At 45.5% G+C, this 72,089-nt stretch overlaps 1 protein-coding gene across 1 annotated transcript; it reads left to right on the forward strand.

Annotated features, from left to right (window-relative positions):
* Window positions 1-20,874: 20,874 nt before the first annotated feature.
* TRIM29 (tripartite motif containing 29) lies at window positions 20,875-47,388 on the forward strand. Its single transcript, XM_039867076.1, has 9 exons — window positions 20,875-21,800; window positions 30,145-30,240; window positions 31,005-31,238; window positions 32,607-32,805; window positions 35,302-35,403; window positions 37,869-37,961; window positions 40,169-40,264; window positions 43,229-43,305; window positions 46,163-47,388. The coding sequence occupies exons 1-9, from the start codon at window positions 20,997-20,999 to the stop codon at window positions 46,223-46,225; spliced, it is 1,764 nt and encodes a 587-aa protein (XP_039723010.1). The 5' UTR covers window positions 20,875-20,996; the 3' UTR covers window positions 46,226-47,388.
* The last annotated feature ends 24,701 nt before the right edge of the window (window positions 47,389-72,089 follow it).

The following is a 72,089-nucleotide window of genomic DNA, read 5'->3' on the forward strand; positions in this document are numbered from 1 at the left end:
GGGATATCACAGTCACTGCAACAAGGCAAGAAAAATAAATAAGACATTAATAATGGAAAAGAAAAAGTAAAACAATGGTTTCACAGATGATACCATAGTTTATGTGGATAAAACCTTACTAGAGCAATAAGTGAATTTAGCAAGTTTGCAGAATACAAGATCAATATACCTACTTAAATTATGTTTCTATATATAAGCAAAAAAAATTAGAAAATGAAAAATTCCACTTATAATAGTATTATAAGAACAAAATACTTAGGAAAGTCTTTAACAAAAGATGCAAGAACTGTGCACTGAAAATTATAGAACATCGCTGAGTAAAATTTGTAAAAGACCTAAATAAATGGAGAAATATATAACATCTATTGGAAAATTCAACCTCGATAAAATGTAATTTTTGCCAAATTAATCTGTAGATTAGATGTAATTCCAACTATAATCCTAGAAGACTTTGCTGATAGAATTTTACAGGCTTATTCTGAAATTTACATGGAAGTTCAAAGGACCAAGATAATCCTGAAAAAGAAAAACAAAGCTGAAGAATTTACACCAGATTACTTTAAAACTTTCTATAAAGCTGTAGCAATAAAGACAGTGTTGCACAGACATAAAGATAGGCAAATTGATCAATAAAACACAATAGAGATTCTAGAAATACACTTGCACTCACACAGTTAATTGATTTGGGATGTAGGTGTCAAAGTAATTCTATGAAGAGAAGAAACATTTTCAACAAATGGTGCTGAAACAGTAGGACAACTTATTCCAGAAAAAAAAAAAATGAGCTTGACTCCTGAACTTTATACCATACATTAAAAAATTTGAGTTGGGTTATAGACCTAAATATTATAGCTAAAACTATATATATGCATGCATAGGAGAGAATATTTTTGAGACCCACAGATAGGCAAAGAGGTATTGATAGAAACCCAAAGTCAATAACCATAAAAGAAGAAAACAATAAATTAGACTCTTCACTAAAATTTTTAAAAAACTTTGTTCATCAATAAAGGCTTCTGCTTTCAACATGATGGAGTAAGAGGGACCATATCTTCCCTGTCACCTTAAACAATTAGAAAACTGGACTATATATATATATATATATATATATGCGTATATATGTATATATATAAATACTTTTCAAATATTAAACAGTCAGCACAGGGCTGTGATACTTGAGAAAAGGAAATCAATGAAGTGAGCCCTACAAATAATTCAGCTTATTGCCTAGAGGCAGTTTCCAGGTCACAGAACAGGTGGAAGAGGACCCAAATAGAGCCTGGTGATCTCACTGAATTGAGGAGAAAGTGACTGAAATTGGGGAAGCCAAGGTGCTGAACTCGTAGACAGGGTACCAAAGAGAAGAGAGCTACACAGAAAGAGAGAAAGAGCTCTGGAGATCTTCAGAGATGTCCCTTCTATCTTTATTTGGCTACTGTGAGAGGAAAAGTGAGAGAAAGGATTGTCAGAAAGGAATAGGCAGAACAATTTCTGGAGCCCACACAGAACTTGGAACTTGTGTTTCCACCAGCCAGAGTTGAAAGAACTTACAATACATGAGACATGAGTAGAATGCTCAGAAGGGTGTTACCTTAGGAGTGAAGCTAAATTAATTCTAGTCTAAAGGCTGCTGTGGGCCCGCTTTAAAGAAACTTAAACACGAGTTTTGAAAGGCTCCATCCAACTGCTTACAAGTCACTTAACTGTGCACCAGAATAAGGTCCAGTACTACTTGAAGGAATACGAGAAACGTAGCACCCAACATATAAAATTTACAATGTCCATTATTTAATAAAAATTTACAAACACAAAATGAATTAGAAAATTATGACCCAATGAGCCCAAGTAGAACGAAAATTTAAAAACTACATCAAGGTACATTATAATCAAATTTCTGAAAATCTGTGACAAAGAGAAAATCTCAAGAGTAGACAGAAGAAAAAGACATATTACATAAAAAGAACAAAGACAAGGGAGTGAGATATTTAAAGTATAAAAAACAAACAAAAAACCTTGCATCCTAGAATTCTATAACAAATGAAATATCTTTTTAAAATAAAGATGAAGTAAAGGCCTTTCAGACAAACAGAAGCTGAAATAATTCATTGTCAGGAGAACTGCAATAAAAATAAAAGGAAGCTCTCAGGAAGAAAGAAAATAATACCAGATAGAAATTCAAATCTACAAAAAGGAATGAAGGACACTGAAAATTATAGATATGTAGGTCAATACATTTTTCCTCATTTAAAAATCTCTTTAAAAGTTAATTGAATATTTGAAATAATAATAATATCAATGTATTCTGGGTTTATAGCATACGCAAAAGTAAAATATGTGACAAGAATATCACAGGATGAGAGATAGAAAATAAATGTATACAGCTGGTCCTCAAATAACATTGTTTTGTTCAACACAGTTTTATTATAATGTTGATGAGTTGCTGTAGTGACTTACCCTTATTTATATCAATTAGCCTAAGGTACAATTGGTTTTTATCATAAGTCTTTTCACTTAAAGTTGCAGAACCTATCAATGACACTAAGTGAGGACTTACTGTTTTGTTACAAAGTTTTTACATTTGGGGTTGACAAGCTATGGCCCTGAAGATAAATCCAGCCATTCGCCTCTTCTGTTATTCCATGGCTCATGAGTTAATAATGGTTTTTACATTTTTAAATGGTTAGAAAAACATCATAAGGTGAATAATATTTTGTGACATGTGAAAATTATATGAAATTCAAATTTCAGTGTCCATAAAGAAAGCGTTATTTGAACAGTCATGCTCATTCGTTTGCATTTAGGCTGTGGCAGCTTTTGCTATAACAGCAGAGTTGAGTAGTTGTGACAGAGACTGTATAGCTCACAAAGCTTAAAATATTTACTCTTTGGTTCTTTATATAAAAAAATGTTTACTGACTCCTGTTATAAACTATTCATGGTAAAGATTATTTGAAGATGTATATTGTAAAGTCTAGAGCAACCCCTAAAAATAAAGAGAAACAGCTAATGCGCAACTAATTTTTTTAAGAGGCATCATCAGAAATTCTCAATTAATCTCAAAGAAGGTACAAAAAGAGGACAAAAAGAATCTAGAACAAATAAGTAATAAAAAGCAAATAACAAGATGGGAGGCTTATATCTAGTCATAGTAATAATTACATTAAATCTAAATGGTCTAAACATACCAATTAAGTAGCAGAGATTTTAAGATTGGATATAAAGCAAGACCTAACCATATGCTGTTTATAGGACATGTACTAAATGGAAATGCACAGATTAAAAGGATGGGAAAATATATGCCATGCAAACACCAATCAAAAGAAGTCTGGGAAGGCTATATTAGTATTGGTCAAAGTAGACTTTATAGCAAGGAATATTGCAAGGATAAAAATACTATATTTCATAAGGAAATAAGGGTAAAATAATAAGACATAATAACAATTCTAACCATTTATGCAGTTAAAAACAGAACTTTAAATATATAAAAGAAAAACTGATAGACCTGAAGAGAGAAATAGACAAATTCACAATTACAGTTGGTTTCAACACTCGTCTCTCAATAACTGATAGAACAATTAGACAGAGTATCAGTGAACATGAGAAACGTCAATCAACAACCTAATTAACATTTATAGAGCACTCCACCCAACAGCAGAATACAAGGAATATTAACCAAGATAGATCATATTCTGGGCCATAAAACAAATCTCAATATAGTTAAGAAGTATGAATCATACAAAGCATCTTCTCTGACCAAAATGAAATAAAAATAAAGATTAATAACCAAAATATTTCTAGAAAGTCCCCTCAATATTTGGAAATTAATCAACAGATTCCTACATAAATCAAATTGAAAGAATAATTAGCAAACGTCTTGAAATAAATTTAAAAACACATTTAAACAAATTTAACTGTGTGATGTGGCTAAAGCTGTATTTAGATATAAATGCATACCATTAAATCCTTATGCTAGAAAAAAATGTTCTCAGTAATCAGAACTAACACCAAAAAAAAAAAAAAGCTAGAAAAAGAAGAGAAAATTAAATCCAATTAAACTTAATGGAGGAAATAGGAAAGATGAGAGCAGATATCAATTGAATTTTTAAAAAGAGAGAAAAATTAGAAGAACCCAAAACATATTTTTTTGGAAAGTATTTTGGTTGCTTCCTATTCACCCAACTGATGAAGGAGAGATTTTTCTCCCAAGTGTTAGGAGGCTGGTGGAACATGCAACACCTGACACCAGATAGATGTAATTGACAGGAATTTATTAATCACATATACTCACAGCCAGGGAGAGATGGACACTGTATGCCATGTAGCACCACATAGGGCATGCACTTGGGAACCGAGTGAACAACCAAGGGCAGTCAAGAGGTAGAATTTGTAATACCAAGTGGAAGAGATGCCCCATAGTTCCTGAGATGTGATTTGCATTTTTTGAATGATTCCACTAGTTATCAGGGAACTTGAAACCCGCTCTTCAGGAATTAGTAAGAACTGTACCTAGTCTTCCTGATAAGGTGAGTTGTCTATAGAAGCAGAGTGGGGATGAGAAATTGAGATAGGCCTGATGAAGCCCTCCTGATATCACTAGATGTCAAGGCAGCACATAATATTGGAACTTGATTTTATTAGGCCTTACACCACAGAATGATCAGTACAATTGATAAAACTCTAACCTGACTGATCAGGAAAAAAGAGAGAAGACACAAATGACCAAATTAGGAATGAAAGATGGAATGTCACTACAGATTCTACAGACATTAAAAAAAACCTTAAGGAATATTGTGAACTAACTATATGCTGCTAAACTCAGGAGCTTAGATAAAATGAACATATTTCTTGAAACACAAACTACAAAGCTCACATATAAGAAATAAATACTTTGAATATGCTTATATCTATTTAAAAATTAAATTCATAGTTACAAAAAAAAATTCTATAAAGAAATTTCCAGGACTAGATGGCTTCACTAGTGAATTCTATCCATTGATGTGCTGATAAATGTTTTACACTTGACTTTCTGGAAAGAAAAAAAAATTGTCTGGTTTTAAGCATTTGCCAGTTTCCATGATGTAAATATTCCCCTGGTATAAACAGTCCCACGATGGCCAATTTCAGGTTACCAAAGTGATTTCACTGATCATAGAGCTGGGAAGGAATGTGGAGTAGAATATCATATAGATAAAATCATCATAACTATCCTCAAGAGCATTGCTATTAATAAAATATAGCAAAAATATTTAAGAAGTGATGAGTAGTCATTCAGTATGTATTCCTTTTGCTTTTAATATAATTTATTTAATTTCAATAATGGTTATGTTTAAAAACTGGTTTACAAAGTCCTGAAAATTTAACAATAGGCTCTCATGAGACATTACAAACCAGTTCTGGTACACCAATGTTTCTACTAAACATTTAAGGAAAAAATACCAAATCTATAAAAACTGTTGCAAAAAATAGAAGAGGAGGGAACATTTACAAACTTCTTTTAGGAGGCCAGTGTTACCTGAATACCGAAATCAAAGTCATTATAAGGAAAAGAATTAAAAGCCAAAACTACAAACTACTATTCTTCAAGAATATAGATACAGAAATACTTAACAAAATTTTAGCAAATAAAATTCAACAATATGCAAAATCATGATGAAAAGACTTTTATCCCAGGAATTCAAGGTTGTTTAATATTCAGAAGTCAATGTATACTTTATCATACATGGTAGGCAGAATATTCATGTCTCAATTCCAGAACATGTGAATATGCTACTTTACATAGCAAAAGAGAGTTTGCAGATGTGATTAAGTTAAGGATTTAGAGATGAGAAGATTATTCTGAATTATGTGGCTGTACTTAGTGTAATCACACAGATCCTTATACATGAAAGGGAAAAACAAGAGAGTTAGAGTCAGAGAAGGAGTTGTGATGATTGGAGCAGAGATCAGAGTGATGCACTTGCTAACTCTGAAGATGCAAAGAGGCCATGAACTAAGAAATGTGGGCAGCCTCTAGAAGCTAGAAAAAAGGAAATGGATTTCCTCCTAGAACCTCCAGAAGGAATGCAGACCTGCTGACATCTTGACTTTAGCCCAATGAGAACCATTTTGAACTTCAGACTTCCAGAACGGTAAGATAATAATTTCATGTTGTTTTCAAGCCACTAAGTTCATTATGGCAGCAATAGAAAGCTAAGTGGGAAACCAACACATCATTTAAACAGTCTTAAAAGACATATAATCACGTCAAATGATGCAGAGGAAGTTTTTGTCAAAATTTAACATAAATTCATGATAAAAACCTTAGAAAACTAAGAATAGATGGAAACTTACACAACCTAAAAAAAAAGTCTACAAAAAAACCCTACAACTAACAACACTTAGTGATGAAAGGCTGAATGTTTTCCATCTCAGATCAGGAACAAGGCAAGGAAGTCTGTTATAACTAATTTCCCCCAGTTATTGAGATGTAATTGACATATAACGTCGTATTAGTTTAAAGTGTACAACATAATGATTTGATAAATGTATATATTGTGAAATGATTACCATAATAAATTTAGTTAACACCCATCACCTCACATAGTTATATTTTTTCTCACGATGAGCACTTTTTAATATCTACTCTCTTAGCAACTTTCAAATATACAATACAATATTGTTAACTATAGTCAACATGCTGTACATTATATTCACAGTATATATTAATACTATAACTGGAAGTTTATACCATGTGACCACCTTCAACCATTTCCCTCACTCCTCACCCCCATGTTGTAAATATTGCTCTTCAACAGTGTACTGGAGGCCCTAGCCAATGCAATAATTCAAGAAAAAGAAATGTTGTTTCTAAGGGAAGATTCAAAATTATCTTTATTTATAGTCAACATAATTGTCTACCCGGAAAATCTTAAGCATCTGCAAAAAAAGCTAGGGTACTAGTTCTATTAAATTAGTTTAGCAAGGTTTTAAGATACAAGTTCAATACACAAAGTTAACTGGATTTCTATATACTAGAAACTAACAAATGGAAATTTAAATTAGAAGTAACATTTACAATAGCATAAAAACATGAACTACTTAGGGATAAATTAGCAAAATTTATACAATACACTGAAAACTACAAAATACCGCTGGGAGAAATTAAAGAAGATCTAAACAAATAAAGAGATATGCCATAGACCAGAAGTCTTGATATTGTTAAGATGTCAATTCTCCTCAACTTGATCTGTATATTTAGCATACTCCCAGTCAAAGTTACAGATTTTTTGAGAAATTGACAAGCTGATTCTACAATTCATATGGAAATGCAAGCGATTATAATAGCTGAAAAACAAAACAAAACAGAAAAACTATGAAAAACAAAGAACGAGTTTGGGGGAATTACTTACTGCCTGATTTCGAGAATTAAAAAAAAATACAGTAATTAAGAGTATATTATAGTATACAATAAGATTTAGATCAGTGGAACAGAAAAGAGAGCCTAGAAATAGACTTGCACATACATAATTAATTTTTCACAAAGGTGACAAGGTAATTCAATGGAAGATTTTCAATAAATAGTACTGAAAAAGTTAGATGCCTAAATTATTTTTTTAAATGACCCTTGTCTCATACCATAAGCAATAATTACCTTGAAATGGTGGTCAAAGACCTAAAATCTTTATAATATTGAGTTAGTCAAGATTTTTTAAATGGGACACAAAAAGCATAACCCCTATAGAAAAAAAATCAATATATTAGACTTCATTAAAATGAAAACCTTTGCTTTTTAAATGACATAATTAAAAAATGAAAAGGCAAGCCACAACAGGGTATAAAATATTTGCAAAATATATATTAGATAAAGGACTTGGATCCAGAATATTAAAAAAATAAAACGTTTCCCACTCAGTAAGAAGACAACCTGATTAAAAACTGGGCAAAAAATATGGAGAGACATTCGCCAATAAATGTAAACAAATGGAAACAAATGAAAACAAATGGAAAATAAACAAACGAAAAAAAGCTCAACGTCATTAGTTACTAGGTAAACAGAAATTAAAATCACACTGAGATACCATTATACAATCACTAGAATGTTTAAGATTTAAAAAGACTGATTATATCATGTGTTGGCAAGATGAGAAGCAACTGGAAGTGGTATGAGTTGGTGGGAATGCAAAATGCCAAAGCCATTTTGGAAAACAATTTGTAATTATTTATAAAGTTAAACATATTTTTATTACATAACCCAACAAACCCACTCCTAGGTGTTTGCCCAAGAGAAATAAAAATAAACACACGAAGACGTTTATGCAAATATTCACAGCAGCTTTATCTATATTAGCTGCAGAAATACTCAAAGGTCCATTGAGTGGTAAATGAATAAATAAATTGCAGAATAGTCATACAATGAAGTACTATTCATCATAAAAAGTAACTATTTATACAGGCAACTACATGGATGAATCTCAAAATCATTTTTGACGCCGAGAAAGAAAATATCTACCAACGAGAGCTCCTGGTGGCTAACTGGGCTCAAATTTAATAACAGAGCCTAGCAGCTATTTTTAATCAGGGGCCTCTCATGCAAACTGTGCTTTAGGGAGAAGCCTGCACTAAGTTTCCTGCCACCTGTACTGAACTGCCTCCTTGCGTTGTGTTCCTGCCATCTGAGCCAACCCTTATAAAGGAGTTCCTGGAATCCTATTTCAACCAATAGGACTGAGACTTTCCCCATCCAGTCAGAGCTGTGCAGCTATATCTCTATTAGCATATTCACTGACCAATCACAGCAGTTCCAATCAGAACAGCGGTTTTTGGATCGAACTGCTAGGATTTGGAGTTTCATTTGCATGAGAATAGACCAATCAGGGACCAGGGGTGGGGAACCGCTCTGTATAAGTCATCTCACCTCTGGCTCGGGTAGTGCACTTTCCCTTTCCACCTAAGACTGAGGACTGCATTTCCCTGGCAAGAGACACTGGAAACATCTTGCCAGCATAGAGCACTGCACGCTGAGTGGAGCAGGCCAGGGCAGAACAAAACAGCCAGACCAGACCAGAGCAGAACTGTCTAGCCCAAGAGGGGCCTCGCCTGAGGGCCGCCTCACGTCAGGGCCTCCTCACAGCTGTGCTGTATCACAATTCAGCTGTTTGCACTGAATAAAGCTTCTTTTTTTCACTGCACCCCAAATTAGGGATTCTTCTTGGCTGAATTGGTGCCAGTGACCATCGGTTGATATTTGCTAAGTGAAAGAAGCCAGACATAAAAGATTACATACTGCAAGATTCTATTTATATGAAATTCTAGAAAAGGCGAAATTATGGTGCTAGAAAGCAGATAAGTGATTTCCAAGGGATAGGAGTGTGGGATTCACTCAAAGGATTCCAAGGGATGGAAACATTCTATATCATGCTTCTCATGGAGGTTACATGACTGTATACATTTGTCAAAAACATCAAATCGTACACTTAAAATTGTTGATCTTATGTAAATTATGCCTTAATAAAACCATTAAGAAAATTAATAGACAGGTCACAGATTTGGAAAAAATATTCAGAAAACATGTATCTGACAAAGAACTTGTTACCAGATATACAAAGAACTCCTGTGACTCAATGATAAAAAGATAAGCAACTCCATTAAATATGGGCAAAAGACTTGAACAGATACTTCACGAAAGAAAATGTGTGAATGCCAATAAGCACAAGAAACACTGCTTATCATTAGTCATTAGAGTAATGGAAATTACAACTAATACACAACAATCGTTAATAGCTAAATTTTAAAAGCCTGACAACAACCAAATGTTCACATGACTTTAGAGTAACTGGAATGCACACACACTGCTGGTAGGAATGCTAAACACTGCAACACTCTGGAAAAAGGTTTGACAGTTTCTTCTAAAGTTAAACATATACTTAGTCTTTGACTTGGTAATTCTCTTAGGTATTTATCTGAGAGAAATGAAAACATAAGCCCACAAAAACAAGTGTTCACAGAAGCTTTATTCACAATAGTCACATACGGGAAACAGCCCAAATACTCATCAATAGGAGACTTGCTAGATAGATTCTGATATATTCATACCCTGGAATACTAGTCAGCAATTTTAAAAGAAACTCCTGATATATGAATCAAGATACATAAATCTCCAAAACAATGTGCTGAGAGATAAAAGCAAGGCACTAAGAGTACATATTCTAAGATTCCATATATGTGAAGTTCTAGATTAGAAAAAACTAATCTATAGTTAGAAATTCAATTCGTTTGGGTGGGTGAGGAAGAAGAAAGGATTGACTGGGAAAGAACAAAAAAGAATTTTCTGGTGAGATAGTAATGTACCATGTTATGTTAAGGATGTGAATTTCTCGGATATGAACATTTACCAACATTATACAGCTAATATTTGTACATTTTAATGTATATAAATTTTCCTAAGAAATAGTAATGTCAAAAAATAATAAAAATTGAATGGGTGAAAATATAGTGAAATAAGAATGGCACAGTGTAATAATTGCTGAAGTAGGGTGATGATACATAGGGATTTAAATTATACTATTTCATTTACTTAGTGTAATTTTTGAAGTTTTCCATAATAAAAAGTGAAATCAAATAAAAGGGAAAAAAAGAATAATTATACCTCATGGAGTTGTGCATTCATATGAGACAATGTTGTAGAAAGGGTTTTGTAGGTTGGGAGGTACAATTTGATGTGAGCGTTCTCCATCTTATTGGCTTTCCTTTCCCTCTCATTTACTCACTTGGGTTCTTATTCTCTGCTGCATTCTTGTCCTCCTTCATCCTTTCTGTAGCTCTCCTTTTGTTTCCCTTCCCTTCCCTGCCCCATTGCCTTTTGTCCACGAATGGATCTTGATTTGCCGCAGGAAGGTTCTGGTGGTAGCAGTCTGAGTGAGGGCGTTGTCTTGAAGCTGTGGCTACACAGCAAGCACCCTCTTTGGGGAGATTATGGAAAGCACTGCTTTTTGCTTTTCTCTTTCTCTCTTGCTCCCCCAGCTCTGCCACCTTCTGGTCCCCTCCTCCAGAAGGAAGGCTGCTCCTGCTGCATTGCTGTCTGCATGCCAGCACTCTAACAGGATAGACAGGCTGCTCTTGCTCTGACATGTCTCCTCACCTGGTTTCCCTGAAAACTATCAGATTGGAGGGAAATTTGAGCCAAGTTCCCAGCCCTACATCCTGACCCTCCTCCATTTTGGAGCCGCCCTGCCCCACCTACCTTCCTTCTGGGCCTCATGGTTACTGTCAACATCTCAGCCCTTGAACCCTGATCTGTTCTTTTCAAGAACCAGCTGAGCACCTGGCACTGCTCTGGAAACTTTGGGCTTTGGGGTAGGACCCACAAGATGCCTACAGTCTACTCTCTCTTTTGTTCTCTTTTAACCATCCATTAACTCAACAGATATTTATTAAGCACCCACTATGTAAGGGAACTACATGAGACTCTGTGACCATAGAGAGATGACCCAGACTTAAAGCCTAATGGTGGATGCAGAGTAATAGATGGTTATAATGCAGTGTGACCAGGGCAGCCACTGGGGAACTAGGAAGAACTGGGGGGCAGAGAAAGAAGCCACTAAGTCTGGATTGGGGTGCAAGGGTCAAGAAGCAATTATTGGCAGAAATGCCAACTAAGCTAAAACCCAAAGTGGGTAGGGTGGCAAAGTAAGAGCATGTATGACAGCTCCAGGATGAGCACTCACTGGCAGGGCCTTCTGGGAACTGTAGAAATTTCAGTCTGGTTAGACACTGGGTGTGATGGGTGGGTCTGGCCGGGAGATGAGCCCTGCTCTTCTATTAGGAGCTACCCATCCTCCCTGCCCAGCCTCCCTGTGTGCCCTTCCCCCAGGGCAGTGGTGCTTCTGCCTGGATCAGGAGGACTCCAAGGTGGGCGGAGCTGGCCTTTTCTGGAGCAGCACAGGGCTTGGGCAAGATGGTGCTGAACTGGTGCCTGAGTGCCCGCTTACTTTGTCCCCTTCCTGCCCTCACCATTCTTCCCTTCCTAGGGCCCTTTAGGCTGGGCAATGACTCAGGCAGAGGTGGCCTCATCTTCCATGTGATTCATGTCTTCTGCCTCTGTGGAGTCAGGCAGGCTCCTCTGGCCCTTTTGCCTTTAGGGAGTTCTCTGGCTCTGAGTTTGAATTTGGTTCTGGGTCTAGTTCTGGATGTGGCCCTGCATCTGGCTCTGGTTCAAGTTCTAGGTTCACTTGTGCCCACAGGTAAGACCATACAACTGAGGAGCCAGGCTTTGAACACTCTGACCTCACAGCCTTCTCCATCTCTGAGCCTGGGTAGGGGCAGAGCGGTCATAGAGTCATGGGGTGGTGAGACAGGCTGTGGGTGAACTTCTCAGTAGAGAATGGAAAATCATGGAAGACATGGAAATAATTTTTAGAGGCATCACAAAAGTAGCTATTAGATTATAAAATCAGTTAGTATGCTTGGCTCAGAGGGAAAAAACCTAACAGTATAGTTTAAGGAATTAGAAGGAGAGTTCTTGAGTCAGAGTATGTGGAGTTCAAAATGCAGTTCTGCTACTTATTAATCTTGTGATATTGGGCAAATTATTTAACCTCTGTGTCTTGGGTTCCTCCTCTATAACACGGGGAGAATAAAAGTATCTGTTTCATTAGAATATGAATGTGCCTGGTAAATACTTAATAGATAACAATGCTATTTATTGATATAATTTTGTCTAATCCTTTGATGAGTTGGTGAGTGACCCTTGCCTGCCACCCACTGCGGGTTTCACAGGGATTAGCTTCCTCCCTCCATGGGAATGAGAGAGCTGCTGATGGGTGTATGTGCGTGGGGGGTACCATCTATCACTCTGATTTAGTAGGGGAAATGTTCAGGTTTGGGAATTGGGATATCTGGCTTCATTGATTAACAGTTAAACTGAGGGCAAATTGCTCAACTTCTCAGTCTTAATTTCTTTATCAGTAAGATGCAGATTATGCTATCTCACCTGTTAGTAGTGAGGTTCGGATGGCATGGATGGATGGCACAGGGCTGAGTCCCAGCTCTGCTGCTGTGTGACCGTAGGCACATTGCTTCACCTCTCTGGGTCTCCATTTCTTGTTTTCTCATCTGCACTATGTACAATGGAGAGTTGTGCAGTTATGGATAATCTATGTAATGTGCCTGACAGAGAGTATACCCTCAATTAAAAAAAAAAAAAGCTGCTATTGTTATTCTGATGCTGACAATGATGACAAAGATGGGTAAGAAGTTCAGGGGTCTGAAAGGGAATGGGTCAGTCTGCAGATTCCTTGGGAGAAAGTGCTACATACTGCAGCCTCAGGATAAGAAGTACATCTTATTTTCCTTAATGTCTTTCTGAGATGTTAACACTGCCTGAACCTGGGCAGGTTCATGTTCAATCTATGTGGAAGGGATAGGGAAGGAATGTGCTTTCTGAGGCCTTATGAGCAAGCCCAAAGCACAGCCTTCTCTTCATGACACATCCCACCCCATCTCACCTAATTTGTGGGGCTCAAGCTGATTGACCCTTCATGGCCTTGGCACTGCTGGGCTGACACTCCACCACAGCCCAGGGCAAAGTGGTGGAGTGCTGTGGACCAGCCCACCACATCTGTTCAGTCTGCCCTCAAGGTTTTTTTCCCCTTTCCTCCTATTTTTCACAATTCTAGGAAAATTGATTTCTGGAATTCAAATAAGCAGGGAGGAAATCAGAGGTTGTCTAATCTACTTCTTACTACAAGGCAGGTCTGCAATTCACACCTACCTTCAAGTCCTCTAAAGGGTAGGTGTTATCTCAGAGAAGGCAGACACCTGCTATCTAACTGCAATCCCTCTAGCTGTGCTATTAGCCTGTTCCCTCTTGTTATGCCTTCTAGAGAGGTGAGGAGAAGCTGGCCAGTGCCTGTAGCCAAATAACCCTCCCTAAATTAAGGATGTTATTAAGCCACCCCTTCTCTGGCCAAATAATCCTAGTGTCTTTAACTCTTTTCTCTCAGGTTCTGTTTCCCAAGTTTCTAATTATTTTTACTGCTTTCTATATTTTAGGATGTAACTCTATTATCATAGAATTTCAAAGCTGGAAGGAATCTAGGAAATGCATGGAGAGCCTGGTGCAGAGAGTTAAAGGTCTGCCTCACCCAGCCACTGGAAGAAAAAGAGGCTCAGTCAGTTCCCCTTCACCATGCCCTTCCCCATTTCTCCTCCAGCAAAGGAAAGCCCTGCTCATTTTTCCTAAGTGATATGTTAAACAAAAACTTATTGAGCAGTTCTTGTGAGCCATGCACTGTCTAGAGATTTTCACCATCTTTACCTCCTTAATCCCTCAATAATCCTGCCAGGGAGCTATGATTTAGCCTCATTTTGTAGGCAAAGAAACTGGCTGTAAGAGATTAAGTAACTTGCCCAAATTCACACACCAAGAAAGTCCGAGGGTTCCTCCACCCAAACTCCCCTACCTGCTACTCTCACCCCAATTGCACCCACAGAGAGCCAATCCCCATAGGCCCTTATGGAAACTCCTCTGTCACTGAGAAAGTCTGTCAGAGCTCCAGGGAGGCCAGAACTGGATTTTATAGGGAAACAGAGCCAACAGGATATCTATTTACATAAGAAAGATTTATTTCAAGGATTGGCTCATGCAGTTGTGGGGGCTGGTAAGTCTGAAATCCAGAGGGCAGGCTGACAGGTTGGGAACTTGGGCAGAAGTTAATGATACAGTTTTGAGGCAGAATTTCTTCTTCTGTAAACCTCTATTTTTACTCTTAAGGTCTTTCAACTGATTCGAAGAGGCTCAAGCACGTTATAGAGGGTAATCTCCTTTACTTAAAGTCAACTGACTGTATGTTAACCACATTCTACAGAAAACCTTCACAATACTACCTGGATTAGTGTTTCATTAAACAGCCGGGTATTGTAGCTAACCATCACAACTGGCTGACAACTCCACTATAGGTGTTGCTGGGAAGCCACGGGAGAAATCAGCCTGATCTAATGAGAATTTTCCCCAGAGTCCTAGGTAAGTGTCAGGAAAGTGCCAAGCCAGGGAAATAGGAATGGCAGTGTGCTCTGTGGACCTCCCCCTTATGAAGCTGTCCTGAGTCAGGTTTATCTCACCAGATCCAGATCTGACCACTTTCTCCTGGGGAAGCCCCACCTTGCTTCTGCTTACTTGAGAGCCACAATTAAAACTCAGTATCTTTTCAGGTGTCAGAAGGCTTGGAAGATTCAGTGGGAGGTCCTCTGAGTAAGAGAACTGTTGCTTAAATCTGGAAGAACCCAATAGGCCAAAACCCCTTGAATATGGGGATGGTGTCTTACCTTCTCTATGGCCCAAAGCTGCGATCGTGGTCCATTGGAGATGTGATACAAATGCTTGCTCCTCTCCCTTCCATTGCCCTTCCAGGTTATGCATGCCCTCCTGATATAGTTGATCTTTGATTGCTGTTGGCATATCAGTGTGTGGGATTGACTATCAAGCTGACTGGCTGTGAGGACTGGCCACGACTATAGTTGAGGAGTTGTTGTGTGGGATCTGACCCAACAGAGCAAGGTTTGCTTTAGCGGGACTCTGGTGCCTGCTGAGTCTATCCTTTGTGTGTGTCATTTGTGGAGCTAATCAGGTGGTGCTCTGTTGCGGTCTGAAGTTGGCCACCAAGTGTGTCAGTTCTGGAGCCTCTTGTGAGGGGCTCTGGTGCAGGCCCACATCAGCTGCTGCCTGTGTTTAGTTTGAGGCCACCTGGTAGGAGCTACAAAGTGATATGTTGTTTGTAGCTGCCTGTGCTGAGCTTGGAGATACCTGGGAGGGGCTATGCTGTGAGCCAAGGCCAGTTGCCACTAGTGCTGGGTTTGGAGCTGCTTAGCATGAAGTACAGGGCACACCAAGGCCAGTCTCTGCTTGTCTGGGGTTTGTGGACCTTTGACATATTTTAGGAAAATCCACAGAGTGAGCAAAGACAGCTGCTTATGTAGAACAGCCACTGAAAGAGGTTTGGGCTGGAGGGTGAGTCGGTTGGGGCAGGGTCTCAAAAAATCACCAGGTTGAGGAGAATGATGTTTACCAGGTAAATGGAGACTCAGATGTAGTGTCTGTCTGTGTCCTCCAGCTGTGTGTGGGGAGAGCTTGACAAAGGAACAATGGCGCCTGCCAGCACTTCAGTTTTGGAGAGAGCTGCCCCTCCAGTCCTCATCACAAAGCCAGATAATTCTGTCCCTCCCTATATGTTCCTGGTATTTTTTAAGCCATTGTCCTTTTGCCTGAGTGTTTGTGAGTGACTGAGTTTGTGCTTTAGCTTTTTCAGAGAATGCCTGGGTCTACAGCAGTCCTCTGTCTTAACCTGGACAGAATCCCCACTGATTTTCATAGCCAGATGTTGTAGGGGTTCTGGTGCTCTGGTCTGGGAAGACTGGTGTGGGGCTGGGACCCCATAGCTCCTCAGAGGGGACCCCTGCTGCTGAGATATCCCTCCTAATTCTTACCTGCCACACATGGATATGCGACCAGCCTGTTTCACATCTCCACCCCTCCTACTAGTCTCGAGGTAGCTTCCTTTTTATATCCTTAGTTATAGGACTTCTGTTCAGCTAGACTTAAGGTGGTTCTCAATGATGGCTGTTCTATAATTTAGTTGTAATTTTGATGTGGTCATGAGAGAAGACGAACACAGCATTTACCTACTCTGCCATCTTGACTCAAAGTCTAACTTTCTTGCAAGTCCTTTAGAAAACGTTTCTAGATATAGTCTTGCTCAGAGACACAGGATCAACCAGCTTGTTGCTCCCTCCCAACCCTGGATCCCAAAGAAGCTGAGGAGTTTTATCCTTTAAAGGGGTTTCCTCTTTCATCTGAAGGTTATTGGTGGGGAAATTAGGTATTACCATGCCATAGCAGAGGGTGGGTGAGGCTACTGCACCTGATGATTCAGGGGAGGCTTCCAGGATGGAACAGCTTTGAGATGCCTCATGAAAAAAGTCTGAGAGTAGGCTTGAGGATGGCTCATAGCTGGGAGGAAGGGACTTAGTGCAGGCTGGCTGGCAGGGCATGCCTAGCCTGAAAAGGCATAATTTGCGCCAGCTCCTTCTCTGTAAGGATTCTTCTCTGTAAGCCATACCTACCAGCTCTTCTTACCTCTTAAACCTTGCAAGGGATGGAGTAGGGGCTGCAGTACATCAAACTCCACCATCATCTCAGACAGGGAGAATGTTGCAGCAGGAAGGCTTTAAGCTAGACTAGAGAGAGGACAGGATAAGATAGAAGATGAGTGTTTGAAGAAGTTCATGGGATTCCTTTCTTTCAAAGCCTTTAAAACAGAAGTTTCTTCTGCTTTCCAGCCCCGCTCAGCCACAGTGGTAGATAGATGGCCTTTGCTAGTTTGCTTGTGACGCATAGGTTCTGTAGGAAAGCCTTTTTGTGGAATGCGTGCAACTGGATTTGGGGTTGGAGAGGGGCAGGACCCAGGAAGATAGGATTGACTGTAGTTCCTTCGATGGGCACAAATGGCAGAGCCAGAGTGAGGGGCCTGGGGAAGCTCTGGGAGCAATCACTTTCCCATGGATGGTCCTCTTTGTCCATCCCAGACCTCAGTAATTAAGCAGGTAGAAATCTTAACTCTTTAGTTCAGCCCCAGGGCTGGTAGGCATGGTGTAGTCATCTGAGGGCTGCAGCCAGTCCTAGAAGAACAATTGTTTCTTTGGCTTCTTCCTCTTCGAAGGTCTTTTTAGGCCTTGGACTCTGGGGATCCCTAGGAGCCTCTCCCATCTACCAGACATTTGGAGGGAGCAGCCCCCACCAAGGAAGGAAGGAGTCTAGGGCCCCTGCCTAGGAGGATCAAAAGACCAGTCAACCAACATCAAGTAAGAATTCAACCAAGTAAATATCCCCTCTGTCTGGCTGGGGAGGATGCTTCTGTGCCTAGGAAGTGAACAATGCTCAGCCTGGTTGGAGGAACAAGCCTCTCTCAGAATGTCCTTGACTCTCTCTTTTCTACGCAGCCCAAGCCACTCACACAGAGTTCTCTCCTTCACTGTTCATGCCAAATTCAAATGATTGACTCACTGGTCTGTTTTCCCACTGGACTGTGAGCTCCCCAACTCATTCATGCCTGTGTAATCAGTCCCTTGTTTAGAGCCTGGCACATGGTAAGATGCTTAAGAAATCTGTGTGAATGAATGAATAATCAACAACATTGGGAGGTCTGAGCTAAATGCCTCTGAGTAGGACAGACAGGAAAATTAACAAGAATTCAGAAGGAGCCATCACTGTGGGCCTGGGTCAGAGGAAAAGCCTTGTATAAGAGATAAATTAGCCTTGATTTCCACCGCCTTGAAATTGATCGAACCTGTTTTCCTCCTCAGGACAACTGAGAATGGCTTTCTCCAGCATCTATCTTTCTATCCTCCCTCCTACAATTTATTCATCTACCTCAACCACCTACGTGTCATCTGTGATGTGCTGAAGCTGGCTCCCATTGGCTTGGGAGAGCCAATCATGTGCATCTCTTTGCTAGTAGCTTGAAATTGGTCATGGTGGGAGAAATTGACAAACACTACACACCAGTGCTTTTTCACCCTGGAAGAGTCAGTCACTAAACTTTTATGAGTACACCCATCTACCTACTACTTATTCATCTCCTTTCTTCCTTTCTCTTCCCCTCTCTTACCTCTCTTCATCCTGCCTATCTTCCTTGCTCTCTCCCTTCCTGCTTTTATCTCTTCCTTTTTTTCATTATTTTATCCAATTCACCAACTACCTACTCATCCATCCATCCATCCATCCATCCATCCATCCATCCATCCATCATTCTTTTCCCACTCATCCATCATCCACACATCTATTATCCATTCATTTCCCCACTCAGATTTATCTAATTTTTATTTCTTCAATCCATCCACCCATCCCTCCATCCACCCATCCCTCCAGCCACAAATGTTTTCTGAGCATCTACTTTGTGTCAGCCTATTCCTAAGGTTCAGAACCATTCCTCCAGACTTCTAGGACATAGATGCATGAACTCTAAGGACTAGCAGAGGCCTTCCAGTGCAGCAACTCAGGCTCATCCAGCATTGATGTTGGAGCCCTTTGGTTTTACTCTTCTGTTGCTTCTTGCTTTCCCTGCTCTTTTCTCCTCATAGCCTATTCTCACAGGGTTGGGGAAACACTATCAGAAGAGGGGGAGCATATCCCCATCCAGTACACCAGGATAGCACTGCTCTTTCTCTACCTCTCCCTTCACACTTCTGGCAAAAGCCCAGTGGAATTGAGCCTGACTTTGAGAAAGGGTTCCCCATGAGCTCTTAGCCAACCTAGCAGTCAGTTCAAACAAGAGAGGGCTCCCGCTGGGAATGAGAACAAAGACATTAGGTAAGAAGGAATCCTCATTATGAAGCCAGCACTCTCCACCCCCTACACTATCCTATACCTCTTAAAACTCTGGCTGCTTTATGAACAAAGCTTGTCTCTGCTTTTGTCCTCAGCGGTGTTATTGCAAAGGATTAGCTGTTTAGCCTGGTGAGCCAACGGGCGGGCGGGGGCTCCAGAGCTTGACCTGGATTCTAGGGAAACCCACTCCCCTACACACCACCCAAAACCTGCCACTCCAGCCGCACCCATGTTCTATTTTGCCCCATCCAGCCCAACCTGGGAGAGGCACAGCTCTTTACTAGATGGGGAGTGTTGGCTTCCTAGGATCATAGCAGAGGGTCACGGCCTAGAAGTGACCAGTTGGCATGTCCTGACAAGCGTTCCTGCAGGTAGGCAGAGAAGATTTAGCTGGAGTGTTTTTCACTTTTCTTTCTGAGCTGTGTATTTATATGAAAGTCATACTCTAACAGCTCACTCCTGAGATTATCTGAGTTCCACACTTCACTAGCCTCTTTTTGGAAGGTATTGCCTAGCTTAGAGAAGGTGGACAGATTTTTTTCTGAGTCACACAGTAAACCTACTGTGGAGACAGATGAAAATGAAAAGTTTGGGCCCTGAGGACCCAGCCACCTGGCCTGACATTACTTGCATTCCCTTCATTACTGTTTCTCTGTCCTTTGGATCCAAGCAGGTTCTGACCTGCTCTGATAGAAACAACATAAGGTCTGTATGTATCTTGTTAGGGCTGCTGAAACAGGCATGATTTTCAGAAGCCACCTTCCATTGATATATTCAACTGGCTCCACGATACCCTAGTTGAAGAAGGAACTTTAGTATCTAAAAGGACTTGGGTTCAAATCTCAGTTCTGCCAGTTGACTTAGGCCAGTGAGCTATCTTCTTAGAGCTTCAGTTTTCTCATCTATTAAATAGGGATCACTAAACAGGTTGTCATGAGGATTAAATGAGCCCATATAGATCATGTACCTAAGACAGTGGCTGGAAGTTGGCAAGTTGGGTTCAATAATTAGTAGCCACCTCATTACAAATCCTAAAATCCAAATCAAACTGAACCCATTATTCTCCTTAAGGTGAGAAGCAACTCCATTGTCCTAGGACAGGGAATCTCTCCTCTGAAATCCAGGCCCACAAATTACAAGGCTATTTGGCTTGTATGATCCAATTAATAGCCCTCTTCCCTGTGGGCCTCTGTAGACATTTCGGCTTTTGCCCCAGGGGCCCCTTGACTCAGTAAAGCCTGCCCACCTACGAAGACAAAGGCTCCCCACTTCCCCGATGAGAAGAAAGTATGTCAAAAGGAAGTAGCCCAACTGGTTACTGAGCTGTGGAAAATAATTAAACTGGGGGAGAAAAAAACTACCTCTCTTAAAAAATCAGGTTAGGTATGAATGTGCAGGGCGTGGCCCCTGTATAATTAGCTGCTCTGCTGGCTCTCTTCTGCTTCTCTCTGGCCGTTGTGTCAGGCTTTCTCCAGCTGTCCCTCCTCTCTGCTCCTCCTACTTCTCTACCTCCCTGTTCCCTACAGGTGTGTCTCTGGGCTCTGTGGCTGTCTGTCCCATTTCCTGTTGAGACCTCCACCAAAGAGGTCACCACCCTGCAGCCTCAGTGAGCCTGAAACAGACCAGCCAAGTACCTGCAATGGAAGCCACAGATGCCTCCCAGAGTAACGGGGCCAGCCCAGAAGCCAGAGAAGCCCGGAGCCCACAGGGCCCCACTGGCAGCCTGGAGAATGGGGCCAAGGCTGACGGCAAAGATGCCAAGGCCACCAATGGGCATGGTGGGGAGGCAGTTGAGAGCAAGAGCCTGGGCAGTGCCCTGAAGCCAGGTGAGGGAAAGAGCTCCCTGTTCTCAGGGAATGAGTGGCGGCGGCCCATCATCCAGTTTGTGGAATCCGTAGATGACAAGGGCTCCAACTACTTCAGCATGGACTCTGGGGAAGGCAAGCGGTCTCTCTATGCTGGGATCCAGCTGGGGGCTGCTAAGAAGCCACCCGTCACCTTTGCTGAGAAGGGGGAGCTGCGCAAGTCCATATTTTCAGAGCCCCGGAAGCCCACCACGTCCACTGTGGAGCCTGGAGATGTCCGGAGAAACAGCTACCCTCGGACCGACCCGGGCATCACATTGCGCTCCAAGCCAGGCTCTGAGGAGGTCCTTTGTGACTCCTGCATCGGCAACAAACAGAAGGCCATCAAGTCCTGCCTAGTGTGCCAGGCCTCCTTCTGTGAGCTGCACCTCAAGCCCCACCTGGAGGGTGCTGCTTTCCGTGACCACCAGCTACTTGAGCCCATCCGGGACTTCGAGGCCCGCAAGTGCCCCCTGCATGGCAAGACCATGGAGCTCTTCTGCCAGACAGACCAGACCTGCATCTGCTACCTCTGCATGTTTCAGGAGCACAAGAATCACAGCACCGTGACGGTGGAAGAGGCCAAGGCCGAGAAGGAGGTAACTTGCTGGGCCCCTCACTGCCCCTCCAGGCCTCTCCTCCCTCACCATGCATGTCTCTCCACATGATTTCCTCCACTGGAGGTTCCTAAGGTTTGGGGCTTAAGTCTCCACTGTTCCTGGCTCTTTTTAGCCCCTGCACACCCCTGGTCTGGGGGACAAAGGCAGTTCCCCAATCCTCTAAGTCCTCAGGAGATGGGGCATTTCCTCAGAAAGATTGGGGACTTGGACACAGTCATTGGATAAATTTAAGTCAGGTCAGATAATCAGCACTCAATCCTGGGCTCTGCGCCTGGCTGTGGTGTTTCTTCTTTTTTGACTTAAGAAAGAGAGAATTCTTAAATTCTCTCTGAGCAGGACTGGCCCTTTGAGAATGGGTTATGGGTGAGGAGGAGGGAATTTTGATCTTTAAGTGTCCTTTTTTTCTAGCTTCAGGATTTGCATTTGCAGGGCAATGGCTTCTTGGGTTTCTATCTGATTCCTCCAGCCAGTCTCTTGATTCCCCCAATGGCCTCTTTTACTTTCTCTCAGCTGCGCCCTGTGTACTTTGTGTGTATAGTTGCATGCAGATCTGCCTGTGATTGTAGGTGAACACTACTGGTGAGTGTTGGCATTTGTGTGTGGGTGAGGTGTATACAGATATGTTTGTATGTGTTTTAAGTGCATGTGGGTGTTTGTGTGCGTATGCGTGTTTGCATGAGTTTCATATGTGCTTATGCCTGTACTTCTATGGGGAGGAGCAGAGGCGTGTGAAGGTTTGTGAATGTAATACACCTGGTTAAGGTGTTCTGCGCTAGAAGGCCCAGCTGTGGCTGCTGCCCCTTGTCCCACAGATGCTGGGCCCATTCTCTTCAGCAGCAACACAACTTCCTGCCATGGGCAATCTCCCACTGGGGTGAAACTCCTGATGGTCAACGCAGGGAAATAAACTTTTCTCAAGAGCTTCTGCATTCCTCAGAATGGAGTAGTACAGGCAGGACACCCTCACTGCCCAGCATTCCTGACCAGACGCTTGTTGATTACTCTCTCCCTGCACCTCTTGCCCATACCCTTGGGGAGGGAGGGATGGTTAGAGATGGGAAAAGACTTAAAGATCCTTTTCAGAAGCTTCATTTGCCCCACCACAGCTTGGCACTGAGCTTCTTACTGAGAGATTGAGATGGGGCTGGTCCATGGAACCTATTCTTCAGAAGCTTTCTTGGGAAATCAGAACAGAACAAGGAGCAATCATCTTCATCCACCACAACCAAGAAATGGCAGAGCCTCAGATGAGGTTTTAGGAGACCTGACTGAGTTCCAGTTCTGTTTTTTGTCTCTAATTAGCTGTAAGATGGTGGAGAAGTCCCTTCCATTCTCACAGTCTTGGTTTCCCTATATATGAACCCAAGGGGTTGGACTAGATTGTTGGTTTTCAGATTACCTCATGGAGTTCTAGGAGTCTTAGAAAAGTCTTTGAGGCTTCGGCGATGAGGAGGGGGGCAAATTGGTGCCAAGAAGCCAGGGCCTCCAGGTCCCCACCTCTACTGCAAGCAACTCATACTCTCATTTACTTGTTTTATATATAATTTGTCCCAAATTTCATTTGAAACAAGGATATCACCACTTAAGAAAAGTTCAAGTGTCCCTGAAGGACAAGAGGATCACAGGCAGCCCTCCTTGGAGGCACCAGGCACTGAGTTCATGTTCTGGCACTGGGCCTGCTGTAACACTCAAAGACACTGACCTTGCCCTTGAGGGCTCATGATGTAGGTCAGGAGGCAGAGCTCAGACACACAAACAAGCCCAGGAAACACCTGCCCAGTTACACAGTAGCAGCTATAGGTAAACATCAAATCATAGAGGACAGAAATGCCAGGCTGAAGAGTGTTAGCAATTTCATCCATCTCCTCTTCACCTTACAGATGGAGGCACAGGCCAGAGAAAAGAAGAGACCTGTTCAAGCTTATAAAATTTGAGTAACAATCTCCCCCAAGTTCTCTTCCAGTGTTTGAGAGCAATTTAGGAGAAGGGTACTGAGAGGATAGGATTCAGGATATGTGTGTTTCACAGGAACTTTCAGGGAGAAAATGTCTGATCCATTGGAATGACTTTATTGGTGAGAGCTTCATGGAGCGTGTGTGTATGCACTTACGTGTGCATGTGTGTGTGCACCAGCAGCAGAGGACTAGGCAAGAAAGAGTGATGCCAAGCAGCCAGGAGACCAAGATGGAGCAGAGAAGTTTGTCTAGGTCTGGCTCTGCAGAAACTTCAGATGTGGGGGACACTGACACATAGTGGAGTTAGTGGTTTGATGGATCAAAATGAATGGGCAGGTCGATCCTGGCATCCATTGGAGGCATCCCCTTCAGATCCAAACATCAGCCCACACACAGTTTTTTGCAAGGACCTCTGTCCAGAACCTCCTTTACAGACTGGTTGGTAAAAATTCAGGTGAGGTCATCTCAGACTTATCTTGGTTAGCTGCACGAGGCTGTAGATGGCATTGAGGCTATGGGTGTTCATCTCATGAGCCTCAACTCTACCTAAAGACTCTGAGCAGAGGCAGTATTAGGGCAAGGTCACTTGGTGTGGCCAGATGACAATCCTTCTGGTGGGCCTAAGATCAGAATGTTTTCAATTCCACGCTAAATGTTGCAAAGGGTGCCACAGATGTTCTCTGGCCCACCACCTCTGTCTCTGGACATTTTCCAGACTGGATTAGGCTGATGAGATTACAGTGTATGTATCCATCCTTTCCTGTCTCTCATGGCCCTTCCCCTGTCTATCCCAAGTCCCTTCTGTTGCATTGGGTTAGGATGGAATCCCCCTACAGGCCTGCCTGACCTCTGCACTCACCAATGGTACTTTCCTGGTGAGGGTCCTGGCTGGGCTCTGGGTTGGCAGCATGACAAGGCATGTATGGAGGAACCCAGCCTGGGCATCACTCTGGAGGTACAAGCTCCTGGCTTGTCAAGGCAGGGTAGGTTCAGTACCTTGGCCACTCTCCCAATTCCAACCTTTGACTCGGTCATTTCTCTCACCATACCCCATGGCTTTGCTTCTTGCTTTATTGCCCAATTCTTCCATGAAGGCTGAGTTGCCAGGCTTCTGGGCCTGGGCAGTCACTGGTCTTTCAACATTGGGAGCTGAGCTGATGTGGGCAGAAAAACTCTTTGGGCAGACAACAGCGATGGGTTCAGGAAAAGAAGCAAGGCTTAAAGGCCTGGGGTGTGATGGGGGGAGGGAAGAATCACTCTCCCAGAAGATCTTATGGAAAAACTTATGCTCTGGGACAAGGGTAGGTAAGAAAAGGAGATGGAATGACCTCTGTGAGTGCTGAGAATAAAACAACAAAATCGAAGAGGGTTAGAGACAAGAGACAGAAAAGGAAAATGACAGGCAAATGGGCAGGAGACACAACAGTCTTTACGGAGCACATGTATGTGCCAGGAACTGAACTTGGTGTTTACGTGGTTACTCCTGACACAGTCCCACAGGGCGGGGGTTACAGTACCTAATTTTTAGATGAAGAAACAGGCTCAAAGATGCCAAGAGACTTACCCAAAGTTATAGTGCTGGGGAATGTCAGAGCTGGGTTCAAACTATTAGTGTGGCTGCAATCCAGGCTATTTCCTCTCTACTATTTTAAACTTTGTTTTAATAGGACTGACAGGCTCTCCTTGGGGTCACTGAGTCCAGGGCTTCTAAAAATAACCTCTACCTGAATTACTTGATGAATTTCTAAGACACAGATTTCTGGGCCTTACCCTGAGAGGTTCTGATTCGGGGATTCAGGGCCTAGAATCTATATTTTAAGTCTCCCTTGGGGATCTAATGTGTCACCAGGTTGAGAATCAGAGATCTAGTCCAATTTTACCAGGGGTAACCAAGACCCAGGAAGATGGGGTGACTTCCTCAAGGGCCCATCGCTGATCTAGAGATGGACTGGGTGATGCTTTTCTCACCCTATCTTGCTCTTTCCCTGTCCTAACACTTAAAGAAGCAGGAAGAACAGTAAGCCCCAAATCAAGTAGACTAATAATGGGCTATTTGCCATCTGCGTGGAAATAGAAAAATCTATCAAGCATTTCTGAGTCTTATCCAGATAATTACCATTTATCTGAGCATACAAATTTGGCAATTAACTGGCTCATTTGGCAAATGTCACAGCTGACGGCCCATTTGGTTAATTTAGGCCAGGGGAAGATCACAGCCCAATCTTCCATCTCCCCTTCCCTGGGGGCAGTGAAAGTACATGGATCCAGGTAAGTGTTCAGGTGCGTCTGTACTGAAGGCCCCATCCAGGCTGAGGCACCACAGCTGCTGTGCTACTTTCTGCTCTCAGGGAAACCTCTGTTCCCCCAAGGCTGGAAGGATTTCAAGGGTGAGTGGCCTACGCAAGAACCATCTCAGGCAGCAGAGCAAGAGGCAACCAGACAAGTGGGAGTGGGAACAAAGGAGGCATTTAGGGACAGGTCTGGGCAGGGTAAAGGGATTGAATTAGAGAATAGGAGGAAGTCAAGAGAGAGGGGGTAGACAGGCTGCTGTGAGGAGCTGAGGCCCTATCAGAAAGCGGGGGCTTTAATCACCTTCCAAGGGAGGAGGGAGAGAGAGAGAGAGAGAAAGCTGGGGTCTCAGGGGGCAATGAGAAAGTTATGGGAAGGAAAGGGGTAGAATCACCAAATCGCACCACCTGTGAGGTGGAGGAGCCTGAGTGGGCTGAAGTAGTAGGAATAAAGGGGAAGGACAATGTCCTGGAAGATACAGAGAATAGCTTAGAGGTTAAGAAGCCACATAACAGAATCTGAGTGCTGTTGCATCTTGGCCTTATCATTTTCTGGATATGAGAACTCAGGCAAGCTATATCATCTTTCTAGGCCTTGGTTTCTGTATTTTAAATGGGGATGACACTACTTATCTCCATAGAGGATTTTGCAGATTAAAGAAGAAATGCCAGATACATAGTAGATGCTTAGTAATACTATTAGTGTCTTTTCTTCCCTAGTTTTGCAGGAGAACCCAATATCTTTGGAGCCTTCCTATGCTATATTATTTTCTATATCCTACCTTTTCCAGCAGAGGTATTGGCAAGAGGTAAACAAATGCTGGATACCTCTCCAGAGGTTTCATCCCCAAATCTCCTCATCCCAGAGGTGAGAAAGAATAGTTCTACAAGCCCTGAGTTTTTAGTCAAAGGTCCCTTCCAAGATCCCGCTGTGTCCTGCAAGTCTAGTCTTGCAAGGGGTGGTATAGGAGGAAAAGCCCCTCCCAGCCTGTGTCCGACTTCTCTAGTGTCCCAAAGAAATAAGACTATTCTCTCCTCCACACTGATTGATTCTTCTGCCCACTGCTGCAGACAGGGAGTCCACTTTGGACCCTGCCCTCACATGGTTCCAGTCTAGCCACCTCTTCCTCCTCCCCTCAGGTCACTGGCGGACACCTCTAACTCTCCTTTTTTTTACCTCAGGTAACCTCGCGATCCTCCTCCCTCCCCCTCACACAGATGGGCTCCCAGAGACTAACTCCTTCTGCCCTTGGTCTAGGCTCTTTATTGTTTTAAACCTCTTTGGATTCTTCTTCCTCTAACTCCTTCTTGGCCAATGAATCCATGCTTGTCTAGGTATGACCTTTCCTCACCTGCAGGCCTTGATAGCCTCATCCCCCCACATAGCTCCTAGTAGGTCCCCCTTAGCACCTCTGCTCACTCTAGACACACGACTCCTCTAGGCTTCACTTTTTCTGGTCAAACCTCCTCCTACTTAGAGGTGTTTAGTTCACACTTACCTCCTTTTTCCAACCTCCATTCTGGTTTCCCCAGTATCCTCCGATCTTCAATTAATCCACCATCAAAGCCTCTATTTTGCATCTTTGATCTAAAGTCTTGACCTTCTCAGCCTCTCTATGCACATTTCACTCTATATCCTGACAGTGTATACACTACACCTGGACCCCAATACTAAGCACATGCTCTGCTCACCAATGAGCACCAAGACCTCACCCGCTCCCCTTGCTTACCTGTGCCCTGCTGGCCAGCCTGTCACACTGCACTCACCCCTCTGATCCTGGTCCATGGAATGTGCTCCAACCAACAGTGACACTGGGACCACTAGTCAGTGCTTTATTTGTGCCAGGCACCTTGTGAGAACTTCACTTCCCTGATCACAGTTCATTGAACAATTTCCCTGAGAGATGGTCCTCTTACTACCTCCACGAAAGACAAAGTGATTGAGGCACAGAGAAGTTAGGTTTCTTGGAAAGGCCAACTGCCTGGAGGTGATGGTAACTGGATTTAAGCTTTGGACTCCCAGTCCTGTGCTCTGTATGACCTTCCTCCTGGATTCTCCAAGCTCACTTCATGAAAGGGCTGCCCTTCCTCCCTCCCCAACCAGGTCTGGAGTGGGAGTATATGCATTTATATTATCTGCTTTCCTGTCCATCAGACATTGTTTGGGAGATGGTAAGGTTGGGAGTGAGAAACTCAAGTGCCAATTCCTCCATCACTGAGCTGGGTTAGGAGGCCTCCAGCTATCCCATCAACCATAGGCCAGTGCAGTTTCCTGGGGCAGACACATTCCCAGCCTCTTGGTCTCTTTCTCAGGGCTCAGATCTGCCTACCAGACCTAGACTTCTTGGGACCTTCCAGGCCACTGGATCTGTCAAATTCTGTGTTCTGGGCTTTCAAGCTCTATGTCCTCAGAGAGCGTGAGGGTTGAGTCTCCACTGTCTACAATGCAGTCTTACTGTTTTTACTCTTCATCCTCCCACCACTGTGTCTATTGGCAGTTGGCTTTTCCTCAGCCTTTTTCCAGAGACCAAGCCAAATCCCCATCCTCATCTCCTTTTATTCTGTTCCTCTTGACAATCATTTTCCATCTCTGGTGATGGCATTTTTGATGTGGGATTTCTAACCTATTGCTGGCAGGGCAGATACCTACTGAGAAGAATCTAGAGTCTCCTAGTTGGAGAGCCCAGGAGTAGGTGGGGCTAAGCAGTGGAATCAGGGGCTTTCTGTTGAGGAGCTCTGCAGTGCTTGCCTTAGGTATTTTCCACCAGCTCCCCAGCTATCTGGGCACCTTTTCCAAACAACCCAGGGAAGCTTTCTCCATGATCAATCCACTTCCCTGGGTGTCTGCACAGGTTCCCCATCAGTACCCACCTTGGCTGAGTGAAGCATTCAGGAGGTATGGTGTGTGGTAAAGTCTGTGCCCAGCTGCTCAGGTCTCCTTGCCGACAGAGCTCACATTCCTTATTGTTTGTGGCTCCCTAATCTTGACTATTCCTATGGGTTCCTCAAAGAGACAGTTGTAGAAAGGGGTGTGATTCTACATTCAAAACCCTGCGTAGTGTGGAGACCTGGAGCACTCAGTGCCTTCTTGAATACCTTGATCTTTCTGCCTGTCAGGTGAAGATTGCCCACTTGTCTTCTAAGCTGGAAGGAGCTTTGAGAGCACTAGTGGGAAGCACAGCAGAGCAAAAGCGATGCCTCTTGGCCTGCCTAAAGTGGATTGGTCTTAGCTTTATACCTCCCCTTTTGTCTCTGTTGTAGCTGCTTTTCAGAGAAGAGCATTTTTCCAAATGGAAGGAAAGTATGGACATGAGAGCTCATATCCCAGCACACTCCTGATAAATCCTCTTCCTAACCCACCCCAGACTCTAACAGCTGATGTCCTCCCCCTGAATAGGGATCCCTAGAACCCCTCTTGCTCTTTTCTCATACACACATCCTTGCCTCACTCATTAGCCTCTCTCCTGAATAAAAGCTCCTATCTTGCCTAAACTGCAAAATGCATTCCCTTTTCCATAAACAGGTTTATAGCTGTGCCTGCCCAGACAGAGTCCCCATCAGCAACAATGCTAGCTCTGGCTTGCAACACAGACTCCACGTCATGCCATAAAAATGTTGCACACTGTTTCTGCCATGGTACACTCCCTGGGCTGGGCTGGGTTGGGCTGAGTTGGGCTGGGTCCCCTTCCTCCCCTTAGCTTGAAAGAGGCAGGAGGTTTCCTTCTTCTTCCCATTGGCTCCAGGTCCATTGAAAAGAGTTGGAACCCCATAAATGGGCCTCCCTCCTGCTCACATTGAGTAGAGGGAACTTGCAGAAGTTTATCCCTTCTAAAGACATAGCTGGGGTGTTCAACCTTAGAAGTCTGAGTTTATAGTAAGACAGTGTTTTTGAATCCTTGACAACTGGCATGGTGCCTTGCATATCTGAGATCTTGATGAGTGTTTGATGAATGAAGGGCTGAATGGATGAGGAATGAGCCCTGTCCAAGTTTGCTCCCTAAGTGGACCCATTCCCTGATTCTCTGGTTCTCTTCTACCTCCTTCTCTGACTTCTCCTCCAACCCTGCCCCTTCACTGCAGACAGAGCTGTCACTGCAAAAAGAGCAATTGCAGCTCAAGATCATTGAGATTGAGGATGAAGCTGAGAAGTGGCAGAAAGAGAAGGACCGCATCAAGGTAAGCAGGCCCCAGGCTTCTCTCTTGCTGTACTCTTATCCCATCATCCTGCCTGAAGGGAGGCAGACCTCCAGTTTAAAGTCTTAGGCCCACATTTATATCTTACACTTATTTCTTCTGGATTCTACCTCCAGCTTTAGCATTTCTACCAATTCCCCTCTACGTCTGGGCTAGGCATCCAGGTGGGCTCTTGTCCATTACCTAACACTCATTTTACCTCATTCCAGCAAAAAAGATGCTAAACCAACTTGCCTTCCAATGTTCCCATTGTCTGCTATGCCCATTAGACTACCCAGCCACCAAATGCATGCCATTTCCTTTTTACTTGTGCCAGTGTGGCTAGACGTATGTCTTCCATGGTTTGAGTAATTGCAACCATGAACTGAAATCATTGACTCTTGACCCTGGCCACATAAACACCCATCAAATCACTTTCTGGGTGATGTTTGATGCCGGTGGAGGTTTCAATGAGCACATCCTGACTCATGGGGCACTTCTGGGCCCATGAAGTTGCTCAGGTGTAGAATGGCTGTTGGGGAGAAGCCATGGAGAGATAAGAAAAGTTGGGCTGTGAAAAAAAACTGGCCATTTCTATCAATAGATGGCATCCCTCAATGATGCCTTTGAATGAGATTCTCAGCCAAACAGGCTTGCTAGGTTAAGACAGTAGAAATTCCTTGAATCTGTGTTGATAACCTAAAGGTGCACCCTAGGGCTTTAAAATTACTAAACTCTCCTCCCTCACTTCCCTACTCTGGACCCAGAGTTTCACCACCAATGAGAAGGCCATCTTGGAACAGAACTTCCGGGACCTGGTGCGAGACCTAGAGAAGCAAAAAGAGGAAGTAAGGACTGCACTGGAGCAGCGGGAGCGGGATGCTGTAGACCAGGTGAAGGTGATTGTGGATGCTCTGGATGAAAGGGCCAAGGTGCTGCATGAGGACAAGCAAACCAGGGAGCAGCTGCACAGCATCAGTGACTCAGTGCTGTTTCTGCAGGTGACAAGCAACTCTTCCACCATTCAATCCCTCAGTCTTCCCATTCACTTTCTCAGACCCTTTGTTCATTATCCATCCATCCACCCATCTATCCAGCAATTCATTTATTCACCTATCAATCTAACCACCCATTCATCAATCCATCTAACTACCCATTCATCTACCATCTACCATCCATTCATTACTCACTCATTCATCTAGCCAAACTTTTGTTTTTTAATTTTTATTTTTCAAGTAGAGTTGATGTTCAATATTATTTTATATTAGTTCCAGATGTATAGCATAGTGGTTAGACATTTATTCAGGTTTCATTCCATTTATCCACTTAATTTTTCCATCCAAGCCATTTCTCTACCTAATCCAAAAATGGCATGCAAATATCACTTTGTACCAACTTTGATTGATACATACTAACAGTGCTCCATGTACAGAAGAGGAAAGTTCTGTGATTAATTAGTGATACTTGTTTCAGGTATAGGAGAGTGGCAGATGAGTGTTGCATTTTTGTTATCCTTGATCTTGTCTGTCTGTCTGTCTGTCTGTCTGTCTGTCTGACTGTCTGCCTGTCCCTTCCTCTGTCTGTTAGTGTTTGGGGTACTACTGCATGCATGCCCAGTACTCTATTAAGTGTTAAGAAGAATAGAGAAGTATAAGACATAGATTTTGCCCCCAAGGAGCTGCAATCTAGCTGGAAAGATAAGGCATATATAATTAGAGAACAATATAGAAGAGTGTATAATTAAATGATAAAACATATGATTCATGAGATAAGTGCCCAAGGAAGCTCTGAGGAAAGCAAGCAGGCTGGAGTAATATAAGACAGCTTTACAGAGGAGGTGGAATTCGAATTGGATCCTGAAGGCCAGTTAGGATTTGAGAAGAAGGAAGGATTCTCCAGTGAGGGAGAAGGAAAGGAAAAGTGCAAAAGTGTAGGGTCAGTGTTGAGTGAGACATGTAAGGGTGGAGATACCACCATGACTAACATGCAACACTCTAGTAATTCCTTGTGTTTCTTTAGTGTTTTTACTCCTAAAGTCTTCACAGCTTGTGTTACCCTCAAACTCCTTGAGGCAGGCATGATGTGCCCAGCTTTGGAGGTGAGAACCATGTAGTCATATATCTGACTGCTAGTGCTATCAGGAATGTTAGCATGTAGCGAATTTTGGTCAAACCTTTCATTTTACAGAAGAATCTCGTGCTCAATGAGGAGAAATGGAGCTAATTAATAGCAGAGCTGGATCTAGAACCCAGCTCCTCTCCCTCTCAGTGCTGAGTCTTCTGGCTGGACTGTGAGAGCCTCTTGCAGAGTAGGGTCCCAAAAGCTTCTAAAGACTCTAGAGATTAATAGTTTCTTTCCTTTCTTGGTAGGAATTTGGTGCACTGATGAGCAGTTACTCCCTCCCCCCACCCCTTCCCACTTATCATGTTCTGCTGGAAGGAGAGGGCCTGGGGCAGTCACTTGGCAATTTCAAGGATGACCTGCTCAACGTATGCATGCGTCATGTTGAGAAGATGTGCAAGGCAGACCTGAGCCGTAATTTCATTGAAAGGAATCACATGGAGAATGGTAGGTTCCCTCTTGTGGGTAGGCTCCAAGGCCATGGTCATTTTTCTCCCAGGTCAATTCCTGCTGCCTGGTGCAGGCTTGCATCCGGCCAGCTGGCCCTTTGTTGTTTCCAGCCACCCATTGTACCAAAGATGTTGGGACTAGGATTCAGGGATTGTAGTCTCTCATTGAAATTGCTACCAAGGTTAGGCAGCCATTACAAGGGGCCTCCAGGGAAGGGAGCATCTGGGCACCAGCTGCCCAAAGGTCTCTTCTCTGTGGCTATTCATCAGAATCAGGGATTGGTTTCATTCAGATCTGCCTCTGATTGTCAGGCCCATTCTAGCTATTGTATGGATGTTGCCACACGTAGGGCCAGACTCCAAACTGGTGACTTTGCAGACTCTAGTAGATGTGACCTATAATTGAATTTGTGCTTGGACTGAAAACTTTCCTGTCACTGTGACTGTGCTGAGTGGTGCTGAGACCAGAGCCTGGACTTGTCTGGTAAGCTGGGCTGGGGACTGTAGGATACAGTGTGTCTTGGTGACTCAATAGCTCCCCTGAAGTCAGCCTCTCTTCTGAGTCATGCTGTACTCTGCAGAGGGGAACTGAATCATCTCTCAGAAAGCCTCTGAACCTGAGAAACTACTCTGTTAAGTCTTTTTCCACCAGTACCAGCCCAATTCCTTTAGGGTCTGAAGCCTGGACACTTTCCCCAAGGCCCTGCCCTAGGTCCAACATAGGCCTTGAGGATGCAACCTGATTAATGACTTCCAACCCCAAACACATCAAAGGAAATGATCCCTGTCTTTGGTATTTAGATGGAGCATGTGAGTCTTTGGGAATGAGAAGGAGGTAATAGTGTGCAGAAGTGCCAGAGTTCAGGCAACACCTGTATATCTTGGTGATGGTGACATTGTACAGTGTCCTGTGAAACTGGGGGTCACTCAGTCACACCTGAGGACCAATAAGTCATTGCAGCAAGACAATCATTTTGCTTTAAGTGGCACTTGGGTCTTGAAATTCTCCTTTAATGATAATGGCAACAATACTAATGTGATGGCTGACAGAAATTGAGTGTTCCTTGTATGCTGGCTTTGTTTGAGCTCTTCACTTACAGTATCTTATTTTCTCCATAGGATATTTTGCATTTCACAAACCAGAAGGCTGAGGATTAGAGAAGTTGCTTTTCAAAGGGCACACAGTTAAGCAAGATCAACAGTTGGGGTTTACACTTTGCTACTCAGCCTCTAATGTTTTCTCATCCGAGAAGCTGCTGTTGCTGGTGGCCATGCATAAGGGTTGGAGAGTGTGATGATCCCAGTCCATGACATAGGAGGGTGGCCCTGACTGGGTCAGGGTGGCCTGTGAGTCTCACAAGGAATCCCCACCTCTATCCACTCATTTCTAGGTCAAGATTGTCTTGGCCATGGCCTCTGTGCAGGTATGGCTCTGTGCCCTGTGCAAGGTGTGTAGGGAGGTGGCCACCTGGAGCTGGGATGAATGCTGCTGATGTCAGCTGCCCTGCACCTGGGACTCCATGTTGGTTTTTGTTGCTACTACATCTCTGTTGGGAATATGTTTGGCTGTAGGAGGCTGATGATGGCTGATTTGTGAATCAGACCTTGGAATGACCATCCTCTTCTCCCTGAAGCAGGCCTGCCCACAAGACCATTCTATTGTCAAAGGCCTGGGGGCCGAGAAATACCAGGCCATCTGGTATTGGGTTTGGGGAAGATGGAAAGGGAGCTGGGCCAACACCTAGGAGGACATTTGTTTATCATGGAGTGCCTACTCTGTGCCAGGGCCTGCTAAGCATAGGTGATGGAGATGAAAAATGAGAGTCTGAGCCACTCATTCCTCCTCTTGCCCAGGAGAGAGGAAAGGGCAGATGGAAATTAGGAGATGAAGAAGTTACCAGAGAAAAGAATAGAGCAGAAGGCAGCTGGGGAAGGCAAGCACTAAGTCATAAATTTGTTTGGGTTTGGGTGTCTGCTAGTGGGTATAGAGATGGGGAAAGGAGTCAGTGCCTATTCTGAGCAGCTCACTCCCCCTGCACACCCCTGGCCATGGAGGCCAATGCTGGGATGTCATTCCACCCCCTTGGGCTGCCCACAGTGGCTGAGACAGAGATAGGAAGTAGGGCAGGGCTCTACTTATTGGCCCTTACTGGCCATGTGACATTGGGCAAGTGATTTCACTCACCTCTTGAGCCTCCAATTCCTTATCTGTTACATGGGGATGGATCTTCATAGCAGTCCAAGAGTTGATGTACACATCAAATAAGAAATGGATATCAGTAGCACCTTGTAAACTGCAAAGTGCTGTGCACATGATCTTACTCACTGCAGATCCTCTAGTCCCCCAGGTTCAAAAGCAGAGGGGATGCTGGGCATGACACTACCTTCTCTAAGGTTAGGGAGCTTTACTTCTCCCTGAGACAGAGGGAGCTTTGGTCTGACTCAGCTACTTCTCCCATGGTCCCTCTGCTGACCTTACCTCTCTCCTTCCCAGGGGGTGACCATCGCTACATGAACAACTATACTAATAGCTACACAAGTGAGTGGAGTGCACCAGATACCATGAAGAGATACTCCATGTACCTCACACCCAAGGGTAAGGGAGAGTATCCTGCCGTTCTGTGGAGAAACTCAGCCAGGATCTCCCTGGGTGGAGTGGCTGTTCTCAGTTTGCCTGGGATGGTCCTGGCATGTACCTGCTGTCCCAGTGTAATCATTAACAGGGCCTCCTCTCACTCTCATAAGCATCCTGGTTTAAACAACAAATTATCTGGCTTCTTTCCCCTGTGACACAGACAGTCCCCATCTGCCTGTCACCTCTAGCCCACATACTTCCCTCTCTTTCCTTATAGAGGGTCTCCTGGCTGCTGGTCTCACCTGCTCCTATCTGCTAGGCCGAGCTGTATTTTGCTTCTCCTGCTTAGGTTTTTGTTGTCCTATGTGAGGGTTGGCTCCTCCAGAATCATTCTGCTCTTCAAGGGCAGGGAGGCTGGTCTTCTGAATTTCCTCACCACTCCCTCCTTATGCAGTGTGGGGGTAGGGGTGCTGTGCAATGCAGCCTGACCCCCTCAGCCCTCCTCCAGGCCCTGCAGAGTCCTGCCCTGCAGGGATGACAACCTAGGTGGGGATATAGACCAGTGGCTGCCTGTCCTTGTCCTGTGATAGCCAGTCACATTCTTTGCACCAACAACAAACCACAACAATGCCTGTTACATAAGGTGGGTATGTCAGGCCCACCGGCTTCAGACAAAGGGTTTGTGCAGGTGTGTGTAGCGGAGCGGGGTCCAGAGAAAAGTGGGGTGCGAGGAAAGGAAAGAAAGGATTCATGAGGAAGGCACAAGGGACTGGGAGGGGGGAACTGAGAGTCTTCACTGATTCACACACCTCAGACACACATTCAATGGGAGGGGCTCAGGTAATTGGGAGAGATGAGCTCAGTAGACAGGAACCTCTGCTGCCCCACCCAATTTGAAAACAACACCTGAACATCTTTGGAAGGCCTGGCTAGGCAGCTGGTGCCTGAGTTCCACCCCCTCCCCACTCAATCCCCGCCCCTGCTCCACATTCCTGGTGTAGGAGGGCAGTCCTACCCCCTGCTCTCCCCAGAGTGCTACCCTTTGGAACTAGTTCTGCAAGAGGGTGAACTGCATTAACCAACTACCCTAGTATCCCTTGCCTAGGTCTTCTCCCTTCTAGCTCTCTCTGTCCTCTGAGGACCAGACCCTGATGTGGTATTGAGCTCCCAAACTGATTTCTGCTTGACTCCTCTGCTGTATAGAAGACTGAGGGGCATTCAGGCTCTACTGCAGGCTGTGATGAGGGGAACAGAGCAGTAATGAAGGATGGAGGAAGGAGCACAGACCGGCCAAGATGTCACCCTGAGAGCCTTGGGCTGTTCACTGCCTCCTCAGTACTCCTCTCTGAGAAGAAAAGAGTATGGACTCAAATGCTAGGAGAGCTTCCAGTTCTGTCACTAAGGCAGGCTGTGACATTTGTAAGTGGAAGAAACAGGTTCATCCAGTGTCCCTGCCCCTCTACTGGAGACAGAAAGGAGGAGGAAATTTGCCCTCTGGGAGCTCCCAGGCTCTGGGTAGAGGCAAGGAAAGGGCCAAGGAGAGTCAGCAACAAGTCAGGAATCAACGGCCACCAGCTTGAGTCTGGGAGCTTTGTGGCTGTGAGAATGGGCAATAAGACTTCTCAGAAGAGTTTAGTCTCCCAGATCCTTGAAAGAGGGCAGTGTGTTCAGCAAAGGGGTGTGGCTGTGATGGGCAGCAGGCACTGGGGGGAGAGAGGAATGAGGAACCACAGGTGCAAAGGTTTAGAGAAAAGCCCAGCAGGTGCTGGGCCAGATAGGATGGAACTTGGAGCTTTGGGGGTGGGGGGAACGTCTAGTTAGGCAGGAGGGAAGGAGCTCATAAAAGGATGCTGACATAAGTGGGGAGGATGTTTTCTTCATCTGCAAAGTGCGGGTATGGCTCCTATTCTGGCATCTTCTCAAGATATATGTGAGAGCCTGAATTTGGGGTGGTGATGGTGATAGCATCTGTGCAGTGTCAGGCTCCCATCCCTGGAGAGAAGCATCTGGGTCATATTTGTGGGCACCAGCTCATCAAGTCCTTCACTTGGCCAAGGGTCTAATGCCTCTGCCCTCCTCATTGTTACCATTTCCCTTCTCCCATTTCCTAGCCTATGGGGTCTTGGTCACATAGGAACTGGCTCAGGAAGGGAGTGTTGGCTTTTTAAGCCTTTGGTGATCCTCAGAGCTCCCAAGTAGGGTTACCATATATCAGTCTGTCCAGGATTGTCCAAATTTATACCTGGTACTCCTGGCATAATTATCAGTGGCCCCCCTTTCACCCTTTAAAGTGTCCCAATTTAGATAGTAAATTGAGCAGTCACCTTATTCTAGACCCAAAAGAGCTGTCATAGTAGTGGAACCCAGGTCCAGGGACAGGCAGTAGACAAAAAGTCCTGCCTAGCACCCTTTGGGTCAGAAGTCATAGGTCCCTAATTGAGCCAGAACTACCTTCCTTTGGTGACAGCTACTCCTTTGTTTCACAGGTGGGGCCAGGACATCATACCAGCCTGTGTCCCCTAGCCGCCTCTCCAAGGAGGTCAATCAGAAGAACTTCAACAATCTCTATGGTACCAAAGGTAGGAGGTGGCTCAGCATGAGGGTGAGCAGGGCCTATGTGTGGGCAGGAGGTGGGAGTTGGGGAGGGGAGTAGGACTCCCCAATTTAAGGTGAATATAGATATCTGGGTTGGGATTGCAGACTCAAAGATGAGTGGGAAGGGGTCCTACTGAGCCGGGGCGGGGGGAGGGGGAGTGTAGTGTGTGTGTGTACATGTGTGATGTTGTTAGTTAGGCTGGAAGAAAGGCAGATGTGCACCTCAGCATCACTGAAAACCCCTGAGTCCATGTGATCTTCTCCCTGAAGAATAGGTCAAGGAAAGTGGAACCTGGGGTTAGATATAGAGACTTTCCTTAATGATTGTCAGGGCACAAGGAACCACAAAAGAACCTTTAACTGATCTGTGTACCTCTGCGTTGAAAAGTTGTCCAGTAGTTAAGACCAATTAGTGTAGCTGTAAATGGAAAAGATAGCATGATATGAGATGGGTCCATCCCTGGAAGGCCATGTGAGGTGAGTGAGTGACACGACCTGAAGACTCAGAAGTGGTTAAATGGGAGTGGAGATGTGGCTTCTCCAGGGAGAGCTGGAGGGGCCCATGAGCAGGGTTCCTCGACCCAGTGCACTGAGGGCACCACTGTCCGAGGGCAGGGCGTGCACTCAACGGGCCCAGGTTCTGGGAGACCTTGGTTCCATCCTTGGGTGCTGGGAACATGGCAGCTATGTGCAGAAAAAGAGGGGACTAGGCCAACGCCACCAGAGCCCCTGCCTCAGACACAGCACCAGAAGATCTGAAGAGGCAAAAAAGGGTGTGCAGGGGATATTCTTCAGAGAGGACAAGGCCCCAGAGATCTGGAAGGTCAGGGTCACCTAGGGACAGGGCAATGCCTACACCTCTATTGCCAGGATTGGATTCACATCATACCGTCACATTCAGGGAAGACTGTGAGCTCTGTGAGGGCAGAAGCTAGGTCTGTCCTATTTGCTGCCATAATCCCAGAGCCAAAAGAAGGGGCTTAGAAAACATTTGTTGAAAGAAAGATTGCCTAATGAATGAGTGAATGAAAGGGCAAGTCATATGGCCCCCTATAGCCTTGGGGGATATGCTCACTGAGTGCCATGCTATAGAGGCTTCCTGAGGTCCATGTGGGAAGGGTTTCATCCTGGGACAGGTGAGCAGCCCAGCCATCTCTGATAGCTGAGCCCAAAGTTCATCCCTAGCCCTCCTGTGAGCAGCTGTGGGAGAAACTCTCCAAGACTGGGGACGTTGCATGGAGTGAGCTTGATAGAAAGAGCTCCCACATGCTTCCCTGGGCCTCTGGGAGGGCCCAACATCTATGGGGGCCCCAAAACCTCCCACTTGAATACCCTAATGGTGTCCCTACTGTCCTGTACACCCTCTCCACTGCCTCCTTTCCTCTACACGACATGGGGACATGCTAGCAAATGGATATTGTCAGCCCATTTCCCTTGGTGAGCAGAATTCCAAGAGTTATAACAGCTGCTTCTGTTCCCAAACTTTTGCATGTGTTTGTTTTTAGTTGTTCTTTTGCTCATTCATTCATCTACTGTACAATGTACAATGTACAATGAGCACCTTCTGGGAACTAGGCTCTGTGCCAGGCATAAGTGTGATGCTGGCCAGATGGGTATATACCCTGCCCCATGCAGCCCAGTGGGAAAGTGCAACCACAACCCAGGGGGCAAGGGGTGTGAGGTGAAGTGGGGCAGGGGCTAAGGAACACACAGACTTGGGGACATGACATGGAAGCTGACACCCGAAAACCCAACACATAAATTTGCTAAGGGTGGGGGAGCAAGTCTGTGCAAAAAGCCTGGGCAAGAGAGAGCCTTGTGTGTATAAGGAACTCAGAGCACAGCCTGAGTGGAACATTGTGTGATGGAGAAGAGTGAAGAGAAGTGAAGCAGGAAGTGGAGACTGCAGTGAGGGATGGGGATACCATCTCATGAAAGAACTGTGAACTGCGTAGTACAAACTTTGTACCTCCATCTGAGGACAGTAGACCTTTAGATTGGGCAGGGACACAACAACACTTTATAGTTTAGGGCAACTTTGATGTCTGGAAGGATTGTCAGGAGACATAACTGGAGCCCAGCAGCACCCTGGCTTGAGACGTGGTGAGGGCTGGAGAGACAGAAGCCTCATTCTGCCTCTGGCCCCCATGTGGGGCTGCCTCTGTCTGACACCCTTCCCTTGCCCCGCCAGGTAACTACACATCCCGGGTCTGGGAGTACTCTTCCACCATGCAGAGCTCCGATGACCTGCCCACTGTCCAAGGCAGCTCCTCCTTCTCCCTGAAAGGTGAGCCTTCCCTGCTTTGCCCTCTGCCTTTCCCATCACCTGCCAAGCTCTGCTTTGGTTTCTGCTCCCTCACTCACCATTTCCTCACCTTGAAGAGGGCAGAACCTTGAAGAGGACGGAAAGCTGGAGAGCTGTCTCTATCCATGTCTTTGCCATCAAGGAGGGCTGAGCCACAAGAGCATTTCTCAGAATTTGTTTTGTCACATACTAGTTCCTAAGGATGCACCATGACAACAAGCCTCAGTATTAGGGAGTTCAAGACAAGCCACATGCTCCATAACTCTCACCCCAGACATCCCCAGGGTGCTTCCATCAGGCTGAATTCTGGAGTCTTTCTACTGCAGAAAGTTTATTTAACTTTATCCATGCAGTGACTCCCAGCCTTGGTTGACTCTAGAACCCTGTGGCTATATGGCACATGTCAACATCTCAAAGAGACAGAGCTACTTTGGGAAAGGTGGGACTAAATGATCTCTAAGGACTTCAAGTCTGATTCTGCTCCCCAGAATTTTGACAAGGCTGAGTAGTCAATGCCTACTGTCCTCTGGTTTGGGGTCATTTTGAGAGGACAGGCTTGAGCCAAATCCCAGCTCACAGTGGAGCCCAGAGCCCTCACGTCTCTTTTGAAATGTTCAAGTGACAACTCTGGTGTGCTATGCTGGGAGTAACCAAGTCTGTCTTCTGGCACCCAAGATGTTTGGCCTGGAAGAAAGGATAAGCAGGTTGAGTTGGGTCAGAGAGAGGGCAGGTGGCTGTACAGGGCAGGTAGACCCCCAAGCAGTGGCCTCTGAAGGTGGCTTTATCACCCAGTTGTCTCTTCCTGCCTGGGATACCAGCCTATGCCTCGGGCAGAGATTCTTGAAATGACCAGTAAAATGAAGGAAAAAGGAATATGACTAGAGGGTCCCAGCCTGCAGGAACCCCTGGGAAACTGGGACTTCCCTTGGCCTGTCTGGCTTCCAACAGATCCCTCCCTGCTTTCTGGTTAAGCCCAAGTCAAAGGCCACCCAGCGAGGAAGACAACCACCTTCAGGTGTGATTTAGAGCTTTCATGTTCCTCAGAATCTCCCCATCATCCTGCAGAGCATCCTCTGTAGAAGGCCTTGCCTAGAAGAGCCATTTCTCAAATACACCAGGTCCTGCTAGAATAGCCCAGGAACATCCGCTGTTACATTCACACAGATCAGTTCACCAAATCTGCTAGGAATGGCCTTGATTGAGAGTTCTGAGCAAGGCTGCATGTGTGCTAGGAGAACTCCTGCCTGTGGGGGTCGACCCGGCCCTGCACCTGCTCCAGCAGTTCTTGGGGAGGGAGAAGACATGCCCTGAGTGCAGGCAGCATTGAGCAAGGGCTATGGAATGGAAGTGCTCCAGAGGCGTGACTCCTATGGCCCCTCCTGAGACTAGCATCGTGCTGCTAATGCCTCTCTCTCTCCCAGCAGGCACAGGGAAAGTCCCCTATCAATTCACCAGCTTGGGACAGGCCACCACAGAGTTTTCCAAACCATTGGACACCAGTGGGCTGTTTAAAAATCATCCCGGTATCTGTTTCCAATCCCATCCCTTTCTCTTCTATAGTGGGGCAAGTGGGACAGCCTGTGGGAGTCTGCCACTTCTAGGGTATCTTGGTTCCTACTCCCTGGAGCCCCCGGAAGAGGAATGAATGTCCCCCTCCCCTCATCTCTATCCTCACCTCTCTCATGGCTGGCTGGCAGGCATGGGATTTTCTTTCTGGGAACGGAGGAGTGAGACCTGAATTCTCCCTCTCTCAATCTCCTACTATGGACCAGCGGAACCCTCTCTTTCTAAGGCTGCCCTATCCCCAGATGCAGGGAGAGACCTGGGTTCTCTGCTCTGCCTCTGCCCCCTTGCTAAGTGCCAACCCAGAAAAGAACCAGCTAGCTGGGATCCTGGCAGTGCTGCAGGTGATTTCTGGGTCTGACCAGCTTATTGGCCCTAAGAGCAGGCCAGGATAGGGCCCTGGGTTGTCCCAACCAAAGACAAATCCTGTTTGTTCCTTGAGCTCTGTGCCCAGGTCACAGCCTATTCTTTCCCAGGCACCACTGGCTGTCCTTACAGGGGGACAGCTGACACTGAGAGTGCTTTTTATAATTTTGTGGACAAGAGCTCCTTAAAGATCCCACTGGGGAGGTGTGGGCAGGTAAGCCCAGGGAGCCCTGCCCTGTACCAGCACCTTCAGGACCAGGCCTAGACAGTGCCCACATGCACTGGACCCCTTGGGTTTGATGTCTTACCCCTGGACCACAGACACATGGCAGATTACTGCCTCTCTCTGGGTCTCGGGCCTCTTGCTTCTGAAGCAGGGGAGAGGTAACAGAACAGTGTAGGAGAAACATGAGGGTGGGTTTTGGAGTCTAAAGAAACCTGTGTTCAAGTCCTGACTGCTGCTTATTATCTGTGCAATTCGAGGTAAACTGCTGAGCTCACAGAAATGGAGTGGAGACTCAGCGAGACATATACAAAGTCCCAGCATGTTGCTTGGCATGATTGGGGCCAATAAATGGGAAGGCTTGTCCATGTAGCACAGGAGAGTTGGAAGGAACACCTCCTGGTGGAAATCCTGGCAGGCTGTGCTCATGAAGGCTTTCCTGGCCTTAGAGGAGGGGAGGGTTCAGGGCTGTGAGTCTTCAGGCTAGGTAGAGAAATCCCTATAGAATGGTGTGATCCTGACCTCAATTTGGGGACAATACTTCCCTGCTTCCTGGCCCAGCTCAGCTGGCCTGCTCTATCTCGTCTTCTGCCTTGGGGCCTCTGCCCTTTGGCCAGCCTCCCCAGGATTTCCCATCATGGGGGGTCCCTGATTGCTGGACACCTCTTCAGGGGTGGCTATAATTGGTAATGGGCTGGATGGAGCTTGGTGATGACTTTGGAGATGGCATCTGTGTCCTGGGACCCCGACTGCCTGGTCATGCTCCATCTGACTGGAGCCTCCTATCTCCCCAGGTTATCCCTCCCTCATGAGGAGCCAGAGCCCCAAGGCCCAGCCCCAGACTTGGAAATCCGGAAAGCAGACTTTGCTGGTGAGTAAGGGGCCACAAGGAGTGCCCACCTGGGCACAGGCATGTCTAGATTAGGCATGGAATTGGGCTCCCCAGGGGCAACTGGTCATCACCTGCCCAGGGCCTGTGGGAGGATGTTGACCTCTCTGGGTCATGGGGTGGAAGAAGGAGGTAGCAGCGGCCTGAATATCTCCATTGCAACAAAAGGTAGTAGAAATCCAGGGCTAATAGGCAGGGGGCCTGGATAAACACGTACTTTGGGGGCCTCAGTTTACTAATCTGTAAAATGGACGCCCTGGTTTTTAAAAATGTTACAAATGGTTGTTGGGAACCTATGTTTGTTGAATGATGGCTTGGTCCTGCCAGTTCTGAGAATGTAAAATTCTCAGTCCAGGGCCCAGGCATCCTAGAGATGAGTCCTACCTCTTTGGGGCCTATTCTCCAGCTCTGACAGCATAGGGGCAATTGGGGTGATAGTATGGTGAGGCAGAGGCTGTAAAGTTAGGAACAGATATATTTAGGTTTCAATAGCTAATGACTTTGAGCTGCACAAGCAAAAAGCATGGCCTTGAAGTCTAGCCACCTGCTGGCTGTGGAATCCTGGGCAAGTCAGAGTCCTCTTTGGGACTCTTGTTTCTTCATGCTTATGATGTGGTGCTGAGATGAGGTAACCTGTAATACCCTGTAGTTCTGACATGCCTGACTCTTGCCCAAGACCTCAGCAATCAGGGATTGTTCTTCACATGCTGTGCCTCTGCCTCCACAGATACTTCTATCCTGAAGGCCCATGCCAGGCCTTGCTGAAGGAGTCAGCCAGCTGGCCTGAGATGTGGATGGCATCTGATTAGGACAGGGGCTAGAATCCACAGTTCCCTGCTAGCTTTGCATTTGGAGGTCAGAGCATGGGGAAGTGATTTGCTCTGGGCTGCAAAGAGTGACTGGAGCTTGTTTAATTGGAAAGAATCTTTAATTTGCTGGTGATAGGAGCTAAGTGATCATGTATATAATTTAGAGCTGGGCCCAGGGGCATTGCAGGAGCAGGACTGTGAAATGCAGATACAAGGAGAAAATAGAAGCTTTCTGTTCCTAGACTTGATCCTCCCCTCCCTACTGCATACTCTCTCATCTCCCAGACTGTGTCTCAGCAGAGAAGGCTCATCACCACCTTGAGATGCCTGGCAGGGCAGGATTCTGCTAGGAGAATAGAAGCAGATGATAATGTGTGAAGAGGGCTGGCTGGGAGTCACTCTGCTGAGGTCTGGTCCCAGCCTTTTCACCAACTTGCTCTGTGACCTCCTGTGAATCATTCTTCCTCTGTACCTCAGTTTCCCAATCTGTAACATGAGTCACATGGCTGGATGATTTCATAGCTCTTCCAAATTTTATGTGCTGTAACCATGAACCAGAGAGGGAACAGGTAGGCGGGGTAAAGGGAGAGCACCCTGCCCAGATGCCATGAGGCTCTCTGTTCCTGCCCACCCATCACTCTGGGCTCCTAACAAGACAGTTCACTGACTTCTGACCCATTTTACTGACCCAGCCTTCCTGAAAGAAAGGCTACAGCCATTGTCAGGTCTATTCACTTTGCCTTATTGAATTCTTTGGGATCCAGGCAGGCACCTGGGGGTCAGAAGACCTGCTCCAGACTCTGTTCTGCCACTAGCTGTGTGACTTTGCCTGTGTCATTGCCCTCCCTGGGTCTCTATCTCTTCCTTTGTTTAAAAGGTGGTTTCGTAAAAGACTGGCTAAAGACTCAACCCCACATTCCACAGGCCACCTAGTCATGCTGTGAACCAAACATAGACAAGGAAGTACAAGCAGATACAAGTTTGCAGGCTAGCAAGGCCAAGGGAACACCCTTGGTGCCTCTGTACTGAGATCAGTTAGGTGTTTGCTGGGCCCAGACACTGGCCCAGCTCAGGAATAAAACCACTTCTTGAGACCTTCTAGGGGTCTACGGTGCTTGGAGGGACAAACAGTAGCTAAAATGTGCTCTTTCATTTCAGCCTGGAGGGTGGTTTTTCAGGCCTCTGATGAAGTGATTGGGAAGAGAGGAGGAGCACTGATTTCATGAAATTGCTGCAGGATATAATACATAGAGCTGGGGGGAAAGTTGTCACTGGCTCTGTCCTGAGAGACACTCTCTGAATCCTGATAAGGAGGCAGGATGAGAGAGGTGGTGGGTCTGGGGTGGACGCCCATGATCTGTGTTGGGCTGGTGCAGTTGTTTGTCCTCTCTGTACTCCCTCTGACAGAGAGAATTATGAAGAGAGCAGAAGCAAAGATTTGAAGCCCTTGACACTCAAGAAATGGTAGGGAGACATGGGCAGGGGTAAGAGGTAGACTCTGGAACCAGACTGCTGGGGCTCAAATCCTGGCTCCTCTACTTATCAGCTGGATGACTTTGTGCAAATTGCTTAGCCTCTCTGTGCCTTGTTTTTTTATCATCTATAAAATGGGTATGATAATGTTAACCCACTTACTTGGGTAGTTGCAGAAATTCTGTGAGTCCATCTATATAAACAGTTCTGTGCAGTTTTGTCGAGTAGAAAGCTCTGTATAAATGGGAGCTATGGTGGTGCTGCGAGGGCCTTCCTGGGCCATGTAGAGAAAGTTTGACAAGGGGCTGAGGTTCAAGCTTACCGACCTACTGATGGGAACCAGCTCTAATTAGGGTTTGAACCTAGAGACTCTGATAACATTGGAGACCAATCCTGTGACCACACAGGGTAGATAATGCTTGCAGGTTAGGCTACAGGCCCCTAGAATTGTTGGGGTTCAGACCACTGCTGCTTCCTGGGGGATGTTAGGGTAAGATGGGTCTAGCTAGTATGCTCCACTGTCATTTGCCTTCCCTAACTACTCTTGTTCTCTACAGTCTCACTACCGGCCATTCTACGTCAACAAAGGCAATGGAATTGGGTCCAACGAGGCCCCATGAGTTCCAGACAGGCAGGAATGATGCACCACCACCCTTGCCCTCCTCGGCTGACCCTGCTGCTTTTGCTACTGTTCTTATTTGGGTGGGACGGAGCCCAGTCCTGTGCCTGCCCTCCCCCAGCACTCTAATGGCCATCCTGGTCTCCCCTCTCCTTCCCTATTAGCCACACTCCATCCAGGACCCTCTCCTGTTTTGAGGCTTCATTGGTCACCATCTTTCTTGTGCTCAAAGACCAAGCATCATAGGGGTGGGAAATAGGTAGACTTTTCTCCCCTAAGCCACCACCTTCTTCCTCTTGGGCAGGATCCCTGGGGTTAGCAGTAGATGCCCACATAGTACCAGTCTGCCTCTTCTGCCCATGCCCCTGCTGTCTTCAGGCTTTCTGGGCATTTCTCTCTAAAATCTCTTGCCCCATGATGCAGTCAGTAGGTACCTGGCCAAAACAACTGCCCATCTCTCATCTACACAGGCCTCCCTTTTTCTTCCCAGCAGCATGGCTCCATCAGGAGACTGGCCCTATGTGCCCTGCTCTGGCTCTACCTATTAATGCCAAACCTGGCAGAACCTGAAGCCCTTGGCCACCAGAGAGGGAAACTTCTCAGTGTCTTGGAATTATCTTGCCTGGCCTTGGGTCTCACATCCACTTTGAGAGGTGTGGTCCCTGAGGATAGGCTCTCCTGGCTGGCAGGATGATCTTAGCCAAGATTTTCCCCTCTTCTACCTGCTGAGATGAGCAATTCCCTTGGCATGATATAATCTACTCATGAAAATAGCTGCTGGTTGGGGCAGGGGGAAGAGCAGAGAAAATAGCTACTGGCCCAGCTGCCTTGAGAGAAATATCATTTATCTATAGAATTTCATCAGTTTTATAATTTTGTGTTCTCCTGGCAATGGGAAGTGAGCATGCTGGTGAAAGTGGCTGTGCTGGCAACTGCCAGTACTATTTACAAGAGTGCCTTACTCACTGTCCCCACCCTCATCCAGGGCCCCTGTCAAAGAATCTTCCTTTTTCCTCTCACTGCCCTCCATGTTGCATGTTGTCAAGAGACCCAGGGCCTCGAGAGGAGACCAAACCAGGAGCAGCAAGGCGGGGTCACCCTTCCTCTCACAGCCCCATTCAGGTCCATGCTATGGGGAAGTGGACCAGCTCTCAGGGGTAGGGGAGGGAGGCAGGGTGGGAGACACTCAGCTTGGGCATTCTCCTCAATAAAGCACTAATCACCTACTTCTTTTGTATTGAATGCATGTTTCCCTCAGAGTCACCAGAGATATTGGCTATAATTCTTCTAAATATACTTTTCCACCTCTGATGGGTATGTGGTCATCTTCCCTCTTTCTTCTAGAAGATGTGACTCCTTTGGGTCTCCCTTCCACCCCTCCCACCTTCATCTGAGTCCCTGGGGTATAGTGCAGGAGACTGGACCTTTCTGAGGCTAACAATGAGCAGAAGAGAGGACATGGAATGGGGTCTTGGAATATGTCTACTACCCAGAGAGCTGTGAGTGCTCAGACCCCTTGGCCAGCCTACCCTAAAGTCTCTAGAAGGTAGAAGGGCCCAGGAGTGGCTACACACAGGCTGGAGTACAGGCTCACCAGAGGCTTCAGTCCTGAGGGCCTTCTCAGTAGTGGGGATGACTCCCCGGGCCAAAGGCTGTCAGGATTGCTGGGCTCCTGAGGGGCATGGAGAAAGGAAATGAGGCCTTCCAGTCCCTGGAAGCCCAGAGAGGCCTGGAGGGACAGTCAGGGAAGGCTTCCTGGAAGAGGAAATCAAGATAGAAAATATGACTGATAAAGAGGAAAAGAACTCGCAAGAAAGCCACACCTTTTCCTTTTGTGCGGCCAGGCCCCTCTAGGCCCCTCCACTTTCATATCCTTCCTTTCTCTGCTCCCCATCAGGGGCCAAATGACATCAGGGGAGCAGGCCCCCCACTTAGTGAAAGTTCCTAAGGAGCTCACTGTTGGTCCATAGTAGAAGGGCAACACCTTTCCCTCCTCCCTCTCTGTACCCTGCTGAGCCAGCAGCCAGGCTTCCCAGATCTGGGATTCTTGGAATCAGAAAAAGGACGGGAGACTGGATAGAAGAGGAAGACAGAGAGGAAAGGAGGGGAAGAAAGAAGAGAAAAGTGAAAGGATCCTTGCATCTGCGGAAGACCTTCCTGAATGCTCACTTGGAGCTGTATGATCTGGGCAAGCTGCTTGCCCTCTCTGGACCTTACCTTACCCATCTACAAAATGAAGTGTTTTCACTGGATCTTTCCTGAGGCCCTTTCCCAGATCTAATAGTCTGTGTGGTAAAGACTACAGTGAAGGGTGGTTGGAAGGGACTAGAAAATTGAACTTGGTCCCAGACGGGGGCTCTGTGAGCAGGACTGTTGAGAGCAGGGCGAATTGGACTTCTAAAACCCCAGGCTCTGCTTACCCAGCCCAACTGCTCACCTCTCCTTTAGACCCTGTCAGTGGCATGAGCCCTTCCCAGGCTCTGCTCTGGGTCTGGGTCTTCAGGACCCACCAGAAGATGGATTCTGATATCAGGGGTTATTCCACTTTGTTGTCTTAGAATAGTGAGGGCACATGGACAGGGCTTGGAGGCTAGAAGCAGTCAACTTGAGTAGAGGTGATTGGAATGGAGGGTGAAAGAAATAAAAGCGGAATTGGGGATATGCCCATTGAGGGGGGTATCTGAAACATTTCATCGTGTGGGCTTCTGAGATGGAGAACAGAGCTTGGAGCCACAGTGCCTGAGTTAGAATCCTGACTGTACCACTCACCAGCAATGTGACTTTGGGCAAGCCACCCAGCCTGTAAGAGAGAAACAGCATTTTAAAGGATTTTTGGGAACAAAACTGCAAAGCACCTGGCATAGAAAATGCTCAATAATTGAGACATGATGATATTATTACTGTTGTTGAATTATTGACAACAACAATGACAATATCTAAATAGGGGGCCAAGCTTGATTTTTTTCACCTTTTTTAATCTTCTGCACTTGGACAGGAAGGATCCAGTTGGGGCAGCTCTGTAGTTTGCCATCTCATTTGCAGCCTGGGAACCCCTGCAGGGCTCTCTACAGTTCTGAGATATGGACAGCAGGTGGCAGCATTTCACTGTGGTTAATGGGAACTAAATCTCTCCCAGACCAATGGTCAGGCTGGCCCCACCCCCTTCTACAAGGGATGCCCCTTTCTCTCCACTTTCTGTGTGAGCTAAGTAGACTTTGTTGTCCTAGACTGTGAAGTATGTGACTATGGGACAACAGTCCTCCAGCTGAGCAGGAACATGGGGCTTGCTGCTCACTCCAAGCCCTGCCCAACCAGTCACAGAGTCTGCTCTGTGCATGGAGGTTGCAGGCTGAGGTATGGAGAGTGTCCTCCGTGTGGGCGCTGCTGCCTTGGGCTCTCTCTGAGGGTGAGAGTGGGCCTAAGCGGGGAGGCTAGGTGGGCATGTCAGCTTCAGTTCTGCAGCCTTTGAAGTTTGGGGGGTAGGGGGGAGGGTGCTCTGTATAAGGCAGACCACCAAGTGAAGTGTGAGATGGAAAGGCAGAGTCCTTGAAATCCAAGGTAAGTGAAGGGCTTGATTTCTATCATCCTCAGGTCTACCTATGGAATGGAGAAATTTGTACCTTCTTTCTGACCGACTACGTAGAGCAGGAGTCCACAAACCCTGGGGCCATGGACCAGTACCAGTCTGTGGCCTATTAGTAACCGGGAGGTGAGCGGTGGTCTAGTGAGTGAAGCTTCATCTGTATCTGCAGCCTCTCCCCAGTGCTACTATCACAGTCTGAGTTCTACCTCAGATGATCAGGCATTAGATTCTCATCGGAGCTTCGGTCCCTGGTGCCAAAAAGTTTGTTGACTGTTTATGTAGAGATGTCAGAAGGGTAAAAATCAGGACCCTAAACTTTTTAACTGTCCAGAGGAGGTGGGTGCTTGGAGGAAGAAATGTGGGCCCAGATCCTGTCCTAGCCTCGTTTTCCCACCAAACCCTCAAACCACCTTCCAAGAGTGACCCAGGCAGTTTTATCTTTCTGAGTATTATCTATTCTGTTTGAAAGTAAACTGTTGTTCAGCCACAGAAACAAGGGAGATAAATGCTAATTGCTAGGTAATGTGCCAACTCTTGGTTCCTAATTCATCAGCTTGCCAAAGCTGAGGCTAGTAAGAGGCAAAGGGAAAGAGGAGGGAGTGGGGGCCAGGACCCTGGAAACAACTATATCCTCTTGCAGGAGGATATGGCAGTAGAGGTTAGGCAGGAACCTCTCCCCAGAAGCTGAGAATGATGCCCTGGATCCCTGAAGCTCTCTAGGGAGGACAGAAGCCAGAGGAGGGAGGAGAGGGAAGTCTTTGGCTGCTCATGGTTATTAAGAAATTAATCTCAAGTGGGCTGATAATTTGTTTCTCCCTGGTCTTGTGGCTGGCTCATTTCTCTGAGGTTGGTTCCATTCTCATCTTAAGACTCTCTATGGGGCTGAATTGATAGGCTACAAACTCTGTGACTGATTGGCAATTTGCAGAAGGTGGATCTGGAAGTAGAAGGCATTGCCTTTGAGAGACCATCACTGAAAAATCTCCCGATTATTCCTTGAGATGTAAGGTTATGAGTCTTTGATGGCCCAGGTGGGACTGGACTAGATGACCTGAAGCCCAAGATTGGATCCATCTTGCAGGCCTAGGTGAGAGAGAAGCACACATGTCCTGCAGAAGGGCAAGGATGTGAGGGCAGGACTGGAGGGAGCTTTTCATTAATTCCTAAATACTCATGGCATGCCAAGGTCCAGGCATGGGAGATAAAGGAGGCACAAGTTGCTGCTCTTCATGGAACTGACAGCTAGTCAGGAAGCAGAGAATAAAATCATGGGTGAACCTGTAGGCTGCTTTAGATGGTGAGAATTGCCATGATGCAGGGAGGCTGAGGAGGTTGTCACAGCTGTGTTGAGTCTGGTGAAGAGACCTGCCCTGGTGAGTGAGTTCAGTGTCTGTGAGGAGGACAGAAGCCAGCATAGCTGGAGGATATTAAGGAGGGGATGACAGACAGCAGCAAGGTGGGCAGGGTCTGATCATACAGTGCCTCATAAGGAGTTGGGGTTTACTGTAAGTGCAGTGGCCACTTCCATAGGAGGGAGAATGATCAAATTAGCGCTTTAAGAAGAGGGCTCTGCAGTGAATTGTGGTGAAGCAGAGTGGAGGTCCAGGTGAACAATGCCAGAAACATAGATAATGGGGCTGATTGTGGCAAGTGGAGATGCTGGCGGCATTCCAGGTGGAGGAACAAGCAAAGAGCTGGAGGTGAGAAGTGCTGGAGAATGGTGGCAGTTTGAGAAATGGCTAAGAGCAGATCCTTGGGCAGGGGAGATGGTGAGAGAGCAGGTCCAAGCTGAAGGGAGAGCTAACCAGGGAGGGAAGAAGAAACTCAGCTAGATAGGCTATGGAAGAGGGACTTCTGTCATGGGGTATGGAAGCAAGGAAGGCTCATTTGGGTGATACAATCCCAGAGATTGCTACTTGCTGTCTGCCCTCGTTGGAGGCAGCATGCTGTCCTGGACCTGAATCCTGACTCTGCCAGGATCAGTGGAAGTTAGCAGCTGGGTCAACAGAAGTTACTTATTCTTCCTGGTTGTCAGTTTTCTCATCTGTGAAATGGAGCTAATAATAGAGACCATTTAGATTAAATGAAAGGAAGCAAATTAAGGGTCACCACAGTGCCTGGCATGTTGTATCACTGGATAAACAGGTGCTCAGTGAATGGTGTGGAGACCAGAACAGAGGGTGGGTCCCTTATCTCCTTTTGTTCATTCTCTTCTAACCCCTGCTTTTGCTGCTGATGGCGGCAGAATCCAATCTCACCATTCGGGGAAGGGGCCCTCAAGACCACCCAGCTGTGGTTCCTAGTGGCCAGCTATCTGAGCTTGGGCCCCTCTTTCCCCTTGTAGGTATGCAGCCATGATCCTCCAAGAGGCAAGGGAGCCAAATGCAAGAAGGATGGAGGCTCGTGCTTCTCCAAGTGCTCAGGGCCGACCGCTACGTACATGGGTGGTCAGGGTAAATTTACATGCTTCATCCTGCTTAAACAAATAAGCTTCTGTATTCTCTTTCTCCACTGAACCTGAGCCTTTTGCTTTGGCCCTGCCAGAGATGTCATTCTGGCCTCAGGGAAGGTGGTAATGGTCCTCACTGCTGTCCTGGTGGGTTGGCCCAAAGCTTTGAGATCTTGTGTTCACATCACTGAGCCTACTGTTCCAGGTCAGCCACAGAGTCTGTCTCAAGGTGCCCAGTCAATCTCATACCCCTTCATGGGTAAAGAGAGTCCATCCTCACAGCCCCTAGCCCCAAAGTCTCCTCGTTCTGAAGATGCAGGGTTTGGTTTAAAGATGACTGGGAACACGAAGATATCCAAGAAAGTTTATGAAATGAAGACAGGAAAGAACGAATTGTGAGTATTGTATTCTGCTGTTTTGTTAAGAAAGAGAGAAACAGAACAAATTTGCTTGGAGGATAATGCACAGGAGACTGGCTGGCCCCAGGGAGGAGCTGGGGCTGCAGGCAGGACAGAGGGAGACTTTTGCTCTAGATCCTTTTATATCTCTTGTGTCTGGAATGCTGTGACTGCATCACATACACAAGATGGATCAGCTGTTCCAAAATCAATATAAATGTAATGTGAAAACCTTATTTGTGCAGCACACGTTTGTTGGTGGGGGGTAGGTATGAGGGTGCAGGAAAGTAAGCCCTTCAAAGAGTGGGGGGTGGGAGCAAGGTAAGTCCTGATGATAATGATGGATGGTGAATGTAACACCCAAAGCCCAGGGTCTTTGGGCCCAGGGAGGAGAAATCCAAGTGGGTGGTTAGGGAGCGTCCTGGAGGAGGGGTACTCGAGCCACTTTGCATGAAGCATAGGAGTTGACCAGATGGAAAGGAGAAGGAGGGCTGGATGAGGTTGAAGTATGAATTTCTACTCTGACTGCCAGGGCCTGGGGTGCATTTGGGCCCTAGCATTTCCATCTGTAACATGGGAAGAATTTGCTCAGGAAGCCAGTAAGGAAAGCAGTTCCAGCTCCTAGAGTTTCAGTGATCACCAACCCCTCTGGCCTTCCTGGAGCCATAGTTGGTAGCTTTAGGATTCAGGTCTGTGATGGCTACTGCTTCACAGAGAGGCTCTCTGCTAGCTGAGGACAGCAGGCCAACTCCTTCCAGCAGTTTCCCTTTACTTATGGATTCCACTTGTAGGCGCCGAGTCCAAATCCTTCAGGATTTAATATCCACTCTGTAATCTACTGGCACCAATAGGCATTATCTAACTAAACTTTAAATTGAAAATGCTAGGCTTCCATTTTCCCCATGCCATTGGGAAAAGTCGGGGCTCTCTACGTCCCATGTAATTTACTCTTGCACTAATTAAAGTGTGTCACACTGCTGTCCTCAAAGGCATACAGCCTGCCCCCAACACACCTCACAATGCAGCCTGAAGTGGATGAGGCAAGGGAGGGACACGAGTTGGCCAATTTAAGGCTATAAGATCGGTCCTGTGTCTATCCCAAGTATCTCTTCCTTTAAGCCCATTTCATTTCCTGAGAGGTCAAATAGTTCACTTGCTATAATGGTCATTCAGCCATTCAATCACTCAAGTGCATATTTATTAAGCGCTCATGGTAGGCACAGAAGTAAAAGATGCTAAACACATAGTCAGGCTCTTCTAACTCCCTCATCCCCCATTTGCCTTGACAGCTTTATATGATACTGCTTTCCAGACCACATTGGCTCATAGAGGAACTTGGGGATGGGGAGCAAAAATGGCTTATGTTATAGATGCTTACTTTTCATCAGACATAAAATAACTTTTTAAATTAAGCTTTTTATTTTGAGATAACATGTGGATCAAGGAAATAATACAGAGAGTCCTGTGTACCCTTTATCCAGTTTCCCCCAATGGTAACATCTTGCAAAACCTTCGTACAATATCACACCTGGGATACTAACATTGGTAATCAAGATGAAGAGCATTTTCATCACCACAAGGATCCTTACTGTTGCCCTTTCACATGTACCCTCGCTTCCCCCTTTCTCCTTCTTCACTGACCCCTAGCAACCACCAATCTGTCCTCCATTTCTATCATTTTGTTATTTTAAGAATGTCAACTAAATGAATCATAGCATATGTAACTTTTGGGGACTGGCTTAAGTGAGTCACTTAATTCTCATAATAATTCTACAAGGTAAGCATCACTATCCTCATTTTACAGAAATGTAAGTTGAGGTCAGGGCAGCAAAGTAACCTACAGAGGCAGGATTCAAGCTCGGCTCATCCCAACTCCAAACCAGGCTCTCAACTGTTAACACCGACTTGCAGGTATTGTTGGGGCTGATGGCCCTTGATTCTTCCCATGTCAGGAGCTCCTCCAACACAGCTGGAGGTCTTGTCCCTGGACTATTGAGGGTCTCAGTCCCAAGCTGTCCTCCCCAAACTTGGATTCTTAAGGGCAGGCATAAAGGGCCTCCCACCCTGAGACCCCTACTATGGTGAAGGGAAACAGGGATGATGCTTACTGAAGACAAAGATGGAGCTTCCCACTTGCCTAGAGGGGCTGACAGCAGGGCTCAGGTGTGCCCTTCTGCCTGACTGCATAACAGGTTGATTGTACTCCTCAGGTAGAGGTGGGGCAGGCTCATGCCCCGAACTCTTTCTCCCATCCCCCATCACTGTCTAAGCCTCACAGCCTGAGATTGGGTTTCATGGCCCTCTGGTTGGGTCAGCCTTGGGGCCACGATAGGTCAATTCCAAAGCAATGTCACTTGCAGAGCTAACCAAGCGTGGGATTGCTTGGATTGCTAGAATGAGCATCTCTCATGTGCACGCCCTCCCATCAGCCAGCCACAGGCCCCTCCAGCTCTCACCTGTGTCCTGCTCCTGTGTTAAATTGACCTGGTGACTGCCAGGGGTCATAAAGCCAGTACCCATGGCTCCTACATCACTGTTGACAAGGCCCTCATCTCCCTGTGGAGGCCTCAGCTCCTGATCCCTGGGGAGGTGGGTTTCACTTTTTCTGCATCCAGTGGAAGGGCTGGATAGTCAAGGGCTGGATGAGGTTGAAGCGTGAATTTCTACTCTGACTGCCAGGACCTGGGGTACATTTGGGCCCTAGCATTTCCATCTGTAACATGGGAAGAATTTGCTCGGGAAGCCAGTAAGGAAAGCAGTTCCAGCCCCTAGAATTTCAGTGATCACCGTTCCCTCTGGCCTTCCTGGAACCTGGAGGTGGTTGCTCCCCAGACTCAGCCTTGGTGTGTGGGAGTTAGGCTGGGGTTAGTGCATGAGTATATGAGTGGGAAAGAGAGGGGGCCTGCTGTTTACCAGGATTGGAGTCAGCAGTGGTACCCAACCCCCTGGACATCAGGAGTCTGCTAGAGGGGAGAACAAGGGTCAAAAGGAGGAAGTTATGATGAGGGGTGGGCAATTTTCACTCAATGAAAGAAAGAACTTTACAGTTACTAGAAGTATCCAATAGTAGCACCAACTGTTTTGTGAGACAGTGAGGTTCCTGTCAGCAAAGACTTTCATTCATTTGTTTAACACACATGAATAGTCTTCCTTGGGAAAGCGTTACATCATTGCAGTGCTCAGCTCTGGAGTCCTGCAGATGTGGAGTCACTCTCAGCTATGCCACATACTACTCCATTGTCTTTAGCAAGTTCTTCATCCCTTCACCATCAAAACAGGAATACTAACAGTTCCTTACATACCTTGGTAAGAAAATCATAAAGACTCTCAGTTCCATGCCTAGTACCAGCTAAACACAGGGAATGTGCATGCGTTATTTCACAGGTACTATTATCTCTATTCTATAGGTGAGTTAAATAAATTCTTCACTACTCAGTGTCTGAGTGGGGATGTGAACCCAAGTTGGTCTCATTTCAGAGCCCGTCCATGGTCCTCACCCTGGCCATAAGTGTAGGCCCAGTTAGGTGTTCAAATCTGAAGCTGAGGGACTTGTATCTAGAATATAGAAAGAATACTTACAACTCAATAATAATAAGACAATCAAATTTTAAAATGGACAAAGAATTTGAATATATATTTCTCTAAGGAAGATACACACATGGCCAATAAGCAAATGAAAAGATGCTCAACATTGTTAGTCATCAGGGAAAGACAAATCAAAACCACAATGAAATACTACTTCACATGCAGTAGAATGATGATCATCAAAAAGATAGACAATAACAAGTGTTGTCAAGGATATGGAGAAATTGGAATGCTCATACATTGCTGGTGGGAATGTAAAATGATGCAGCTACTTTGCAAAACAGTCTGGCCATTTCTCAAATGGTTAAACATGGAATTACCATATGACCCAGAAATTCTACTCATAGGCATATACCCAAGAGAAATGAAAACATATGCTCACACAGAAACTTGCACACTAATGTTTATAGCAGCATAATTCATAATATTCAAAAGGCAGAAACAACCCAACTGTTTATCAACTGATGAATGGGTAAACAAAATGTGGTCTATCAATACAGTATTTTTCAGGCATAGAAAGGAATGAAATCCTGACATGCTACAACATGGATGAACCTTGAAAACATTAGGCTCAGCGAAGGAAGCCAGACACATATTAAATAATTCTGTTTCTACAAAATTCCAGAATAAGCAAATGTGTGGAGACAGATAGTATGTTGGTGGCTGCTTAGGAACTTGGTTGGGGCTGGAGGGTTAGAGATAGTGGCTAAAAGGGGTTTCTTTTGGAGCTGGTGAAAATATTCTAAAATAAACTGTGGTGATGCTTGCACATTTGTTAATATACTAAAAACCATTAAATTGTCCACTTTAAATAGGTGAATTATATGATCCATGAGTTGTTATCTCAATAAAGCTATTTTTAAAAAGAGAAATAAACCAATAGAAAAAAGCTGAGGCGGAGAGGCGAGGTATGGACAGAGACTAGGGAGTCAATAGTGGAGACCTTGAGAAGGGTGACCTTGCTCAGGAAGAATTTCCCAAGGGATGGATGGATGGAAACTGGAGGAATGCCTTCAAAGGGAAAGAGGTGCTGCTTGGGCATACACCTGGGATGTGTTGAGGCAGTGGGGAAGCTGAGCCAGTGACCTCTGGCAACCCTCAAATCTTCTAGCAAGAGAAGCCTGGTCAATTTCGGGGGAGTCAGGGTTCTGATAACTCATTTGCAGCTTTGAGGAGCAGTGGCCCTGACCACCTATCTACCTTCAGGTAGAGGCTATCACACCACCAATGTGACCTTGCACAGAGAGACAGGACTTGGCCTGGTCAGTGTCACCATGGATGGAGCACAGATGATGGGAGCACGTGTTTGGAGACAGCAGACCTCTCTGACTTCAGGATCCTATCAGTAGTCTGGGATGGTAATTTCTTTCTCATTGGGTTGCCCAAGGTGAAATTAGACGCTGTGTTGAAAGCACCTGGTAAGAGTTTAAATGTTGGGTGAAAATTGATCTCAGTTGGTCTTTGCATCAATCCCGCGAATAGATTGGTCAGGTGTTACTGTGCCCATTTTACAAATAAAGAAATGAGAGGCCACATGTTTTGGCTACTTTCCAAAGGACACATTGTGAGGGGGAGGGCAGAACCAGACCCTGCCTCCAATGATGTCCACCACTCCGCCCTCTTGCCTTGCACCTGACAACACAGCCAGCTGAGATCTTGTGCAGCGCCATCAACAATACTCTGATTTCACCTTCAGGACAAGCTTCTGCTTAAGAAGGATGGATATCATGCACCCTATCTTATAGGTGAGAAAAATTGAGACTCAGGGACAGGTCATTGAACATTATTCAGAGGACCTGACCTCCTGTTGGTTTTATAGCAGCTACACCATGATCCTGGAGCCTTCTAGACTCCAAGATGTGTCAGGTCAAAGGCCTTGCAATAAAAGTGAAACCTGGGTAGGTGCTGAGGACAGAAGAGGCAGTGCAGACTGGTGGGTGGGTCTGAGCAAGGCCATATGTGAGTGGCTCTGGCAACCCCTTCAGTGGACCCCGCCACCTCTCCCTGCTCCTGTGGGAGGAAGGAGACGGAAGACTTCTCCACCCAGGCTGCATATCAAATAGGAATTACCCAAGCACTCTTGATAAACAGCAAGTAGCTAGCTAACAGGATTAATCTAACTACACACAGACACAGTTGAGCAAAATCAAATCACAGACCTCAGGCTAAATGACACCGCTTCCTGGTGGAACCTCAGAACACTTCACCCAACTTGCTCACCTGTTGCAGGGGTGAGGACAACAGGAAGAAGCTGTGCGTGATGCCCACGTGGGGTAAGAGAAGATCCAGGGAACCCTAGAGGAGGGGTGGGGGCCAGGGCACTCAGGCAGCCATCGAGGGAGATAGCACAATCTTTGAGGGTCCATACCAGCAGGTGAGTGGGTACCCCATGAAAGGCTGAGGCAGCTGCCATCTGTAAAGAAGTGGGAGAGGCTCCAAGTGCTCCTGTGACCAACACACCCACCTTCAGTCCTGCCTGATGAGAAGGTCTTATCCCAGGAAACCCGAGCCTAGGACATTCACACAAAGAAGAGAAGCCAGGTCTTCGGGTTGGTCTGCATATGGTCTGGCATCTGGGCCTTATTCTGGCCTCCACATTGAAGGAAGGGAGTGGAACATGTCACCAAATAACCACATTAAATCCCCACTATAATGACTATTATAATCCCAGTTGAAGAAACTGAGGCAGAGTTAGTTTTCAGATCAGGTGGAATCCAGAGCCCATACTTCTGACACCGCCCCGAGCTTCCTCTTAAATCATGGCTTTGGTAAGAAGTAAATATTCTGTCCTGGGCCTGCTTTGGGTTAGTGGTCAGCTCCAAGCCCAAGGTCAGAGTAAACCCTCAGGGTCTAGATTCCCGCTTCTCTCCACCTCAGCTAAGGACACCCATCACTTTGGGGATATCCTCTCTCTGGTGAGGCCAGCCAATGTGAGCTTGGAAGCCCACAGAAGGGGATTCCGGGGGAAAGTAAGAAAGGTTGTGGAAATGACTTCCTTTGCCTCTCGAAATGGGAGAGAAATGGGAGTCACCATGTCCATCTCTTGGCCTCTAGCAAAGCAAACCAGGGGCAAATCCCTCTTTCCTCAAATCTCAGGAATGATAAATCCAATTGCTAACGTTAATTGAGCACTTTATACTAAGAGCTTCACTTCCCAAGCAATCCTATGTGGTGTGAACTATGTATTACCTCCAGTATGGCAAGTAGCTGGGGCCCCTCAACTGTAAGTGGCACATTTGGGAGCCAAACCTAGATCCCAAAGTCCTGTAATATCCTGCCTTCCCGGGATTCTCCCGTTGCCAGGTTCTTCAGTGTGAGTCAGTGGAAAGGGAAAGGGTGGGATCTAGAATATAGACTTGGATTCTGGTTCCCACTTCCCCCACTGCCTGGCTCTATGGCCTGGGCCAGCCCCTTGGCCTCTTTGAAACAGAAATCTCTGGTTTGTAAAACTGGGGGAAAGATCTTGCCTTACTTGCATTACTGCCTTGTGGGAATCAAACAAGGAAAATATCTGATTGGTTTTCACGCTGTGAGGTACTACATAAACATTAGTTATTATTCCACACCCCAGAGTAGGCACATTCCTGAGCTCCCTGCAATTAAAAAAAAATAAATAAGTGTTAAGAATAATTAATTATCCCATTGTTTATCTAGGCACATCTGCCTTGGGACCTCGATGCCCCTGGGGACAAAATCAGTCTGTGCAGTGGGCAGGACCTAAGAGAAGGGGACAGTGCTGCCTGTTTAGCATTGGAGTAAACTGATCTCCCCCACCCCCACCCAAGCAAGAACAAAGAGCTGCCCAGGGTCCCCCAGCACTTCATAGGAAGGTTAGGGCTTAAAATCTGGGATTTCAGAGCCTTCTCCCTTCCCTTGTGAGGGCTCCCAGGCTGCTCATGAGAGTGATTTATGGCGGAAATTTGCCGAGTGAGTGCTGTGTCAGCACTCTCCTCCCGCTTCTGCCTTCCCAATCTAGTCTCAGCCTCCCTAGAGAAACCCCTGTTTCTCTCAAGGCTGCCACTTATCTCCAACTTGTTCTCCCTTCCCTAGCTGCCCAAGGCCAAGCTGGGCCTAATTTCAGTGCCTTTCTGGAGATGAGGAGCTGAGGCTGAGCTGTCACTGTTGGCTGAGCAATTTGAAGGTGGGATGGGCAGGTGGGAGAAAGCACAGAAGGAGCTCTCCCAAGGCTGGGCAGGCCATGCTCTCCACTGTCCCAGGTGATCTCTCTGAGGCCCTGTATGGAAAAGGCAGAAAGGCCAAGTCATATGCTTGTATTTAACAACTTGCTCAGTGGCAGAACGAGCTCTGAGCCTCAGTCTGTGGGACTCCGAAGCCCATGTGTGTCCCCATCCCCTCGGTGGTTAAAGTCTAGACACCAGTACAGTAAGCAGAGCTGCCTCATTCAGAGCCATGCAGATCCCTGTGCAGGAGTCCTGGTGCTTTTCCACCAATCACAAGGTGTGAGCTGCAGCAATCCAGATTCTGAGTCTTACTGGAAAGAAAAATTCAGGAGGAGTGAGCTTTGGGATTGAGAAGTCTGGGGACAGGAGGCTGGAAGCAGATATTGGATCCTTCTTTCCAAGCTTTCCTCAGGGCTGACGACCAGGGGCTAATAGAAAGGCAAATGACCCGCGAGTGGGCGTTGCCCAGCCAAACAGCCAGATCATGTCAACACGAGTCAACAACAAACAGCCAAATATTAAATTTATGAAAGCCAAGTTATCTATTGTATTATTAACTCATTTTTCACATGAAGAAAATGGAAATGCAGAGAGGTTCTTTAACTTGCCCAAGGTCACACAGTTAATGGATTCAGAAAAGACAGACCTGGGCTGGGTGGGCTGTCTCTCTTATACATAGAAGGTAGGGTGTAGGTCATTCTCTAACCAGTCCTTGCTGCCCTTGCCCCTTATAGCACCCAGAATTTTAGGAGGCTTACTCTGCCCTCAGCTTCTGAGGTGAGCCAAATTCAGAGTGAGTACACTCAAGGCCACTGCTCAGCCTCCCTTGGTGTTCAGGACCATACACTGCTCCATCCTCCCTGCTAGGACATGGGTGGGCTTGGGGAGGCTGGGGAGGGCCTGGCATTGCTACCATAATTCACTTCTGGGACCCAGAGGGCCAACTGGGCATTCTGAATGTACTGGTGGGTAGAGAAGGAACTTGGGGAACTGAAACAGGATGCTGAGGTCTGAAGGGGGACAGGGAGCTACCCCAGGAGAGAGCAGGTACTAAATGGCAGGCATAGCTGTGATCTTTAGGATACCAGCTCTTGCCTCGCAAACCCTGCCTTGGCCCTTTCTAAGTTCTGGGAAAATGAAACACTAGTGCATTGGGCCAACAGGGACAGACACTACACCAGACGCCCTGTGGCCCGACCCCATATGCTAGCTCTGTGACAAGCCTAGGTGAAGAGGCTCGCACTGGCAGTTCTTCTAGCCTGTGGACAAATTTGTTATTTACATTGGTTCGCATGTGACTTGCAACCATAGCCCACGCAACTTGGTGTGGCTGCCTCTCCATAAAGACCCACCAAGATTCCTTTCTGAGAGGCTGGCCCAGACAGGTTGGAGGGAGCAGGTGGTGATGATGTGGGCCTGGGTTTGAATATCCCTCACACCACAACCTCTGTCCATCCTCACTGCTCATGTATGAAACTTCCTCTGGCTTTCTTAGACTTCTACAACCCTCTCTTTACTCCATACCAGACATTTTCCTGAAGTCACCCTCACTCTAGGACATCAGCTGCCTGAGCCTCAGTTCCCCTGATTTTTGGGTGACAGTATCTACCAGATATCTCAGTTGGGAAAATGGATGATTTCTGTGCAAGTGCCGTACAGTTAATGGGGTGCTAGAGCTGGCTTGTATTGGCTTATGAGAGTCAATTGTTAAATTTCAGAGATTCTGCAAGTTTGTTGATAAACACAGCCATTATTAAAAATTAAATTACATAAAGTTACAATTAAATAAGTTATATTAAACACAAAGATAATAAATACTCAAAACTCATTACTTCCTAATTATTTTACATTTTACTATTATCCAGGCTCTTGAGGTAATTTACACCAATTGTATCTGTGTGTATAGTATTTCCAAATGCTATACAATGTCTCACTGCTAAGCATCTCTTCCCAAATCCACCTTCAATGATGTGACTCTAAAATCATCTAGGGTGGGAGTATTCATAACATGGAAATTGGCAAGCGCTGTAAGTCAGGACTTCATTTATTGTTTTATTATTTGTTTAGACTTAAAACAGTATTGGAGAAAATCTTTATAATGCAGATTAAATATAAAGTGTATTGTATGTGTAGTTATTACATTATAAATACCACAAAAAATTGAAGAAATACTCTTGAAGTAATTGAAAACTATTATCTGATGCAGCAAAAAAGTCATTCACATCATTGATAAATAAAAGAAATTTCAACAAAGGTTTTTGTTTCTTGTTCCTTTTACCCATCAATGTAAAAGTAAATATCAATCAACATTTATGTGGGAACCACACTTATTTGTCAGTTGCAACCATAGGTTGGCAACAGATGTAAGAGTTCTACAAAAATCAACAGGAGACTTCGGTGAGAACCAATTAGCTACATTGAATTTATAATAAAAGGTATTGTATATTTTATTATTATTGGTAAAATATGTGCAACATTTCCTTTATGTCAGTAAATTACACACATACACATACACATACACTTCCCGGGGAGCCAGTTGTTGAACATTTACCAGCACATCACTGATTGTACTTATGTACTTTTTGTCCCCCACTCCTACTCTAGGATTTGTATGGCATCATCAGCCTTTAATGGCAGCTCCAAATGGTTGGGAAGAGGACAAAACTCGACCTTTTCGACCTCCTCTTCAGCCCCCTCCATAGAAAGACTATTTCTAGCTGTGACTAGGCATTATTACCTCATGGGGTCCCAGGAGAGTAGGTGTCCTTAGGGCATATACGTGTGCAGGGAGCAGAAGGACCCAAGACCTGAAATTTGCCTGCTCGTCTCTGGGAGGCATTTCCATCCATTGCCTGACTCTATCTGGAATCTGACTGATGCAGGACAGAATAAATTTCCCTGAGTAGGGAGAAACCAAGCCCTGCACCAAGAGAAGAGGATCCTTTGGCAGAAAGCGTAGAAAGAATTCAATACACATGCCAAAGTGAGAGTCAAAAAAAAAGTTTATTAGAAAAGGGGTAACACTCCACAGACAGAATATGGTCTCGTCTCAGAGGCAAAGAGTGAGAGAGACAGTGCCAGAGACAAAGAAAAGGCACTGAAAGGGACATTGAGAGAGACAGAGTAAAGGTACTGAGAGGGACCCTGAGTGTTCAAGGAATTCAGTTTATGTCATTAGTTCCCATTTCCTTTGATATGGACAGACAGTGAGGAAGGGGATGAATACATAGCGTGAAAGGCCTGCTGACAGTTCCCAGCCTTTAATTTATAGGTTCCCCATGGTTTTAGCCATAGAGAATGACATTTGATTCCTGTTTCCCCTTTACAGGTGTGGGGAATGGGCTGTTAGCAATCCCAGTAGAAATCTTCCTTTGTTCTGAAGGTGTCCTCCAGGCCTGGCTGCAGGGCTGATCAGCACATAGCAGTCTCTGAATGTGGCTTGATTAACATTTTAATTCTCTTGCCTCCTCCCTACATTATGACCACTGACATCACCTTGGGTGGGGCTGCCATTATCTCTAGCCTGGATTTTGAAGAGAGCCTCTCATCTGGTCTGCAGGCTTCTATCCTTGCCCTCTCCACAGTCTCTTCGTAATAGATAGCCAGAGAGAGATACTTTTTAAACCTAAATCAAATCATGTCTTCCTCTGCTGGAAGCCCTGCCATGGCTCTCCTTTCAAGTCTTTACAATGGCACTATGTGATCCAGCCTCTTACTACCTCATTCCTATCTCCTGCTGCTCTGCCTGTCTTCACTCTAGCTGTGCCAGCCACACTAGCCTCTTCGCAATTCCTTGTGCTCACTAGGGCATCTCTCCTCTTAGGGCCTTTGCACTGGCTGTTTCCTGTCTGAAATGCTCTTCCTCCAAATATTTAATTGGCTCACTCCTTCACCTCCTTCAAGAGCACTCAAATCTCACTTCCCCACTGAGGCATTCCTAGTTTGCCCGTTCAACCCTATCATTTGCCTCCCTCCCTGATACACCTGATCTCCCTCACCCCGATTCCTTTCTAATTTTTCTCATAGCATTTGTCACATTATAATATCTAATTTCCTTATTACGTTTACAATAGAAATTAAGTGTCACGAGGGCAGGGATCTTTGTTTCATTCACGGCTATATCCATATTCTGGAAGTAGTGCCTCCACGAGGTAAATATCAATAAATTTGTTGAAGAAATGCTTTGTGAGAGAAACGGCAACTTCTGTAAAGGAGTCTGGGCAAGAGAGCAGAAAACATGTTTTTTCTCAACTGATGCCAGGACAGGAGGTCTGCCTGCCTCAGCTCAGCCCAGCTTTCTCACTCGTCTCCTCAGCCAGAGCCTATAGAGGGCCCTGGATTAGGATTCTCCAGAGAAACAGAACCAATAGGTATATAGATAATTAGATATAGAGAGTTATCGTAAAGAATAGGCTCATGTGATTCTGGAGGCTGACAAACCCCAAGATCTGCAGTTGGCAAGCTGGAGACCCAGGATGGCCAGTGGTATAGCGCCAACCTGAATACTGGTAGACTGAAGACCCAGGAAAAGCTGATGTTTCAGTTTGAGTCCAGAGGCAGGAAAAAATTGCCGCCCACTCAAACAGTCAGGAAGCTGGAGTTCCTTCTTACTCAGCCTTTTTATTCTATTCAGGTCTTCACTGGATGTGACCCACCCACACTGCAGAGGGCACTCTGCTTCACTCAGTACAGTGATTCAAATGCTAATCTCATCCTGAAACACCCTCCCTGACATACCCAGAACAACATTCAACCAAATGTCTGGGCTACTTGTGGCCCCAGTTAAGTTGATACATAAAATTAACCACCTTACTCCCTTTACCTGTCCCAGCCCTCGCAGAGCAGAGAGAGGCTGGGACACTGCAGCCTGAGTAACACACAACCTTCCACTAAGTATGCAAAGCTGCTATCGATATGGCATATTAGTACTACTATTTCTCTCTTTTTATCAAGGGACCTAGAAGCCAGGTAATGAGGAAAGGGAAGGTAGCTTAGAATAAACTTTGTGACCAGACATCTGAATACATGAGAGCAAGTGTAAAAAGGAGAATCAGATAGAACTGAGCCTTGGATATGTCATCTATTAGCTGTGTGATCTAGGACAAGTGACTTAACTGCTCTAAATCTGTTTCTCATCTTTAAAGTCAGGATGATAATAAGTAGTAATTTCATAGGTTATAAGGATTACTTGAAAAAAGTACATGAAGTATACAATAGAGTATTTGGTTCATAGTATATGTACCCATGTACACAGGTATGCATTGTTATTGCTATTGTTATTATTAATATTGCATATCCAGAAATGAAAGCAGGAGAGACCTTTTTTCAGTAAAGTGACACCCTGGAAGAAGTATCTATACAACATCACAGCCTTTATATGGTAAAACACCAATTCAGCTAACTCCTTGAATGTTTGGTCAACAAAGGCTGTAACAACTGACATTTTTTTTCCATTGGTGGCATCAGGTGGTTATTCAAATTAGATGAACCAGTTGGTTTTTCTGACATCATGGTGACCTAATCTAAGATTACTCATGATTTTATCCAAGGTCCTGCTGCTTTCTCCCTCACAATGAACCTTTTGGCCTGGTTCCATCTTAATTTTATAACTGTTAAAACTATGTGACTGAGTGGGAAGGCACACACATGTGCACACACACGGAAGCCAAGCCAACTTATGATTATCTTTGCTGAGTTGGGACTAAGAGAACCCAAACTTTATATTTTGCCAACATCTCTTACTTCTTCTCAGCCAGTTTTTTTTCCACAGTAGAAGCCAAAGAGTCAAATTGCATAGTCTGAGTTTGGTCACTTTCCTGCCAGCCACTGGGCAAGTCTCTGGCTATTGGCACACTGCTCTGTTGCCCATTGTGAGATAGCGTCAGCTCTGCCTGGCATGGAAAAGGGAGAGCTGGCATTGCCCAGGCTGTAGGTGCTTGCAGGAAGAGGCAGAGGATGCTGATTACTGTCAGACAAACCTGTTGCCACCAAAACTTGGAACGTCTGAGCAGCTTTAGCAGTCCAGATATAGAATTAGTACAGAGGAAGAGCCTGCACAGCAACACCAGTCTGGCTCCTTGGAGCTGCCCATGGAAAAATATTTCTTCCTTGGCAGAGAGATTGGTACATCTCAGAGGCAAATTTATATAAAGTGGGGTAAAGAGAATCCCAACACACCAATGACCCCATCTGGGGAATTTTTTACACTTTTTTTTGCCCGACATTTGGGAAACCTACGTTTTCTAAATTTTTCTGCAGGTCTAATAAATGCCACTTCTGAGATCTTGGAAATTGATAATCTGGTGAAGTCTTGAGGATTTCTCTTCTTGCTCTGGGAGTCATGTGTCCCACTGTCACCCCAAGCCCTTGATAAAGTCCATAATGACTCTGCTTTCCTTGGCCAAGAGACAGACTGCCGAGCCAGGCACCTTTTTTCTCATGGGCAGACAGATGGAGAGCACTGCATATAGAGCCAGGAGACCAGGATTCCAGGGTTAGCACTGCCTTTTACAAGCTGTGGGATGCAGACAAGTTGCCTAAATTCCCTGGGCCTCATTTTCTATCCATCCTATCTATTAGTGTGAGGATTGCATGCAATCTAACCTAAAGAACCTCGAACACATGCAAGGCACATAGCCCTTTTACCAGACTAGATCTCTGATAATTTTCCACATTCTATCTTATTAGAAAGTTGCTTACTTAGATAAAACCCTCAGGAAAAGCAAGAAGTCCATCCTGGGGAAACCCCACTCCCTTTCTGTCTGTCTGTCTTTATTCATAGATCTTTCTGTACACTGACACTCAGGCTGCTCCAAAGCCAGTCCCCAGGCAGGCACAGACTTGAGAAGCGAGAGTGAGAAGTGAGACCAACTACAGAAACAAAAGATTAGAGATTCTCTTTCTATTTCTTTCTTAGTTTCCTCTTCTGAGATGGGCAAAGCAGACTGATTTATTTTTGACAAATGTATCTGCATCATGAATTATATTGGGAATGGAATTGTTACATTAAATCAAAGTTAATTTTCGACTTCTGTTCAGGGCGCCATAAATAATCAACTCCAGGGTGAGGTTATGGACTGAAGTCGCCCAAATTATGCTAATGAGGATGATTAAACTTTTGAATTCTAAGTTTCTGGAAGAATAACAATCAGTTAGCATTTACATTTCTGCCATGCCATAAGATTTGTAGCTTTTTCTGAAGCTGCTATTAAATATAAATAACAATACCAGTTTTTAAAGCCAAGGTGAGCTGTTTGGGGCATATTCTATTCTCTTTCCTGGTTTTCAGCTCCTGCAGATGTGGTTGGGAGCTCAGGCTCCGCGTTGTCCGAGGCAAACATAGATAGAAGGAAGGGTGGGACCACCACCATGAGAGCTATGCATTTGAATTTTCCCTGAAACTCCAAAGAGATTTTCAAATTCTGACAGAGTCCATCAATTTTGTGTTGGTCCATTTGGTGAGGAATGCCGGAAGCCCTCCTAAGCTTTAGAAGTGTGTCCTTCATCTTCCCGAGAGCAATGATTTCTGAGGATTTGAATTTAGGATTGGTACCAGTTCTTACCTTTTTTGTTGGTGTGCTTTGGGTCTTTAAGTGCTTTGTTGTCCTTTCACGGGCTCTGGGGACCTTTTATAGGATATTACTCAATTCCCTAGTTTAGCTCAAGAGGAGTCAAAAACACCCAGTTGGTTTCCAGCCCCAGGTTTAGCCACCTGTTATCAAAGCATACCCAAAAGATACTCATCTACTGATGTCTGAGCAAGTCCCAGTAGGCTGTGATTGCAATGATAGGTCAGCTAAGAAGTTATACTGCTGACTGGGTAGCTATCGTTTATCCCAGTTTGAATTTCCTTGTCTTAACGACCCACATGAGTTATTGTCTGAGCCAATGCCATTTTGCCAAGGTGTGTGAGGAACAAGTCTTGTCCTGGTTCACCCTGCCTGATAGATGAGGGTGCATTTCTGCACTTGACGGGCTACTCCTTTCTCTCCTCCATGTTTCAGGGTGATCTTATTTCTCTACCACTTACCCAGATATTGTTTTTGAAAGTGTCTCATTTCAACTGAATTTGGCCCAGAGTGATTGGGAACATTGTGTGACCGGGATTTGTCCTCTTTTGTTAGCATTCTTGCAGGCCTCCTCACTCCTGTGGATTTCTAGAACCGCCATGACCACTGGTAGTCTATGGGGACAGGTGGTAAGGTGAGTGGGAAATCTGCTCGCTTCATACTCATGGCATCTGAGGGAAGGCCTCTAGAAAGTTCTGCTCCCACAATTTGGTGTGGTGTATCTTAGATGCAGAACATACCTCACTGTGTCTCCCCAGCTAAGGGGTGTCTCCTTCTTGACAATTTCAAGACAGATTGCTGGTGTTTGTGTTTTGTTCTATTGCTCTGAAAAATCCTTATGTCTGTGTGGGGCTGTTTGGACACCAGCTCTGGATGTTAACATCAGTAAGCCTTGAAAGAATTGCCTTGGCAGAGTGAGATCTGTGTCTATTGAATTTCTATTTTGGGTCTTCATATACTTTATAATTCTGAAAGTATACATTCCTTTGACTTAGAAAGCAAGCTCAGAAAGGAGCTCTTTGTGCTGGCTTGGTGACGAGTCTGTGGGGAGGAGGCCAGGTTTGCCCATTGCTGAGGGTTCTGAGGCCTGCTGACCCCAACAAGCCTTCTGTTATGGGTGGCTTCCCTTATGACTACAAGATCACTTGTTTTGGTCAAACTGATGGCTTATTTGTCTGAATATAATATTACAGGATATTTTCCCCTAAGATATTGTGATTTCTTTGCCTGAAAGAGAGGCTATGGGGAGCTAACTAAGAGGCTCCAAATCAAGGATGGTTTTTCTGAAGTAGACCCATCGTTGTGGAAAATGCTGTGTCTTAGCCCCTTTGTCATCATGAGTGTGTGACAAAGTTGAGCTGGCTGATGGGAGAGGGCAGAAGTGAGATAGGGAAGTCAGGAGCCAGGAGCTAAGCCAAGCAAACCTGGTGGGAGGAACCCTCTTAGAAAGTAGTTGGATTTGAGACCCATGCTGACAGTTGGTCAAGCTAGGACCTGGTAATCTTGACCTTTATCACCTTTATTCATTTCTTTTTCTTATTCAAATCTTTTTTGGAGTATTTACTATATATTAGGCACTATTCTAGGTCCTTACAAGTGAGTGGTGAGTAGAACAGACAAAAATCCCAATCCTAATAGAGTTTTACTTTCTACTGTTGAGATGAGGGGAGCCAAATAATTAACAGTTCATTTAAACACTTATGTGTCAGATGATAACAAAGTCTGCATTAGGGGAGGGGCATAGGAGTGTGTGTGTGTGTGGCGAGGGGGTTGCAATTTAAAATTGGGTGGTCAGAGCAAGCTTTTCTTAGATAATGCTTCAAGGAAGAACTAAAAGAGTGTGGGCTATAGCCGTAGAGATAGGTAGAAGAAGACAGGCTCAAGGAACAGGGAAGAGACCTGTGTGGCTGGAATTGAGTGACTGCAGGGGACAAGATCCAAGAAGCAACAGGGAGCCAAATCACACTGGGCTTTGCAGTCACTGTAAAAGTTTTCTTGGCATGATGAGAGAGATTTGACAGTGGAGAGATATGTTCTATAGGCTCTTATAGGCTCCTTCTGGCTGCTGTGTTGAGACATAATGAATTTTAGATGTTGTCTGCTTAGATTAGGTCCACACTCTGTCCTCATCACTGGACTGGAAAAGGTGTACATGACTACCAGATTTTCTATACTCTACTAAGATTGAAATGTTTCTAGGGACCATTTAGTTGAATATGCCACAAATTTGTATTGATGAATGAAGTTACAGAGTGTCCAACTTGGACCAATCTAGGTGTGACCATGCTGGAGTTAGGGTCATCAATTACAACCAGCTCTGACCCCAGACTTCCACCCTGATCACATCTCCAGAGCCCCTATGACTAATCTTTATGCTCTGGTGACTAACAGCCATCTTCTGTCACTGGCAAAGTGTCTCCACTCCACCACATGGGATATCATTCAGGGCTGCTGCTCACCAGAAGCTCAAATCATTGGATTGAAACCACCCTATGTTAACTCAGATCTGGTCAAAGCCTAAGCACTCCAGCTCTCCGACCTTAAACTGACTTCCATGCCTACTTGGAGGATCCAAACCCCAGAGGTTAACAGCACCTATTTTCTGTTTTCCCTGGTAGTTTTAACCTAAGAGTCCTGGGACTGGCCCATCAGTGCAATGCAGGTTACTCATTGCTTTTTCACTGATTCATAAAACCAGGAATCCAGCTCCCTGCCTTCTAAGAAGAAGGAGAGGTCAGCCACATGAGGCAAGACATTTCAGTCTCTGTGGATGGTCCAGCACCTTGGCCATGTGGGTGCTATGAGAGGGGCTAGGCCCACATGAAAATATGACCTCTAACATTTAATGCGTCTGTGTGATGTCACTTATTGGTGTCTGATTAATGGGAACTTTCTTTCCAGACTTATCCTAGACATGGGTCTGAAGATGTATTTAGGAATGCTCCTAACTGAATTTCTTCCACAGCACTCAAAACAAGGCCTTATGAGTTACTGACTGAAGAGAGATCTGAGCTGGCAGAATCAAAGTAAGTAGGTTTAAGAAAGGATCCAAATTATGTCAAGGAAGATCCCATTGCTGTTCTAAGCAGTCAAATACCCTCTTTTGAGTGAATGAGCTTGTTATTAAAAACATGTTTTAAAAAATGAAATTGAAAGCAAATCCCTTCAAATAAGATTTCATCCTTGTCTTAAATCCAGGGGTTTGTTTGGAAGCTCCATCTTCTCACCCTGTACAGAGCTGTGCTGGAAAGATAATACCATAGCCCCCAGCATGGTGAATCAGGAAAGTAGATATTAATCAAGTTTCCTGAATGGGTATACAATGCCTCTTCTTCAGTTATTTTCTCGGCTACTTGCATGAGTCATCTAAATTGTGTTAAAATGATACTCCACCAAAATTCTCATTTCCCTAAGGGCTGAACCTTGAATCAATATGGAACCCATGACGCTTCAGACTTTTATTCCTCGGTCCACTCCATCCCCTAGACTTGGGCCATATTTTTGCTTCCCATGCATTGGCAGATTGCCACTCTCCCCTCTAGACCATTATCAATAGGAAGCTATTTCTTACTGTATTAGGAACACTGCTTTCCTATGACCTGTGCTCTCCTTTATCTACTACCCCTTAGAATAAGGAGAGGTAGCTGGCTAGGACAGTGTTAACTGTAATCCACACAATGAAAGCCTGCTTTGGAGATTTGATTGAGTTGAATTTAGGTCAAAGAGAATAAGAGCCCCACAGTCATTCATTCGTCCAACATTCAGAGACAGGCGTAGAGCTTGGGGCTGGGGGTCAGAGGAGCAGTACTTGATCACTACCCTTTAGGAAGACAAACGAAAACAAATAGGAAATAACAGCAATATGTGTAATCAATTCTGAAGCAAATGTATGTACCAATGGTGGAACAAATGAAGGACCACTGGAGAGATGGGGCAGGACACAGAGGGCAGAGAATCAGGGAAGAAACTGATTTTTGAGCTAAATTTTAAAGGCTGAGTAATACACCCATGGTAATGAAATCATGGAACTCATTATCTCCTAAAAAGATTAATAGCAAGAATTGCAAATAAATTTAGATAGGAGCAGAAGAACGTATGGGA

Source organism: Pteropus medius, unplaced genomic scaffold (genome assembly GCF_902729225.1).
Source record: "Pteropus medius unplaced genomic scaffold, Ma_sr-lr_union100, whole genome shotgun sequence".
NCBI classification, from domain to species: domain Eukaryota; kingdom Metazoa; phylum Chordata; class Mammalia; order Chiroptera; family Pteropodidae; genus Pteropus; species Pteropus medius.

Excerpts from the sequence above, each read along its gene's own strand:
- TRIM29 (XM_039867076.1), top strand. The coding sequence starts at position 20,997 with ATGGAAGCCACAGATGCCTCCCAGAGTAACGGGGCCAGCCCAGAAGCC. Across the intron at positions 35,404-37,868 it reads CATGTACCTCACACCCAAGG|GTGGGGCCAGGACATCATAC; the intron begins GTAAGGGAGAGT and ends TTTGTTTCACAG. Across the intron at positions 37,962-40,168 it reads CAATCTCTATGGTACCAAAG|GTAACTACACATCCCGGGTC; the intron begins GTAGGAGGTGGC and ends TTGCCCCGCCAG.